Here is a 71,920-nt window from a genome sequence, read left to right on the forward strand (position 1 = left end):
TGGCAAGGTGACACCTCTTCGCAAACAGAGATAAGATACATTTACCAGCCCTGGACTCATTTTGCCCATTTGCCCAGGGATTAGTGACTTGCTGACCTTCCCTGCTGAGCAGTGCCAGGTGGGGGCTGTGGCACCGGTGCTGTTGCTGGGTGAAATCCCTCATGCACAGGATAGCACTCCTGCATTTGGGCACTCTGTGTATGTGGCACAGGGAAAAGCCCGGGTTTATTGCTCTATGTCAGGCTGCAAATATTGCTTTGCTTCCATGAGATGATGTCACATAGACATTAAGGCAGTGTTTGCACTTTAATTATTTTTCTTCCCCCCCCCCCAAGATGAAGCAAATACATGGCATGACAAGCTAGTAAACCACACAGACAACTGGTCAGATGGCCTATAAAATGCAGATAATTGAGGTGGCAGCTGCAGTGTACAGTTGGCCATGCTCCCTCAGCTTCTGACCATTTGGTTGAGACAGGTATGCACAGCACGTGGACAGGAGTCATTTGCAGGAGCACAGGCTGGGTCACAAAATATTAATACAAGCATTCTGAAATTAAAAGGTAACAAGTTTAGAATCCCTGCTGTAGCTAAAAGCACTTCCCCTAAAAACACTAAATACTATGTTTAGGCTCAAACACCTCAGAGCTGTAAATAGCATGTTCTGTTTTAACAGTTTGTACGGCTGCTAAAGAGCACAGTAGGGTTTGCATCTGATTCACCTCCATTCAGACTCTAAGTTGTTATTCAAAATAGATGGTCACTGAACCTCTGGTCTTTAGCTGTAAATTATGTGAGAATAGTTCTCTAAATTACTGAAAATAAATCCAGGACAATGTTGTGAACTTGTGCCAGCAGAAGGTCAGGCTAACTGGTGAAGACAGTCTCAGATAGGCTGGTGAAGACATATGAAGTCATTTTAGTCCCTTGAGTTACCTGACTCGGACTCAAGGTGCAGGAGCTCTGGTAAAGTGGGTGATTTGGGGTTTCTCATTGTGATTTCATCACTTCAGACATTCTGTGTCTATTTAAAGTTCTGATTCCTGATTATTTGAGTATTTAATCTTTTAAAATCAGAATAAGAGTCTAATGTTGGTGATTATGAAGGAACGATGAAGTACTGTCCTTCCAAGGCGGAGGCACTTCCAGGTGAAGCAATATCTTTCCAAGTGTGACACTACCATCGTGGATGTGTCCCCAGGCTGTCAGTGTGGGCATTTCCTCAATATAGCCAAGGCCTCATGGTGCTTTCTTTACAGAAGTTAGTAGGAGCCGGCATGGGAAAATACAGAGGGAATTTGCAATCTATTTTATGATTTTACTAACAGATTTCTGATATTGAACCTCCGAAGCTGCCATAAGCATTTCTGGCCTTGCAGACCCCACAGCCCACCTCAGCCATGTCCCCTGACTGGGGGAGTTCGGTATCAAGGCTGGCTTCACACCTCCAAAGCAGAGGGCTCCTGTCTCGCAGGTCTTCCTCCAGAAAGAGAATTACGTTTCCCAGCATTTGGGTTGTATAATGATGAGAATGTTCTTTGTTGCATGGATCTCTCTCCTATGTCGATCACTGCGGACAAGGGAGCTTCCACGGGAACTGTTTCAAGAGTTCACTAACTCTCCATGCATCTGGTAGCTCAGGGTTACTGCTCTGTCTTGAAGATTTTTTGTGAGATGCAAATAATCACAGCTTTACAATTCCATTTTCTTGACTGAGCTACAAAACTTAGGAAAACAGATCTGTTTTGAGTGAAAATGAAACAAAAATCCAAAAATAAAGGGAAAAAAAAAAGCAAAACAATTAATTTTAAAAAGAAACTCTAACCAAGGAGCCAGGCTGGGTGATGACACTGGGGCCACTGTAGGAATTGCACCATGATTATGAGCAATTCTGGGGCAGCCAAGAAGCAAGAGGTCACAGAGGGGTGTCAAAACTCCCTTAGCCTCCCTTCCAACTCACCTTTGCTTGGTGGACTGTGCCTTTTGCCTAAGTTAAACCTTGATGCAGGTATGTGCTTAGTGCACTCCATCATTTCCTGCAACTGAAAGCCTGGCTCAGAGTTTACAAGCCTTGGAGACCTTGAGTTTTGTTGCTACATCAAGACACAGGCTGTGCCCAACCACTGGGGCTCCATCAGGCTGTGAGGTAGAGACTGAATTCTTATCCCTTAGCAGTGAATGAGTAGTGCCTCATTCCAGCACGAAGTCACAGAAGAGAGTGAAAGAGAGGTTATCCCAGAGGTTGTGTTGTTGCAGGGGTTGTCTGTGTTTTAAAAAAGTTTAAGCATTTTATTCTCAGATAAACATTTTTCAGTTTGGAAGCCCTGTCAACTGCTTGACACATAACTGAAAGTCTCAGGGGTGAATGGAAACAAATTGTTTATTTCAACCCCCCCCAATCCCTGCCCAAATCATTTAGCTTTGTTGTTGTTGTTTCTGTTCAGCTTTGCAAAAGAAAAGTTAGAATGTGTTGAAATAAGCAAGTGCTTATGGAAGAGCTAAGTCAGCCATCCTTTTAATCTTTTTCTGTTTTGATTTCATTCTTACCAGGCTTTCTTCCATGCCATTCTTCTTCAGGAAGAAAGGATGGGGTAAATTTCTATTATTTTTTCCTGTCATAAAGGAAATGCAAAGCTCTTCAGTTCAGGAAATCTGAGCCTGGGAGATCCTGGCATTTAGTGGGAAAGAACGGAGCATCCTACCAAAAGTGATGATGCAATCACAATTTGTCTTCACTAATATGTATTTACTTCCCACAGGCCTGAAGTTGTGACTAATTTAAAGCAGCAAACTAATCAGAAATTCTTTTATAAAGGACATTAAACAAATGCTGCTTGAACTTTTTATTAAATTATTCAGTTGATTTGCTGGTGGTGAAGCTTGTGGTAGACACAGTCCTCTTTCAAGGCCATGTACTGAAGCTGATACAGGGCTCTTCCTGCCTTGTTTCATAGCTCTGCCAAGTGTGCAAAGATGAAACATCTGTTTCTTTTAATATATATATATATTATCTGGACCATTAATGTCTCTTTGATCAGGAACTTTCAAATCCCATTGCCAAATTATATAGCCATTAATTATATAGCCGTTAAAGAGACCAAAGCTCTTAATAGTTCACTGTTTTTTTCTCAGAGGAAGAACCCTTATCCCACTGGAGTGAGTTGTAGAAGATATGGGTGAACTGCTACATCTGATTTTTTCTACATTATGATGTGAATCCAGAGACTTCAGCAAAAGCATCTTCCAAGCAGAACATCAGTGCTTCCATATTCAATGGTTCAGGAGCTGTACATTTGAACCCAGATAGGTGCAAATTGTCCTCAGCTCTTGGATAATTCCCACACTGGATTTGAGTTATATATCTGGAGTTATTGCTAAGTCTCAAGCCAGTAAACAACAACAAATGTGATACAGCTCTCAGGGGAATAAATCCTTTGGGCTTGAACAGTAACATTCATTCTGAGAGCAGCAAAACATGCCCAATTTTCTAACAGCCTCTGTTTGCTGCAGCTCACATCTCTGGAGCTGGCAGGAGCTGGCAGGCTCCTGGATGGAGGCTGGAAGAGCCCCCAGAAGACACAAGTGCAGGTCTGTGTGCTGGTACATCCCCTCCTCACATCTCAGGCCAGAAGCTGCCCATCGTTCGGCCTGAGTGCAGTCCCAGGCAGCGTGAACCAGTGCAAAAATCTACCTTTTGCTATTTTTAATTCCTACCTTCCAGCTGCCTGTCAGTTCAGCAAGTTCCACCAATTCCTCGTGAACGTGAGGGAATTAGGGGATCAGGAACAAGGAGTCTTCCTGGCCCCTCTCTAAATGAGCCTCAAGGAGCAGAAACTGTTCGAAGGAGGGTGAAGGAAGAGAGGGGAAGAGAGGAGAGGGCCTCCAGCATGCCGGGACAACATCTGGGTTTTCTGACAGCCAAATCCTGCCAGGGCAGCTGGTTCAAACCCTGTCTGGTGCTCAGTGTGTGGCTGCAAATGAATGCTTTCAGCGGGGGGGAGTCAAGGGCTGTGTGACCCACCCTACGGCCATGCAGGCTCCCTGCTGAGCGATGGGGCTGGGGGGGGATGCCCTCCTCACACACCGAGGCTGGCTCCAGGTCCAGGCTGTCGGCACGAAAGCTGCTCTCGGGTGCTGTGGGAGGCCGCTGGCCATGTTCTGAGTAGGGCTATGAATGGGAGCCTGCATGCCTCCGGCCTCAGGCCTGTGAGGAGAGAAGCTGGGACTCTCTGGAGTGTCCCACAGGCCAGCGGCAAGGTTTCAGCACCGGCGACCTCGATGGTCCAGTCACGCATGTGCAAACACGGGGGGAAGGCTGAGGGTCTGAGCTGGCTCCGACAAAAAGGTTCCTGTTGACCGAGTGCAGGAAAGAGCACTCACAAGTGAAGAAACCATTGGTTTACGGGAGGGAAACAACTCAGGTGACATGTCTGAGAGTATTTACCACCTTCTCCAATTTCTCCAGTCTTTCATGGTTCCCTTATTTGGTGGCTCTGCCTAGTGGAGGCTGGCCCCATTACAAAGTCCTGTCCCAAATAAGGAGGGTCATGCACGGATATCGGAGGCAAGAGAAGGAAAATAATCAATGTGGCAAGAAAAAAATGAAGCAGAATTCAAAGATTTTGCACAGATTTGTGAATTTCATAAACTGATTTCTGTCTAAAGCATTTGAGACATGTCTTTTTGGGTCTGCCGGTTGTAATGACACACCTACTTTCAGGATGAACACAGGCTTTTTAAGACAAAGTTGTCTTTCAGAGAAGAATAGATCCAGAAAACAAGACATTTGTCAAGTTGTATGTTTTCAGCGTGAGAGGAGCCACTCCTGGGTGCAGAAAGTACATCTGGGCTGGGAGAGGAGGTGCAGTGACTGCCTGTGCCTTGCTCAGTGTGTGACTTTCAACACATTAGGTAAACTGTCAATAAAGAAGAAGAAAACAGACTTGGAAATAGAATGAATCCCTTTAATGAACAAAAATGTTATGCACAAGAAAGTGAAATGTTATTTGATGAGCTCGTGGCCCATTAAAGGAAGAAATCTGCTATTTACCTCTCTGTGCTGTGATATCTCTCTTAAACAAACACCTGCTATAGTCATAAAGCTGCTAAGTAGTAAATTGGCTGCACATTACACCCAGAGTATTATCAGTTATCTAAGGAAAACATTGCGTCCTTTTCAAAGCTTTTTGCTGGAGTCCGTGGTAGACAAGAACTTCATTGTTGGTTCCGTATCACCAACTTTACCCTGACTGACTGTGCCACTAACATCCACCTTTTCCATCTGAAAAGCTGAGATTTTCCCAAAATAGCACAAAAAAGGACCCTTGCACAGCTGTGATTACCTCTGATGGGGGACCACATGTGCTGCCATCATCCTGGGGGATGAAATCATCCTAGCAAATCTGTCCCTTCCCATGCTCAGAGAGGAAAATGTCTCAGAGGCAGGTTTGCAGAGCTTTTGTAGGCTGAGATATTCCCTGACACATGTACTTGCTCTGTTGGCTCTGAGGAGCCTGTCCAGTCCCCCACAAAAAAGGCATTAATTGCTTCAGGACCCGGGGATGATGGGTGCACCAGCAGGTCCTGGAGCTTGACCCGTGTTCCAGTTCATGCAGAGCTTCAGCACACAGCACCGAGACGCAGCTCGAGCTCACACACACAGCAAAACTCGTCACCGGGCTCAGCCTGGTCGCTGCCCCCAGTTCAGCTGTGACACATCTGTTGGCACCACAAGGGACCAGGTTGTCCCACCCTGCGGAGGTGTGTTGGCTTTGGAGGGCAGCAGTCACAGAAGCCAGCACAGGATCCATGCCCAGGTGGCAGCAGCCAGTCCCAGTAATAGCCCCATCAGCTCACGTCTGGCTAGTCAGTGCTAAGTACCTCCAAATCCCTGCTGTTTTATCAGCTCCCACAGAGGTGCCACCAGCCAGGCCTCCTCTGCAGGTGAAGGATGCAAAAGCAGAGCCCGCGGGGATCTAGGCAAGGTCACAGTGCATCTGCCATAGCGGGAAGCAGAGGAAGACTCTCACGCAGGTGGCCTTTTACCACCAGCCTTCCTGGTGCTCGGGAGTGTCCTCCTCACACTGAAACTGGAAATGAGCTGCACCCATGAATCCCTGGAGAGCCTTTCAGCCAGATCAGATGTGTGCTTGCCGTAGCCTCCATGGAAGCCATAAGCTTCACAGCCCCAGCCCTTGAAATCACCAACCTTTCAATTGGATCTTTTGCGGTCTGTTCCTTAATTTGCTTTACAAGGTGGTGTTGAGCTCCTAATGGGCCAAATCCCTGCTCTAGGTGCTTAGAGGACTCGCAAATGGCAGAAAGTCCATCTTGCAAATGAGACTGGCATGTGAAGGATGAGGCCAGCACTGGAGGGTAGACTGCACTTAGAGTGGAGTGGTGACAAACTATGACATAGTGACAAGCCAAATCTACTGCATGAAGATGCAGCTTTGCTACAGAAAGGCAGACTTTGGAATAACCCAGGAAATTCTGTCAGAGGGCAAGTAGCCTTGGAGCCAGAGGCCCAATAAATCTATCAACCAGTAAGAGTGAGACAAGGAGCAGAAATCTGGGGTAACGTGTTACTGGGAATCAAAACTGTGGGTGCCTGGGGGTGGCTCTGCATCATGGTCTTGGCCCTGCCAGATTTCCAGGTGTGGTGTTGTGGGTTGGGTATTCAGGACTTCTGACCAACCAGTGCAATAGGGTAAGATCCGTCTTGGACAGGAGGTGGTTACGAGATCCAGTTCTTACATCCATATGTTCAGTGGAAGTGTGAGTGTGTTGAAGATCACACTGGGTTGTGAACATCCAGGGCTCTGTTCCTGGCTCTGCCACGAGGCCCTGAATAATGTCTGTGATGTGATGCACCAGTCTGAGGGCACAGAGGGGCTGCTCGGGTGCCACACAGCCAAAATTGTTATGAAATCAACATTCGCATGCATATGCTGTGGATTATCATATTACAGTCAGACTGGGGCAAGTTCATTTCTATAATGACATCAATATGTTTGAAATGTTCAGAGAAAAACAGCAAAACCATTTGGGACTTGGAAGCAAAAATGAAAAGCGTTAATATTTTTAGCACGGCAGTCTCTGCTTCAGCAAGGTCATGACACCAGCCCATTATCATTTGAAAAGTGTACTCATGAAAGAGGAAGAAGAACTGGTTTGGAGCAAGTATGTATAATGGGATGAAAGGCACAAAGCTACATTTCAAGTAGAGAGCAGCCTCTTCCAGGCACTCGACTGAGACTGCGATACCCAATTTCCTTCCCGTCGCTACCGCTGACCAGCTTTTTCATCTGCAATTTCTATTATTCAGATGAGTGGAAATTACTGCAATAAATATTGATGGGCTGGTGTATGGGAATGACCACACGGGATATTGACAGATTACTATACAATTGTATGTGAACTGCATAGAAATAAGTGGCTGGGATCCCGCTGCAAGTGCTGGAGCTGGCCCTGGCACAGCTCAGTGAGCTGTGGTCTCCGCTCCGTGCAGGGCAGGTGAGGTGCTGAGAAAGCCTCTCTGCCTCTTCCCAGCTATGACTGATGCAGCACGGCTTGGAAATGGGTATTTTGCAAGGAGAAACCAGAATAGCAGCATGGATCTGAAATTGCCCTGATTTCAATTGCATCGGTTCCTTCAGGACTCCAGATGCCGCTGAGCCCCCAGGTGCAGGGGGTTTCTTCTGGTGCCAGAGCCCACTTGGCACCTTCAGGGGAAGCAGGGGCAGAGGGCTTCACATCGCAGGTGACTCCGTGGCGTGCCAAGGGGATTTAACTTGTAGCCCAGCCGCTGAGAAAGGTGAAGGTGTCTGTGACCTGGAGAACGTCACAGAAAGCTGCTTGCAAATTCTAGTGGTCTCCAAAATCATTTCAACTAAAAAGTCCAGAACTAAAGACTTTTAAGTACTTAGAAGTGTTAAGATGCTAATTAATTCTGATGATGTGTATATTTTAATTATTCACTGACACTGTATTATTCTTCAAGAAGAAAAGGGACTGAGCTGGAAGTTTTTAAAGTGTCACTGCCTCTGCTACTTAAAGCAAAGTAATTGTGTTTAATTAAACTGAGACCAACAAGGCTCTATTGTGTGACACTTGCAAAGAAGACTGTGAAATACGAAATGTCAAAGATTAAACAATCCTCTTCTTAAGCAAGCAAAGGGGAGAGGTGCCACTGTTTATAAGATCAGAGCCAGGAAAAATATAATAATTAGAAAAAAACAGGTCATATGGAAAAACAGTATCCATCCTGACAATCTTTCATGCAGATATGATTTGAAGTTCATTACTCATTGTATTCCTGAACAGAAGGCTTTTTGTTATTCTTTGTGCTAAGTCATTTTTTAATTTAAATGGAGATGGAAATGTGTTCAAAGGATTTTTTTTTTAACAAATGAACACAGATGCATTTCATGTCGTTTTTGATACAAAGGTTGAATGAAGCTGCAGGGAAAGAAAACTGCATTTAATTAATTTTTATTTATTTATTTATTTATTTATTTATTTTTCCCACAAATAGATGTTTCCAACCGGTTTGTTTAATATTCATATGTGGTTGCGGGGGGGGCAGAGAGTAGGTGAAGTTATTTCCTCATTTGAAGCTTAGTTTAATTACTTGTTGAAGAATGTAACAGTTAAATTTAAGCTCTAAAATGTAAATACGTTTATTAATGTAGAAAGAGATAATGGCAGATTTCTTACTGTCTGAATTTCATCACATGGACTCAAATAACACTGTAATCCGAGAGACTCATACAGACATAAAACACATATCATTAGAATGCACTTTAATTCTCCTCTTTGGTGCTTAGAGCTATTTTCCACCCCAGAAGGTCTCCACGTAACATACACATACCGACAGCTCACCCTCCCTCCCGCTCGGGGCTGCGTGGGGACGGAGGCAGAGTCGCTGCTCTGGATCTCGCCCCGTGCAGTTGTCAGTCAAAGTCCCACTGGTGGACGGGTGCCCGTGGCCACCTGCCACTAGCCCCCACCTGCTCTGACCCCCCCAGGGAAGTTCGACCCCCTTTTGCACCCAAGGCGCAGGGTACCAGCCCCTTCCCTCGCTGGGGAGCAGCGGGGCTGGAAAAATTTCTCTTCCTACATCTTCCACAACCTGCGTGTTTCAGCACATGCGGATAGCACCACCTTCTTCTCCACTCACTGACAGATATTGGCCCTGGGGGCGGCTCAATGCAGAGAGGCTAAGCCTTGGGCAAATTATATTTGCCTTTACAGTGGGTCTTCTTTGGCATGCCTAAGCAAGAATGTAAATGGCTGTGCTCCTTTGTTCGGCAAGTCGCTTGGCCTGAATTAGCTTGCTCACTTCATACTCCTTGTGCCATGGCATTGAACAGTCCTGAATTAAAATCTCTGGGAAATGTACAATAAAATAACCCCCATTTGGGGATTCCTGATCGTTAAATTCCATCCACCTTATTATCTGTAGTGCTGTGTACTAGGTGACATAGCAGATGTCTTTTTCCATTTGGAAGGTGTTAGAATCGACAAGGGCTTAATTAGGAACCCAGACCTGGGAAAAGCTGCTGGGTCGTTGTGTCCACTGCCTGAAATAGCATCACGTCCCATAAATCCTTTCCTAGTCTGCTTGGGATAATTGGTGAGCGGTAGAGGGGCTAGGGGTGGTTGCACCCTGTGTCCCTAGGGACAGGCTGATGAGATGGGAAGGCTGTGTCTAGCCTGGGGATTTCCTGCATGAAAAGCAGTTGTTTCTGGTACAGAGTACAAAGCCATCTCCACCTTCTCTTACAACAGGGGCAATGCTCTACGGGAAGGGGTTCAGGATACTTCCCAGGGGAGAAAAATGGCTTCACTAGTCTCTTGGTCCCGCCACGTGTTGCACCAGCATTTGTCTCCATTCTCCCATTGCAGGCACTCCTGCTGTCCCTGTCCTTCCCCAGAGGAGAGCTCGAAGGACCTCATCCATCCATGCCATGCTACAGGAGCCAGTGTTCCCGGGGCAGCTCTGTGACCCTGTGACAGGAACAAAGTTTTAAAATTGAAACTTCAAAATTACTTCAACTGGTTGATAATGCTATTGAACGTGATGCTAACAAATTGACAAACGTGGCAAAGATGATCATAAAAATGGCAAATGAGAGCCCCATGGCATGGTGGCAAATGTGAAATTGCTACAACTGTGCATCTCACTGATCTCCATTCAGCCTTGGGTGACAATGGTCTGTTTTTCTGTCCATCTAAGCATTCAGCAGGTTGATTAATGAATCTATCTACCCACTCCATTCAGAAAGGATATTTTAGCACATAACTCTAATTTTTTAAGCATTCTTGCAGAATTTAATGGCAGAAAATGAGTTGCTGCTTCCTGTCTGGGATGAACCAATGCCAGGCGCCAAACCCTCAGTCCTCATTTCTACTACAGAGCAGCAGACCATGGCAGACCCATTAAACAGAGTTTGACAACACTGCCAGGGCTCGAAGTGCAATAGTCTGCACTGCTAAACTGACAGAAAGGGCCTCAAATTTTGGCCTGTGCCAGACAGCTCTCTCCAAAGAGATTCCTGCCCTCAGTCAGCAGCTAGAGCACTCCTGGGACTGTTCTGGATGCATCTGTCCTTCTGCAGAGGCTCAGAAAGTCCATGAGATAGCGTGGGCTGCCCATGCTGGTTGGTCCCAGTGCCCAGGAGTATTTCCAGATCTTTTTACACCTGAACCTAATGGTTCAGATATAGGCCCAAGGTGACGTCAGCCGTTGTGATGTCCTGACCACCGGCAGATACCACCCCATGCCCCCAGTTGTTTCAGACCAGGGTTTCCCAAAAAGCCATCCTGTTCTTACTCTACTGTTCTTCCACCGTTGGTTCCTGTAGTTGTGCTGCTCCGCCAATGGCCTTCACGCTCCCCACAGCCATAATTTTCAGCTCTGGGGCCCCTCTGGTTGAAAAGAGTGCTGGGCTGCGAGGTGGTGAGACCTCCCCAGTGCCTTTAGGAGGTCTCGTCCCATAGGCACCTTTGGCAGCTCCAGCAGACACCATGCCATATGGGTCCAGTACCCCACTTACGTGGTGCAATTCCCTGGTGGCACCCTATTTTGTAGCTACTGCTCTCTGTAAAGACCCTTGGGGATGAACCATTACAAAACTGCCATCCTATACTTGTGTTAGCAATATATAGACCCAGGTGTCCCCGCCTTCTCCTCGGACACTTCTGAGTGCCTAGATGTCCACCCAAGCCTGTGCAAGTACCGAACATCTCAGTACCCAGCACAGCCCCATGTCTCGTCAATGTGTGCCCCACTTCTCTCCTCTGCTGCCAGTTTGGAAGGCCACTTCAGGGCCACTCAGGTTGGGATGGAAAGAAAATAGCCAGAAAATGGCATGCTCCTCATCACAACCTGTTGGTGGTTAGAGATACTTCAGCGGGTCTCCTACATGTTGGAGACTGCTCCAAGAACGCAGCCAGGATTAAAGGGGCTCTGCTCTCCTCGCCTGGGGGCTGTTCTCTTTGCTCCCTTTTAAAGCAAAGGCACTCGCTCATGCCAGCACGTTTGGATGTCAGGGCTCTGTTAGGGCTTTACCCTGCTGGAGAGACAGATGAACTTTTTCCATCAAAATTACTTTCAGCCAAAACTGATTTTCATCAACACAGAAAACATACCTTGGGGGAGGGTCAAAATTTCAGAATCTCATTAGGAAAATGAGGCTGGAAAAAAACACACCTCCTTTTTGCTTTTGATAAAAACCCTGGCAAATCTGGCAGAAAGTGATCAGCAAAAATATTTGTTGTGAGCCCATATAAAATGTTCCCGTGGGGGCCTGGCCCAGGTGCGTGGCAAGTCCCAATAGACACGTTTCCTTCCTCTGTTTGCTTGAAGTGCCCCAGGGCTGTCCTAGAAGCAGAGGATAATTTGAGATAACACACAGATTCATTAGTGTCCCTGCTCATTAACCAAGACCTCCGTGGCACTGACGGGGCTTCTCTGTTTTGTGTCAGCGGTGCATGGGGTGCCACCGAGCCCTTGCAGATGAAACTGTCACTGCGTCCTTGGGGGTGACCCTGCCCCTTCCAGGGCACACTCGTGTGCCATCTCCCTCACCACATGCGCTGGAAGGAGAGGTACTGGGGCTTGTGCTCCAGGCTGGGTGCTAGTGAAGGGTACTGGGATGATGATGAAAAGTGAGAAGGCTGAGAAGTAAACTGGGGACAGAAGTCAGGGGCTCTGGATTTAGTAAACACTGCAGCAGATGTCAGCTCTTTGCTCCTGCCAGGCAAAGTCTCAGTCTGCCCCCCCCCCGCCAGAAGAGACCAATCCTCCTAATCGGAGGTGTCTGTTTGCAGGGATTAGGTGGAGATCAGGATGTCTGAGGATCTTACTCTCTTTCCTGAAGAGACCCTTGTTATTTAAAGAAGTGTAATTTGCTGTCCTCATTACCAGGGGCTGGGAAATACTGTACAGAGCCCATGCTGCGCTCCTTCGGCTGCGGCTGCTCTCTGTGCCTGCCCTCTCCCACCGACCCAGGCTTTATCTGCCCAAGGTAAGGCTTCCAGACCCAGGACCACTGATCCCAGTGCCTGTGGCAACTGCAGAGAGGGGCTTCCTCTGTGCTGGCAGTTGCATCTGTTCCAAACTTCAGGGTTAACGTTTGCCTGTAGAAACTGGCATGGAGCTCTGCTGGGATGCAGGGCAGGTAGCTCTGGACACCTTTCCTGTTAACCTATTCCCCAACCACGCTCACAGAATAATCCCAAACCTCCCTGACTCCTGCTAGCCTTCCCAAATGTGTCTAACCCTTACTACCTGCCACCTCCCAGCCCTGCAAACCCTACTGACCCTTCCCAACCTTCTGAAGCCAGCCACAGCAAACCTCACAGCTCTCACCCTGGGGCTGCTCCTTCCTCTGCTGCCCTCCCTGCTCACAGCCCCAGTGGTCCCAGGCCTGTCCCCCCACTGCTATCACTGCACAGCTGAACCCAAAGGACAGGAACACAAAGGAGGCACTCCTGGCTCTACCCGTGCTTGAACCATTCCACCATGGGTCCCTGCTGACACCTCGCATCTAAAATCCTTCCTGGGGTTTGGGCACATGCGGTTGAATAGTGCAGGATGTCCTGGGATGCTCCCGGGAAGTCAAGGCCTTCCTGAAATGGAAGCATGCTTCTGCCTGTTCCCTGATACCTCTGCATTAGGTCTCAGCACCTTTGTGTCTCTGCTGAACAAGTAGACTTGAACTCTCTACCTTTGATTTCCTGGTGTCAAACACCCAGTTCTTGACAATCTCCCTGGCCCAGGCATAGTCTTGCAGCTGAGAATGGAAAAGCTGGAGGTCTCTTGCAAGGTAACCCTCAGTTGCTGGGTCCTCTGCAGCAAACTCTCCTCACCTCGTCTCACTCCCTTACGGCACAGATTTTACGAGAAAAGAAGTGACTCAGTACCAATGTTTCCTGTGCTTTGCTGCAGAGATGGGTTCCCAAGGCTAGGAAACTCAGTCATGTCCCATTTATTAAGAATCTTTTGATGAATTACCTTCATCAACCTCTATATTGTCCAGGGCTTATAGTACAGCAGTACACGGGGAAGAGTGGTTGTGTCTTTTCTGTTTGAGGCTGATGTGGGAGCTGCTGGTGATGTTGCACTGGTCCCAGGAGCTGGACTTGCTGTGCTCTCAGGAGGTAGTGGTGAGCTCTAGGGGGACTCTTTCTGCGGGGCACGGATACCCACATCCTCACAGTGCACAATCCCACCTAAGCTTCTTCACCTCCTGCAGTTTCATCTACGCCACGATGTTTATCAGTGGTTAAAGATTAACCCTTTTGGGAGGCATCTGTTGTCACTTTGTTTTATGTCATCTGCCTTTTCTCCAGCAATAGACACTGCTGTAATGAAAGGCTGCTCTGCAGAGCTCAGCAGTAGGCTTTTGTGAAGGACGGCCCATTGCCTCCCGGTGCACATGACACTTCGCCTTCTGGTTAAGGGCAAGTGCTCCACTGCTTTAATAGCAGGGACATCCCCTAGGGCCATTGCACTGCAACTGCCAAAGGAATTTTCTTATCCTGCCAGGCCCCCCTCCCGCTAACTCCTAGGACTTTTTGCAAAAGGCTGCTAGGCATGTATCTCCAAGGGACAGAAACACAGAGTGGCTTGTAACAGTCCTGAGTGGGAGCTGACTGGAGATCTCCAGCGGTCCTCTTTCATTAATGCTGTTATGATGAGAACCGTGGAGTAGCAGGAAAGAAATGCAGATGAGAAAGACCAGCTGCATTTGCAGTCCCAAAGCACACAGAGACATTTTCTAGTACTTCATAGATTAACACTTTAGAACCAGAACAATCTGCGGGCTACCTGGCACAAGGAATGGAAGCTATTTCAGGACCCAAATGGATTATTCCAGTTGGTAGAAGTGATGTCCATTACCTTTAAACGGTAGAAGTGATGCCCATACCTTTAAATGTATATCCACTGCCTAGGACTGTGGCCTGTGAGACCCTGTCGAATGACCCAGAGTGAGAAGCAAGGTCCAAGGGCAGGTTCATTTGTGGTTAACAGGTTGTAAAGTTTCACACTGGCATTTCAGAGTCAGTAAAATCAAAATGCTCTGACGAATGGCTGGTGTCTGAAGTTGCGCCCACAGAAACAGGTTGCTTCTAACATATGTCCTGGGCTTTTCCCAGCATCTGGCTTGCTTCACATCTTTAATACCTCTTGGGCTTCAGTGAGATTCAAAATCTCAGAGGCAATGACTACCAGCTAACTGTACTAAACTAGCCTGAAAATCCCAAAATAAGGGAATCCCAGGGAGGAGGAGACTCAGAGACAGCTCCTACACCCAGGATTACAGGGTTGGGTCCCACCAGAACATACTCCTTGGCACATTCAGGGCAATGGAGCCAACAGATGCACACCACTACGCTGGTGCTGGCTCGACTTGGTTCCTCTGCCAGGAGTTGAGGATGCTGCTTTGGAGGGAGGGACAATATGTGGGCCGGAGAGCCTTGGTGAAAGAGCTGCACCCCGTGTTACTTCTGCTTGCCCCCGCCACTCTGCTCTGAGCTCTGTCCAGGCTTTTGTCCTGGAATGCAGGGGCAAGACAAGGTGTGGGAGCACCATGGGCAAACATGAGGAGCCAGAGAGCAGGGCAGTGGCACAGAGCTGTGGGAAGCATCGAGGGGAGAAGTCACACCTGTACGGCAGTGAGCCCATCTGGGGTGAACATACAGACCTGTGAGACATGTTTCCACCTAGATGTTGCCTAGCTGGGGAGAATGTAGAAAAGACATATAAACTATCCGATAGCTGGGGAAAATGTCTGAAAGAGCTGAATTTGTTTAGTTTTTCAAGAAAGACTAGGAATGACCCAACTGCACGGTGCCTGGGCACTAAGCAGGAGAAAACAGAGATCTGTTTGTCCTTGGCATGTATGACCTGTATCAGGGAGCATTACTCGGCCTGCCTATTCCTCACTTTTTCCATCAGTAAATTGGAGATAACATTTTCCCAGGCCCAGGAGGTTTACTGAGCAGTACTATAAAACACCACTGTACTCTGATATAGGAAGTATAATATGAGGGTCTGGCATTGATTACTTGCTGAATATGCATTTTCTTTTATTTTGGATAGCTCAGGAAAGATTATAAAGGAGATATTTTACACTCAGATTATTTGTAATCTTCAAATAACCTGCTCCAGTTTGAAAAGAAGCTGTGTGAAGCAGTGAGGTACAGCCTTGAGATGAGCATCCAGGATGGGATGGCGAAGGTGGTCACCGTCACCCTGGCTGCAGTGGGAATAGGCTTGTCGTGCTGTGCTGGGAAATGCTCGCCAAAATGAGTGAATAACCCAAACCCATCAAGGCTGTGAATGGATGAAGCTGAGGAGCACCCAGCCCACACCTTGCATGGTGCAGGGTTTTGTCTGTAAATAGTGGTCAAGAGGCTGCATTAAAAGCTGGTCCAATGCTTTGGCAGAAGGCGAGCAGAAACAGCACATGTGGCATCGTTCCTCCAGGACATTATTTTTCCTGAGTGTAAATGATTAATGAAGGATATTGTGGAAAGCAGATGTACTGTTGCCACAGTAACTGAGACGAGTGGTAGGGAAGGTTTGTGCACATGCTGAATGCTGAAGCGATGATCTTCGTGTATATTGCAGTTATTTTAGCCTTCATAAGATTCTGGTTAATTATTAACACCATAAGGTCCTAAGCAGGGGGAATATTTATAAGCTAGGCTAAGTTCATAATGAATCCCTTTCAATTTTCTCTCCCTATCCCTCTCTCTCCCTGGATACCATTTGAATTTTATCTCCCTAAAATCTCCCATTATCTAAATTTCAACCACAGTAACCTATTACTATCTTCAATTTTTAAAAAGGATAATAATGCAGGAGAAAATGTGAGTGTAGGAATGATTCATGGTCAGTCACTTCCAGTGGCATTTCCTTACTCTGGTACCTGCTGCTCTCTGCTCCGTGGGGTGAGCCTGTGGCTGGAGGTGCGAGATCCCACCCCAGCCAGCTCGTGTTCCTGCTCTGAGCCTGTGTCCAGCCCGCTCTGGAGAGCCATGGTGCCTGATGTGGTGATGTGACTGTCACTTTGGGAGACCCATCACTTCTCGGGGCAGCTGTCACCATCAGCAGAGGGGTGGGATTGGTCTGAAAGTGAAAAACCCAGGCCTCACTAGCCCCCACCTGCCTCTTAAAAGTGGGGGTCTTCCATCATGCAGCATCACTGTCTCCTTTACTGCTTCCAAAATGGTTCTGTGAAGGGCCAAGCAGGCAGCTGACCCTGGAGGTGGGCTGCTGAGGAGAAGCTCTAGCTGGCCATAGGGTGCAGGGATCATGCCTGATGCTGCTCTCGCCCACAAGAGCCTGCAGTGTGGCACATCCTGTTTTATTGGTAGGGAAACTGAGGCACAGCCAAGCAGTACTTCTTTCTCAAGGACATACAAGAGGGTTGCCCCAGGGCTCTTCACTCCCTTTGGAGTCACCAGAGCTGGACCACGATGACAATGAGAAGTCACATCTCTGGCAAGCAAGGAGCCTTTCCATGGGATGTTTATAGCTAGGACTTGACTTTGAGGCTCATCTTCTTCTTTTAGCCTTGAAATTAGTCTGGGAGTCATAGAATCATAGTATCACTGAGGTTGGAAAAGACCTCAAAGATCATCTGATCCAACCATCCCCGTACTACCACTGTCACCCAATAAACCGTGTCCCTAAGCACCATGTCCAACCTCTCCTTAAACACTCCCAGGGACAGTGAATCCACCACCTCCATGGGTAACCCGTTCCCGTGTCTAATCACTCTTTCTGAGAAGAAATTGGCTGGCCCCTCCTAACTCTTTTGTTCCAGCTTTGTCCTGCTATAGCCCAGACTGGACACTGTCCCTCATCCAGATGAGCCTGTAGGGAAAGCCAGGAGATCACCCTTCCACTCTGCCCTCCTCAGACGAGCTCTGTTCTCATGGTACCACTGCCATCCGTCAGGCTCCCTGCTCAGCTTTCTCCCCTCATCCTCCCCCATCCCCTGCTCATCCCTGACCCCCAAAGCTGCCATATCACAGACCCCTCTGCCCCTTCCCTGCCTGATACCCCTCACCTCCTCTCACCCCTGGGCTGCTATGGTGACCAGCTCCTCAGCAAGCTCTCTTAAAGCGCGGAAGACCTGTTCTGACAAAAGGGAACACCCCCGCTCCTCCCTGCTCCCCAGCATGGTCCACCAAGCCCCTCCTCTAGCCTTGTCCTACATCATACCCCCTGATGGTCCTGTTGGCTCCTTCCTGTGAAGGTCGGACCCACTGTGAGGGCGCCTTCTGTTCTACATGTACTTAGAAATCACATTGATGTCTCCAGCTGATGCTTTTATCTTAAGCAGATGCTTTTATCTGGAAGCAGTGCTGACATTGGACTCCCAAATGCATTAAATAAAGGTTGAGAGGAAAAAATGAAGGGCATGTTGGCTGGTCACAAATGGAGGGAGCTGGGAGTCCTGCCAGCAGCAGAGGGGCTAATGGGATGCCCGGGCTTCTGCCTTGCATAGCGTTCAGGGAGAGACAGATGGGAGCTCCAGGCTCTTGATTTATTTTGCTTACAAACCTCAGCACTACCCACCTTCCTCCCCAGAATGCTGATTTTGGCCTGCAGGAGAGGCAGCAGTGGAGGGCAGGACCATGCAAGACCAAGCCTGGGATGGAAGAAGTTTATCGGACCAAGGGGAGCAGTGGCTCACACCGGTGTCTGTTCTGTTTAAAATGGTAGTAAGCCACACTGTGTGCTGAGCTATTGTGGAAAAAAGCTTTTCTGAAAGTGAAGGATTTTGGTATGTCACTTGGACACGGATGTCTGGAGCTTAAATGGCAGTGAAGAGGGAGCCGAACATGTCCCATGCCCTCCTGGGGACCCACCCCTGTGTTTGAGCATAAGCTCATGGGCTCCCTGAGCTGGGAAGCAATAGCTGTAGGGTAAGCATGTAGAAGGGCAAGGAGCAACCCCCAGGATTAGATCCTGCAGGGAACAACTCTGGGGGCTCCAGCACAGATGGACGAACCACTCAGGTCACCTCTGGCCACACTGCACTATCAAAGCCATGTTCTCTGTCAGCGAACACCGGCGTGTCTAGGAAATTGAGTCAAGCAGTCCCTGAGCCTTTCTCTTAGGAGTCCCTAGGCCTAGATTCCCTAGATTCTTAGGCCTCCCTCTGTGGCTGCTGAGGCTTCAGCTCCTCTCTGGCTGGGATGTCGATGGTGACCACTGAGCCCTGCCTGACGTTACAGCCTGGAAGGGTCCAGCTGGGAAGCAGGGGCACAACGCATACGGGCACAGGAGCAGCCTCCGCTTTAGGCACTTCAGCCCCTGTAAACACTTATGTAAATAACTGAGAGAATCCCTGCTCCAGCCAGCTAGCAAAGCCAAGGTCAAGCTGTCAAGATGTCTTTGATAAAGACTTTATATTTCTTTTGGTAATGGAAAATGTGATTTCATCGGAACAGCCTTTTCAGAACAAGCCTCTTTCCTAGAGCTGTGCAAGAATGCTGGAGAACTTTGCACACCGATTCTGTGCTTTCAGCCTAGAAGAAAGAGGCAATTTGATCACCTTTTCTCATCTCTCACATAGTTTTCTGTTTTTCAAAAATTGTTTTGCTTTTCTCACAAGAAAAACGTGTCTCGGATGCAGTGAAGGTAAAAAATAAGGGAGGGGATGGTGGAGGTAGTAAAAAGAAAACACTAGTGAAAGCAACATTTTAAAAAAATAATGCTCCCTGAAAAAGTAGAGCTTTCAATTTTAATTAATCACATGTCCACTTTAAACTGCCTGTGTCTCTAAGTGAGTAAAATAAGGCAAAATACAGCCCCTGCTTTGACTAAATAATTAAAACGCTGTGAGAGAAAGCATTTGTCTTTTATACCTCTCAGTTCAAGATGCTGTTTCTGTGGGAAGAGGATATGATTTCAAATAAGGAAAAAGAGGAATTTTCATCAGAAGCCCAAAACAAAGGAACCGACTACAGATGTGGAGCTGAAGTGGGCTCAGAGGAGTTGGGGTCACCCCACGAAGCTTCTGGGCGCTGTGTTCAGGACCCCCCCGGGGATGGGCAGCTGCAGCGGGGGGACGGAGGATCCCGCAGCCCCGACGGCTCCGCGTGGCCTGCGGGGAGCCCAGGGCATCGCCTCGCCTCACGTCTGCCTGAGCAGGAGCTGCTCTCATCCAGCACAGGGGGTTTCAGCTTGCGCATCCTTAAGGCACTTCCAGGAGTGCGGGCTGTGCCTTGGGACTAAAGCCTGCTGTTATCTGAAGGGTTATCTGATCTTGCAGAGACACCTGAGTAGTAGCCCTCAAAGACAGCTGATCCTAGGCTGGAAACCTGAACTCTGTGGGTTGGGCTGAGACCTGCTGTCCTGCTGGAGTGGTCTTTCACTGCTGCTCCTCTGCCCTTATCTCTTATGCCACCCGGAGATGATCCTTCCCTCCCTGCCCCACTCCTCTCCACACTGACAGCAGGTCTGGGATATTCAGGGCACTGAAGCTGAGCAGTTGCTGTGAGAGGGGGCAGGCAGGGAGTCACAGAGGAGCAGGCAGTAGGTACATAAAAAAGTGGATCTGCTTTCTTTTGGGACAGAAAAGCTGCAAGCTCAAACTCATGGGCAGAGTGGGATGGCTATGTGTGGAGAAAGCTCCACCTTGGGTGGAAATCTGCTGCTTCTCCATCACTCACTCTCACGCTACTGTCACCTTCCTCATGGGGAAAGGCCTCTGGGCCAGCACAGTTTTTGGAAGAAATCCTTTGAGTGATGCCATCAGTACTGGAAATTGCAGTACATGTCTTGCCTATCTGTGGGCACAGCCACCAGCTGCCCTGATGGCTTGGCCAAAGCTGAGCAGTGACATGAGCTCCTGCAGACATCAGCAGGGGATGAAATGAGAGTGGGTCCTGCCAACAGCAGGTGCTGCAGATGGGGCTGGAAAGCTTCTCCTGTGCCATTGCACGTTGCTTGGGTTTTGCCTTGGCCACAGCTTAGAGTCCACGTTTCTGATCTCAACATCTCGCCTCAACTAACCACTGTAATTTTGCCAGGATTTGTCCCTTAAATCACGAATTGCCAAGTTTGCATGTTTTGTGTGTCTTGGGCACGGTGTGTGTGCTGGATGTGGACTTGGGGGACAGCACATAAGGGATGCGTCTGGTTGACACTGCGCAGAAAGCAGTGTTATTAAATATTTGCTAAGAGAATCCTTCCACTGCCTAAAGAGTTTTACTCCTGATTTATACCATTAAGAGGGAAGAATTAGCAAGTTATCACTACAAAGGCGAAATGGTATTATGTCCACTACACTACATATTTAGCAAAAGCTCTTGAACCTCAGAGCAATCTTTCGTACACACTTCCTCACCAGACTAAAAGCAGTGATTCAGAAAGGGAGCTCTTTCCAGCTGCTGCCCTTAGTAAAGAAGGGCAAATCAGAGCCCTTCTCTGCCAGAAGAACATGCTAGCATTAAATAGTGAGGGATAGTGAGGGATAATACAGAAAGTCTTGGAAATAGATGAGAGAAGGGAGGAAAGTGAATGAAGGACAGAGTCAGGGAGTTATCAATATCCCCAGCCTGGCTGAGGAAAGGGCACGAAAGGCTCCAAGACTCCCATGCATCTGCCCTTGGCCCCTTTTCCTGGTGCGTCAGGGCTGGAATTCGAGGCATGCAGTATGTTAGCATTTCAGATACTGGAATGAAAACAGGAAACACGGAGAGGCTGCAGACACCCAGCATGCTCAAGCCCCTGCAGGGCTCTGGGAGAGAAGCAAAAAAGAGTCGGTAGCACTGAAACACGTATTCTTCAGAAGGGTTTTCTGCCTGCAGTGCATGTCAGTGCAACTCTCCCCCTCTCTCCCAGCTCCCAAATGTGCTCTCTCACAAGGGCAGCCCCTCTGCACGTGGGGAGATGCAGGGTTGGGTCTCATCAGGGCTGGTCAAATCAAGAATGCAGCCACAGCCCTGGCTCTGTCAGTTCATAGGGGCAGAAAGCTGCTCTGTCTCATCCAGACCAGGAGCTAGGAGACATTCTCATCTTGTGGAGTGGGGAAATGGGCTGGGCTCCCTCTGTGGATAGTGTTTCAGTCACCATTGCTGTCAGCTGTGGTCATGGTTTGGTTTTGGGCAGTCAAATGTGTTCACCTGGAAAAGCAGCACATGAGAAAGGATGTACAGGACTTACAGTAACAGCTCAGGTCCCAGCACACTGTGAGTCCACAAAACTCCCAGGTGGTGGAATAGCACCAGACACTTCCCCCTCCTGCATCTCCAGCAGACCCAAGTCCCCTTTTCACAGCACCAAAGACAGGCTGATGACAGACCCGGTACCAAACAGAGCAAGCCCCATTGTGCCTGTACACTGTGCTGGAAAGAGATGGTTTGAATGCAGAATTGCCAGACACGGAGACCATGCTTTGGAAAAGCAGGAATACCCACGAAGACTGTTGAAGTTTCAGGTTAGGCTCTGACATGTGGATTTCAAAACGTAGCTGCTGGGAGACATCACAAGACTGTATCATCATTTGTTCATTTCCCGTTGAAAGGTGTGTCGATGTAACTACCACAGGGCTGGCACAACGGGCACGGTAGCAATGACATGAATCACTGCAAACCACTGCCCTTCCCCCCTTCCCCCTGAATTCCACCTGCAGGTAAACTCTCTGAATTTAGGAGCTCCTGGGCAGAGAGACCTGCAGTACCCAGCACCATGCACACTGCCCTGCTGGAGAGTTAGCTCCCCACAACAGGCTAAAAGAGGGAGCTGTTTACCTATCTGAAATGGTGATTTCCACAGAGATCACGTTTGTGGTCCCAAACAGTGAGACTTATTACTACCTGGTTACTGTCAGTGTTTGCAGAGCCAGAGCTCTGGGTGAGCTGCTCGTGAGTGAAGTATGATGACGGGACAACCATGCCCACGGTTCCTCGGGCCCAGCAGAAATGAAAAGTGACCTATGAAGATAAAGGTTTGAATGATGCAAATGCTGACCCAAGATGCTGTGTCACACACAGGATGTAGTTCTGCTGGTCCAGACAACTTCATGTAATGGTCAGTAAGAGCTGGTGATGTATTCATGTGCATTCCTGTTCATCTGCTTCTATCCTGTGCACTCTGCTCCACAAACACAGCACTGGGCTTCTGGCAAGGAGGGAAGGATCCTGCCAAAAAAGTGAGGCCAAGTGACAGAAAATGAAGAACTGAAACATCTAACCAACAGAATGCATAGAAAAGGCAAAACACAGGGCTCCAGAGCCAAAACTCATGTAGGCGTTTCAAGCATTCCTTGGATTGCTCAATCTCTACCACAGCTTCCTATTGCACAGAGCAGCAGTTGCTGAAGCCCTTTGTTGCTTTCTCAACAGGGAAATTGTATGGAGATAAACTCACCAGCATGCAGAGATCTCCAAGAATGTCAAATAGTTATTGACATCTGATTCAGGGTTCATTCATCTGGGTGAAAAGAGATAATGGAGGGTTACATGTTTGGATCTCTTCGTGGTGCTGGAGCCATCCTGAGTCACGCACTGCCAGGTGGGACTGAGGGACCTGTTACTACGCAAGCACTATGCCATCCACTGAAGGAAGCTATGGACAAATGGGTAAGGAAGTGCTCATTATGGTTAATGAAATCGATGCATTCAATAATTACATCTGTGGAAGTGCAATCAAAATCTGCCAGGCTAAAAGCTGCTTCTTGGATTTCTCTTTAAAAACAAGCATACCTTTCCAGGTGTGTTCCAATGAATGCTGCCATGGAGTGCTGTGATTACAAGCTTGTTTACAAGCTGGGATAACTGATTGCCAATGCTGACGCACTGAGCTGGCTGATGCTAAGAATGTGAGATCATGTCATTCCACCTCCAGATGAAGTTTTTGTAGCATAACTTCTCCCTACCTAGCCTCTCTTTGCTGACCAAGTTGTGAGAATGATTGCCCTGGTCCCAGACTGGTGTATGATTCAAATGAATTTGTGGGGATCCCTGGAGAAACTGTATTTTGACTCATAAACTGTATTTTGTCTCATAAACAGTATTTTGACTCATGCATCCATAAATGCTGCTTTAAAAGGAAGCTATAATATTATTCTTAATGAATGTTTCTTGATCCTTGCTTACAACACATCTAAGAACTCTGTATGTGAAGCCATACCTGATGGCCCCGAACCAACAAGAAAGCTTTGTTTCTGCCAACGAAGCCGTGGAGCTCATTTGTCTCTGCTGCTTCTGTTCTGTCCATTCTGCCCCACAAACACAACTCAGGGCAATTGGTTTGCAAGATATTCACGTCTGAACATGAAAATAGGGGAGAGAGGACAGAATATAGAAAAGGAAATTTTAGTGTAAATAACTTAAATCAAAGCAGCAGTCTTGGCAACCTGGTCTACTGCAATGTGAAGATACCATCTCTTAAATGATACGGTAGATGCTCAGCACATGGGGCACTTACACCAGATCCAGACAAGCCATAGATAGCCAGGCAAAATGACCCAATCCCCAAGAGACAGCAGAGATGGCTGGGGATATCTACATCTCCAGCCCTGACTTAGAGGCTTCAAAACACGACCTTTTCCCAGCACCTACAGGAATTTAGCACCCACACCGCATCATTTCCCATTGTACTCTGTCCCTGGCTATTCCAGTGCACAGATTTTGCCTTTTGCTGCTTCTGTGGTATTACAAGCAATTCCTTCCCTAGTTTTGCATGTTCTTTCAACTCTTCCATCTGAATAACAACTCTGGAAGCAAATGTAACGCACAGTCCACTCTGGGCTCTAGTCATCAGAGGAAGACAGAGGGCATAAAAACACACTGCTGCACCACTGTGCCATGCTCTTGGAGTGACATTTCCACCCAACCTCCTTAACCCATGGTCTGATCTGCAAGGTCTCCTTTCTGCTGTCTCCTGCATTGGCTGAGCTCCTCTGTGCAACGTCTTTGATTTTGTTGTTTATAGAAAGGTTTATGTGATGGCACCCTGCCCCAGATTAGGGCTACCAGTCTTTATTCTATTTATCAATTAATTAATCTTCATAAAGCAATGCACTAATTCATAATTATCCTTCATGTACAATGCAGTCCCCAAGGTTCTTTGCTGACTGGTTACTCTGTGGCACTGCTCCTCACTACTTTGCAAGTTGTTTTCGTTTTCTTTTTTTTTTCTCTCTGTATGCTCTTATTTCTTGAAGACATCTCAGATGCTTGTCTTTAAAGCACAGTGAATGGGACAAACTTGGGGCCATTTCAAGATGTCAAATCCATTAAATATGGGTTAATGGGTACTTTGATGAGAAATTGATAATTTTGGGATATCTGAATGACTGAGCTGCATTTCTGTACTTTTCTTCAGCTATTTCCAGACTTAGTACTTCCAGGGTTGGTATATTTTCACACCTATATGAAGCGGCTCCTGAGGGACACAACCCTTTGCTGATTTCATCACTTCATGTATCCTGTCACCACAAAGCAGCCATTTTCTGAAACACTTCAATCCTCTCTTCATTTTAGTTCCTGCAAAACCTGATCTCTTCAGTGCAAAAGGGTGGAGTGCAGCCAGATGTCTCATTGATTAAGCAAATGTCTTGCAGTTAGTTGGCCTTCAATCTTTGCAATCCCTGAAGTTAGCCTTTTTCAGGGTTTTGTTTTCCTTTCTGATTTGCAGACTTACTTTCTTAGGATGCCTTGTACTGCCTACGCATCACCTGAGTGCCTTGATCAAGTTTAGCAGTGTGAGGGTCTCTAATTCCTCAGCTATTTTCTCTTTTGTTTAGGACATCTCCCAGCGAACAGTTCACCTTCTATTTGCATTGTCAATTTCTGTGATCAGGTATCCCTCGCTCACTTTGCATATATTTGCATAATGCTCCTTTCTATGGCAGTTGTTGCAAAATTCACTGTTTGCAGGACACTTATTTCAAGGACACTCAGCTCCACAGTTAATACAGTCCAGTTTTCCGTTTATCTCCAAAGTGCCCTCTGAACTTTCACTTCTTTCAGTGCAGTCCCTGGCAGATGGGTCAACATTTCCTTCGTGGTGTATCTGGCTTTGTTTTGTTATTCAGCAGCTCCCATGTTTCCATACAGCTGCGGGGGATGCTCAGACTCAATCCCCCCCTAACGGCTCCCTCGACTTCTGGAGGACATCAGCACCCTGAAGTCACACATTTCTTCCCTGGTCTACTTTCCTTCCTGCCATCTTTTTTGCTCAGCTCCTCTCGCCTACCTGCCCGTTCCAGCTCTGACTGTGGTCCCTTCCCTGCAGGCATCGCCTCGCAGAGATCTGCGGTGCCCTGGCAGAGAGCAGGGATCACCGCAGGCCTTCAGCGGCTCGGCAGAAGCAGCTCCCGGGATGTCCAGGGCCGCTGCTGTCCTCTGACGCTGCGCTACGTGGACGGTCAGGCAGAACACCCTGTCGCTGCTTGAGGCACGCGTGGCCTTCCGAAGGGGCACAGCCACCACAAGAGCGAGGCGATTTCCCGAAGTGCTGCTCTGAGCAGCTCCATGCAGAACCCCTCCTTGCCCTGCAGTGACATTTTTCAGCGCTGAGATGACAGCCGTGCCCTGGTGCTCTGCTGGGACCGCGCCACAGCTCAGCAGCACCAGGGGCCGGTGCGAATCGCCCAGTGAAGGAGGCTCTGGGGTACCACTTGCTCGTCAGCTCAACAGGCACTGCTGCCCGAAGGGAAAAGCAGGAGGACGAGTGGCCGGGGCCAGGCTGGCAGCAGCACAGGGCCAAGGGCTCTTCTGCATCCTGCGTCTCCCAGCTCAGCTGCTGCCAGGCTGGGACTTGGTTTTGCTCAGTTAAAGACCAGAACTGGAGGCCTCCCACTGACTGGTGTTCATCCCAGCCACATCCAGTAGTAGCTGAAAGGCCTTTCATACTGCTGTGCCAGGTGCTAAAAGGTAAAGAACTCCTATCTGAAGTCCTTTTTCTGCCCTGAGGACAGCACCCGTGTACCTAAATAACCAGCCTCATCTACTCCAGTCTCTGATTTGGTGCTTGAACATACCCTGCATGCAGCGAGCGTGTCAGGGCAGCTGGGCAAGGGGGCTGCAGAGAGCTGTGCCCAGTCCTGCAGCCACCTTCTGCTGCAAAACAGAAGTGAAATTCAGCGGCACAGTTTGGGTCTGGGACAGTCAGGGCTACCAGCCCCACGTCCCAGCAGGCTGGTTTTGGATACTGGATCATCCTTCTTACTCATACAGCCCACCAGGTGGGGTCCCTGACATTGTTTTCCTGTGGTCTTTCTCCTTTACTTGTTTTCATGTTTTGCCTCTGCTCATTCTGAGATCTTTCCTGGAATCAAAGTCACGCAGGCTGGCTCACTGACAGCATGGCAGGATTTTGAGAAGAATTTATAAGAATTCACTAAACGTGTTGTGCCCAAGTCCACTGGTGAGCAGACTGGTTTCCAGGCTCCGGATGAGAGGTGGCCTGGAGCATACGGGGAGATGGACAAGGTCATTGCACCGGCTGAACTCCCAGCTCCCAGCACATGGATGGCTGGATGGTGGTGAGTCATTCTGTCATACGTTATTTGTGTTGTACAGTCTTGCGTATTAAGGCAAAATGAAATAAACTGATTCATATGCAGCAGGTGAGAGGATGCTCTGGGAGCAGGAACTTCATCATCAATCCTGCTGTAAGCTGGCCCTTCTTGCTCATCATGGGTATGGCATCTCTGATTCAGGAGTTCAAGACCCTACTATGAAATGGTGTCTTTAAACAACAGCAAGGAAGGTCACAGGACAGGTCACCTCACAAAACAGATCATCACTCTGATGAAATGGAGACGGTGCTCATAGCAAGTCAGAGACACAGCTGTGGTTTTCCAGTCTAGTTTATAAAACAACTGGCAAAACTCTTGCACAACCTTTAGACCAAGAGGTCAAAACTCTGTCAGGGCAACAGGTGGAGGAAAGCAATGTCTGGAAGCTGCAAACTGGCCTGTACACATCTGTGAAGGCAGCTTGCAGTGTCAGTGTCTGCTGAAACCGCCCTGAGCTGCCCAGCCTTGAGCTGCTAGGGAACAGCCACTGTTAAGTTCTTTCCAAGGGAAAGGGAGAGAACTGTGATTAAGACCTCTAACTGATCCAAAATATTCTCATGAAGGCGGTGACCAAGATGTAAATAAGCATAAGTACACAGGAGTTTGGAAAGCCTGTGCTCCAATTAATGAGATACATCACAGCAAGAGAAAGGAAATACATTTTAAAATGTTAAATCTTGCACCAAGATGCTCCATTTCTAAATCAACCATTTTCAAATTCTTTATGTATTTCTTTTTAAATACTTGCTCGGAAGTCCCATAATCTCCAGGGGAATACCCCACACTTTCACACTGAAAGTCATCCCAACTTGAAATAAGTTGTCATCGTCACCAGCAGACAGCACAAACACTTGTGGCTGTGCAAGCATGGGGTGGCTGGAAGGGCACCAGTGCGGAAAGGTGTGTCAGTGACTCACTGGTGCCCAGAAGGATTTGCACATTTTCTTTACACTCATGAATCATTTCCATCTTCAGAAGGAGTGAGGTTCAAGCACGTAGAGCTTCACCTCACCCTGATGTGTATGTCCAGTGCTGGAGGGGATGTGCAGGTTTGCTTGCTTGCACCCACAAGTGAGCAAGGGCTCAGCTCCAAAGTCACATTCGTGTCACAAGCATGCAGCCATCACTGGGCATTACAAACCTTCCACCAGCTCCTGACCCGGGCTGTGATTTTAGGCTGTCAGAGCTGACTTTGCAGGCTACCCCACACCTAGCCCCTCAGTGAAGTCAGAGTAGATCATTTCCCACTGCCAGGCCAGGATGAGCTTCAAATACTCTGGTGCAGCTGCTGCACACATCCTCTTTTCTAATGAAAACAAATATCACCATCACAATTATCTGTGCTGCCTTCTAATTAAAAGGCTGTTGCTTTATCTGCCATTACTTCCTGCCCACCCCTTCTCAGAAACCTCCAACAGAAGTCAGGCTGCAGAGTGCAATTTCCTGCCTGAAACGAGGCAGAGCAGAGAGCAAGGAAAAGGGTGGTTTGTTGTTTACATTGCTGGTGGCTCTGCTTAATGTCACTGTGTCTGAGTTTGTGTCATGTGGTGAGCACAAGTGGTGACTGGAGAGTGCCAGGCCATGCTGCTGACAGGGCGGTGCAGGGGAATCCAGGGCTTCTTCACTGGTGCTTTACCCTCTGAAGAGGAGGAGAAGGAAAAGGAGGAGGAAGAAGAGGAGGAAGAGAAGGAGAGGGATAACCTCCTGCTCAGTGCCTAGGGAAAATCTTTTCCCAGTGCTTCTTGCTCACTGTGGGTGCTGAGAGTGAGACGGAGAGACAATGTGGGACAGAGCCACCAAGAACACACATCTGCCACTTCAGAAAATCTGTGTTTCCCTCAGAAATTCTGTATTTGCCCAGATCTGTTTCGGAGCTCCCAAGCCGGGTGGGAGTCATCCTCAGTCCCTGCAAGTGATCTCTTTGTGACCCTTCACTTTGCATCAGCAACATCAGATACAGCTTCCTCTAGGAAAGGCAGAGAACCTTCAGAGCCTCGTGGCTGAGGTACTCACCAAGCAAGGGACCCCTCCAACTCCAAGCATCCTCCCTCCCAACAAGTTCTCAGAGATGCTCCCTTTTACCTTGATCCCATTCCTTGGGAATGATCCAGCCCCTGATACAGGCATTGCCAAAGCAGCTGCTGTTGCCTTGGTTCACCAACAGTTGGCTTGAGAAAGGTGCTCCAGGTGCGGGCCCTGTGGAGGCAGGTGTGGACACTTGCAGCTCTCCTGATCGGAGGTTACTGCTCTATGTGCAGACCCAGCCTCCTACTTAGTGCTTTAAAGAGCAGCGACGCTTGTTTTTGTAAAGCCATGAGTTCAATGTCATCGAAGTTTGTCTTCCCTTTCTCCTTGTCTTTGTGCTCAGATTCTGGGATGCTCCTTAGGCTGTGCTGGTCTTGCTGGGAGCCACAGGGAATGTGAACTGGGAACACTGCTTATACCGTCACTGTCCAAGGTTGGATTTTTACTGAAATAATTCCTTCAGTTATTTGTTAGGCATCAGAGTGGAAGAGATGGTCCCAGAAAGCATCTGATTAGCATTTGGCTCAACACCTCAACAATTTGACTTCCACTGCCCCCAGCTCAGTGCCAGATGTGCCTGCTCCATGAGCTGGGTGTACAGCCTTCTAGCACAGGCGTGTGTAACATGGAAGAAAACAGCTACAAACCACCATTTTCTCAGGCCTTCTTTATTTTCTAATGCTTATACCCCACAGCCTTCCACTGAGACATGAACGTCTGCTGCTTGCTTGCTGCCCCCTTCCAAAAGCTGATGGGTTGGTCCTCGATCCCAGCCTGTGTCTGCAGGGATGCTGCCTTCCCTCACTTTGCCAAGCTGGGTAGTGCTTGTGAGAACCTGGCCAAGGCCTCCGTCAGCTAATCACATCCCCCTTATTAAGGGGAGAGGGACGATTACCCTTATTTGTCTTGTCAGTGCTTGGATGTGATACGTGGCTGATAGTAACAGGCAGCCGCTTTGCCTCAGGGCTGCCCCGGGTAATAATTTACATAGTGCAGCTAAATCTGAAAATCCCACTAACATCCTCTTCTAATGAAGCTCCCGGTACCTTCCTCAAACCCCCCAGCAAGGCTGTATCTAGGCAACAAAGACGGGCTGTCCCTCACCAAGGAAGTGCTTAGATGAACACCTCCAAAGGCAAAGGATGCTGCTAATTAACCCTTGGGGGCAGTGCTGAGCTCTCTGCTCCATAACAAGAGCTTTCCATCCCTCGCAGCCCACTGGAAGGCTCTTTGGGCTTTACCTCATACCTGCACTCCAGATTCCCCTCGCAGCCCTCGAGCAGAGCTGGCAAGCAGTGCAGCCTTTCTCTTTGAATGGTATTTGCTAACATGTGGAAGGCATTCACCTGACCCCTCATAGCTCCTCTTTGTACTAGCAGCTCCTGAATAATTGCAGTGTTTGCAGAAATTTCATGTCAAATTTTCAGTGCAAGAGGCAATGGGAGCAGAATATAATGTATTGCAGGCAGGGCTGTCTCTTCGGTGGGCAGGGTGCAGGAATAGTCTCTCACCCATGGCCACACAAACCTCCCTTCAGAGCTCCACAGGGCACCTGAGAGAGCAACTATTGAAGTGGGTGACCACCAGCACCCATGTGGTCTGACATGAGCAATAGCTGTGCAGGGCTTAAGTTTGGGACTGAAACACAGAGAGGATCAAACGGTCACCAGATGCAATAACCAGTCACCACGGGGGTCTCCAAATTTCCAGAGGCCAAAGGGAATGAGTGGAAAAGCTGCCCACGAGCACACGAGAGAAGAGGTAACAGTAATTTAGTGCTAAGTAAACCAGAGCCAAAATAAAACCAACATTGAGCTCTCGGGGGATTCTTTAGGCAGTTGTGTTGGGAGCTGTGGGTAGGTTCTGCAGGCTGTAAATGGTACCTGCCTGCAACCTTATGCAAGAGATCCTCAGCTAAATCCATCAGCCAGACAGCAAGCGTAGGCTGGAAGAAGCAGAGTGAGATCCTCAGTGTGAGACCCACACGTCTGAACACCGTTCATGTAGGAAAGGGCCTAAACCCATCAGTGTAACGCTGGGTTTCAGTAGAGGGGAGAAAAGGGAGGAAGGGGAGAGAATTGGAAGGAAGGAAGGAAGAGGGAAGGTAGTTTGGTTGTCAAAATAGACCCTAGAATGGCAAATGGATACAGGCATTAAACCTTTATACCACTGTTAGAAAAACTATTTAAAGACCAGAGCTGAACTCCCACCTCTGGCTTTGAAGGACTTACACTGCAACTTCTACAGCTCCTGATAAAGTGCTTGTGAAGTGCAGTATAATTCACCAGGAATAAGGAGAGCAGGGCTCAGTTCTACAGAGACTGATCCAAAGTCTTGGAGGAGACCCCACAAGGACCAAACTATGCTGCCAAAAAAAAAAAAAACACCAAAAAAGAACCAAAAAACATTTCAGCAGACTAAATCTGGTGCTGATGTGAGGTTCTTCAAAAGGGATAATTACACCTGCTCGTGAACTGTACTGGCTTCTGAATTCCCTGCACGAACTTGGGCAAAAGGCCTTTGTGTACATGTTGCGAGCAGAGGCAGAGCCAGGCATGGTGAAGACCCCAGGAAGGACAATCTGGCATCCCAGCTGTGAGCCCCGCAGCTGTGTTTGGTGAATATTTTTGTAGGGGAACTTCCTCACATCACAAAGCTGCTGGCAACACACAGAAAGATGCAGTCTCTTGTTTTCACACAGACAGAAGAAGGCCAGAGTTGGACCCACACGTGGAATATGATCCAGAATATAATGGAACTGAAGAGTGCTTTTCAGGACTGGGAAGTGCTGGCTGCACCCTAACTTGGGACAGATGCCATTCTGGAAACTAAGGCCACTCTGAGACATGAGCCCTATGGTGCTGGAATGGCTCATGCTCTCCAGGGCAGCTCCAGAGGCAGAGCAGATGGTTTCAGTGACTTCTAGAGAGTCAGGCACCCTTTCAGTGACATGGAGCAGAAGAAACACTGGGACGCCCTGTAGGTGACGGAGAAACAGAGGATGGAGAAAGGCAGCACACCGGGTCTGAAGCACAGGATGAATTTGCAGTGCAGGTGGATCCCTCACCATCACAGCTCTGCTGTTCCTGTGCAGGAAAGCGCAGCCACCTCTTGGCCTGTTGCACCCAGGTCTTAGTGTGCAGATTTCCTTTGCTTTTGCTATGAATAGGTTAGAAAAGGATCTGCTGCTGTTTTATTTAGGAGTAAGTGCTCTCCTTCTTGAATTCTTGTTCTCACCATCGGGTCTATGCCATAGCACAAGGCACACCTTTCGCCAGGCCTGTGCTGCCCTGGGTCTTGGATCTTTTTCTCCTTGGGCACTGAACAGGCACTGAACCGGTGGCAGGGTCTGTCACTGGCATTCAGGAGGAATCACCGCCACGTGAGGTACAGAGCTGGGTGCCCACAGTGCGGGAACGCCGCTGCAGTCCCCGTGTCAGTTGTGACAGGGCCACGGCCTGGAGCAACCCGTCTGTGCCGACACTGACACTTTTCTCAGCGGTATCTAGTGCCGGTTCCCGGCCATGAGGCCGAAGCTGTATTTTTGGGAACAGTGTGATGTAAAATGTATGAGAGAAGCAAGGACAAGTGTTTGTGAAGCCTTCAAGGTGTCCATCCATGTTGGCCATCTCCAAATGAAAGCTTAGCCCACATCTTTGTAGATTGGCCCTTCTTTGAGTATTGGGGGAGAGAAGAAGAAGGCCGGGAATTACATGTGCAGTCCTGGCAAGTCCCCAGAGGTGGATTTCAGTTATGGACACATATTTCGACTTAAGACATTAAAAGTTCTTCCATGAAATCACTTAATGCCCAGGTGAAGAACTGATGAAGAGACGATGTGGTGATGATGAGACTAGGCCATACAAGTCTGATCACTGAAGTCCAGAGGGCAAACGAACTCGAATAACTGAGTCAGTATCTCTGCATTTTTACCTGCTCAACTTTACAACCTTGCCGCCCTCTTCACAAAGTTCATTTGTGTATTTGGACAGAGTGATTCTGCTCTGAAATACGGCCACAAAACTTGTAGGTCCCAAGGAAAGATTCAGCGTGTGAAGGTGAGAATTTGTAAAGGTGCCCACAGATGCCAGGAACAGTCCTGCCATGGGAGATATTCCAGTTACTGACTGTGTCTTCAGCTTTCTCTTGGCAAGTGCTCTTTGGAAATCCTACCATTGAAGTTGCTTCTGACTCACAGGGTGACTTACTAAGGACATCAGCAAACTCCCTACCTACACAGCCTCGGGGAAAAGCACAAGAAGCAATTCACTTCCTTGCACCTGGAAGTCCCTCCGGTGTTCAGCAAACCTGCAGTTCAGCAGGACTGGAGTTGGTTTTGGGGAGGGACAGCCTGGGGGCACCTCTGCACGATGGAAGCTTGTAGCTCTCTCTTTAATTGGAGGTGAATTTGATTTCAGTAATGAGCCTGGCACATTCCAGTTCCTGATTAGATTTGCACAGTGATTAACCCAGCAGATATTCACTTGGCAAACTGCCCAGTCCATTCCAGTTGCAGTGGACTGAAACCATTTCTACTGCTACTCTCACACTGGGCAGCAAGGTCACCTGAAGGTCATTGTGGCACAGGAGATGTACCAGGACTCAAACGCATGCTGCTGCTTTTCTAAATTTTGTCTTGGGAAAGGCCTTTCCAGTTCCTCACATTTGATCCTGTCTGAACTGAGAAGACTTTGTGGTCCTCACTGTGCAACTTCTGATGCTCCATGAGGCAGAAGCAGCTTTTGGAGAAGTTTCCCAAAGAGCGAGGCTTTGTCTGAGTCCCTGGGGATGCTGAACATCTCTCAGAAAGTGCTGCCAAGATCTTCCATCTCAGAATCCTTAAGATATGCAAGAAGCTTCCTGTTGTTGTTGTATTTTTTGCTTAACCGACTGTGCCCTTGTCTGAAAACAGATGAACTGTGGGTACATTCATACTGATCTGTGCTCCTGGACATGGGGGAGAGCTGTATGGGGAAAAAGGGCATGGTGTGCCTGAGTTACATCAGCATGTTTGCACACCAAGAATCCCATCCCCAGTACCGTCAGAAAAATGTCCTTTACCCTCACTAAATTCACTCTCTCAGAAGAAAATCACAGAATCATCTGCTGGCAGTTTTCCTTCTGCCACTAAAGATTTTGCACTTGGCTACTTTGTGGTCATTGCTGCTGAGGCGGCCAACAATTGCCGCGTCACCCACAAGATCCTTTCTGTTTGCAAGCAGCAGATCTAGGAGGCCACCTTTCCGCATTGGCTCCCTTAGTACCTGTACCAAGAAGTTATCTTCAACGTGCTGTAGGAATTTCCTGGATACGTTGTGTCAGCTGTATATTCAAAATAATCCAGAAACTACTTTAAGACGTAAAATTCACCTCTGAGTTGGTCTGAGCAACCCAGTGGTTTCCACATGCTTCCCGAGGAGCTCTCACAGGCTGCCCCAGGGCAGGACAAGCCAATGGTCAATGCCCTGCCTGCGATCTCTGCACCCTGCCCCTCCTGGTGAGATGATCCTGCCCAGCTCCTCATCTGCAGAGGTGAGACCATGTCACAGTTCAAACTGAGAAGCACACACAATATCAGAGGATTTCCTCTGTTCTAATTCCTTTTACCAGTTACTGGATGTCTCCATTATGATTATTACCAGTGTAGAGAGTGAAAATGGCCATAAACACGCTCTCAAATCAATTGCAAAAATCCACATTTGGCTCAGAAGATACACAGGGTGGTGCCTGTTCGCACCCCACCTCTCCCCCCTGCATGGCTTATAATTTTCTTATGCTCACAAAAGAGATTTTTTTCTTTCCCTCAGGGACTGTCCAAAAGGGAAATAAGACAGGATCAGGAGATTAGCATGTGTGGTTCATGTTTGTAATTTGGCACTGTTGGAATATTATAATACAGCCCAGATGCTTGGGAAGGTGTGTAATGTAAGCCAGCATGATTGACATCTCTCCATACAGGATCTGAAGGCTGTCAGATCTCAGGTTATTGAGTGTCCCACTTACTGACAAATATATACACCAGTTAAGTAGGACACAGAGCTCCAGTTCACCCTGTCTGAGCTCAGATCATTCTGGAGCTGCTTTCCAATGAGATGTGAGTTGCTAATGGTGTTAGCAGAGGATATTGGCAATTCCTAAAAACAGTGATGTCCCAAAAGCTACGATTTCCAGCTGTGCAAGTGAGGTTTATGTTGGAGATAGGCACTGAGTCAAGCAAGCATCCGTAACTCCCGTTAATCCATGACCTTGGGTTGCAGGAGCAGCATGAGGACTTTGCCTCCTAGGAGGCTCTTTTTGTGCACCAGTGGAGATCCCTGGGCAGGGGCAGCCGCGTGGCAGCGGCCGGGTCACCCCAGCTGCCTCCACCTTCCCCCAGCCATCGAGCCCAATGTGCCGTGAGGGAACAGCCAGGCCACAGCCACACCAGGAGCTCTTCTGGTACGCCGAGGCTGTGACACTTAAGCAATATTTCTTCACCTGCAAAATCTGGGCATAGAAACATTTATGTTAGCATTAATTTGATTTTTTTTCTCTCCCCCCTCCCCTCCATTTTGCCCTAGAAATCACCGTGCATTATAAAGACTGAACTCAGAATTATATTGCCTTGGGGATCCTTTTGCCTGCACCAGCGAAGGTTTTCCAGGCCCATCTGAGCACTTGTGTAACAGCAGCAGTGATTTCAAATAGATGTTCCTGGGGAAAACCTCTGTTCCCTTTGAATCAAACTGGAAATCTGGGAAAGGGACATCAAAACTGATTTGAGAGATGTTGTGAGCCAGAACTCAGACACCATAAATTAACCAGGAGTTCCTTGCTTCAACAATTATTTCCAGGTTGAATTTGCCTTGCTGCAGCTCCCATTTGGTGGATCCAGTTATGTATTTCACTACTAGATTAACAATCTAGCAGAAATCAGTTTGTCTTGTATTCACTTGCATTTCTTATGGACTGTATCTTTCTCATTTCTTTCTTAAGATAATTTGGTTGAGCAGTTGTAGCGTATCCGTAAAGAGCTTTGCTGGGCCTTGGGTCACTCTAGAAAACCCTATATACAACTTTCCATTTGGAGACAGTGCCTGGTAAGGCTCCCATGACTCCCATTAGCGTCAAAAATAGCTGATATTCCCCTTTGTAGAAAACCAAAACTGAGATGCTCTCTCTAATTTATGTTCTTCCACCCCTGCTTCCAGGGAATTGTTATACCACAGACCCCAGCTCCAATCTCTCCTTCAAGCACCAATGTAAAAGCCTCTTACCCCATCCTCACCCAAACTGCTTTGTTTGCTTGGTGGACAGAGCTGGAATATTTGTGGAGCAGATTAGTTCTTGGTACCCCGTCAAGTTAGGCCCTCCCATTCCTTCTTCACGTCTTCTAGCTGCAGGACCCGCGCTGAATCCTCTTTGCATGTTCAAGATCCTCGCATCATCACTAAGAGCTCTTGCTGATTATCAGAGTAACCTGCTGCTGTTGTGCCAATACTCAGGAGATTCATTGGAACGTTGGAGTCCCCTTTCTGCGTGCTCAAGAGCTCCTACACCAGCCTGATGGGCAGTAATTGGATACGGAGTGGGTTTCTTGGGGGAGAAGTGCACCAGGAAGTTGATGATGGACTCATGCTGTCTTGAGTCAAACCTGCAGCACCAATATTTGGTAATTCTAGTTCATTTGAGGTTTTTGAAAGATCCCAGAGGCCCTGGGGCAAACATCTTTCTTTCATCTGCTTTGACAATCTCAACCTATGCAATTCAGAAGCCCACTATGGTAGGAGGCTAATGAGACGACTGTTATATCCTGAACAAAGATCCTTTCATGCTTCTCCTCATTACTTTGAATGAAGAAGAAAACGCACATAGAAATGACCTTTGTCATCTGAAAGAGAGTGGAAGCAGCACAGCAGCACTCAGCTGACACACTGACGCTGCAGATGAGACTGCAGCAGTGTGGGTGAGCGTGTGAGGTGGCAGGACCATGCTGGAACCAGTCCCAGCACTTTGAGGATCCACCACCGCCAGCGTGGTGCCGTGCTGCGCAGCTTGAGCCATGCTCCTGACATGAATTGGAAGCAGCACATCAGGAAGCTCTGGAATCAAAGGCATGCTCTGAAGTGGAAGAAATGACTTAAGCAGCATCTTCACAATAAATCTCCTTGGTTTATAAGAAACAGAATAGCACCCTGTTCTTTGGATTTAATGTGCTCAGGAAGAATTAACTGGGAATAGCATCTTGAGGATAAAGAACAGGTGTTAGACCAGACCCAGGGTCTCATGCCAGGCAAGGATTATTTTATTATAATTAATATTCTTACTTCTTATTATTGTTAATTACTGGCTGAAGCTCAGTGCTTTAGGGACACTATAGCACTTCCTCCATCAGTGCTCCAGATGATCCTGCGTACTTGGAAATGCATTGTCAGATCTCATCAGGTTTTGCACATGACTGACTACAGAGCAACTAGAGGTGAGTGAAAATATTGCAGACACATAGGGAAATCTTCTTTCAAGCTAATCCCTATGAATCATTTTGTTTGTATTCGTGACCTCCTTTATTCATGAATATTTGGTAGAAAAACATTTCCTTGCAAATAAACACTTGTGAAAAACAAACAACTCGTAATTACTTCAGCAAATATTCTCATCTGAATGTTTATGCAAATACATTTACCCACGTGAGTTCCTATATCAAACAACCATGAATATGCATTTTCATGAGAAAACACATAAGGTGTGAAAAAAACATTCTGAGTGTTCTTTGTTGGCTTGGTAAGGGAGCAGAAACTGAACTGTATATATCCTTTGACTAAAGCTTGGTTCACCAAGATCAGGTTGACAACATTCAATCAAATTACAGAAGCTGCTTTCTAAAAATATTAAATTCCCCCCCCCCCCCAAAAAAAAAAGTATAGGATTTCATGGAAAGAAATGTGATTGTGTGCATGTGGAGTAAAATCAGTGGGTTATTTTTCTTGGGAAAGTGGGAGGATGATACTAGTTATTTAAAGTTAAAAGCATCGAGAATCTATTTTAAGGACCTACAATTATGCTCACAGGGAACCTATGGAGGGATTGCAATGACAGAGCACATTTGTAAGTGTAACTGTGTTTGTGATGGAGAAGATGACACAAGCTGCTCTCTCGCATTTTCATTTGGAAGAGCTGAAGCAGAATGGGCTGGGAAAAAGAAAAAACAAAATGAAACAAAACAAAAAAACTCTTTGGTGGTTCAAAATAGGCTCGAATAGGCAGCAAGCAATGGAAGGAATTGTCTGCTTCAAAATTGATAATGAGTGAGGGCCCCAGGGTGATATTCAGGTTCACATTATTCCATGTCTGGGTGATGATACAGTGAGCATGCTCAACAAAAACATACATGATACAAAATCAGGTGAGGTGGATATTATGCAAAATAGCAAGACATTGACAGAGAGGGGCAGTAAAGGGGGACCAGGATGGTCAGGGGCTGTCCTACAAGGAGAGGCTGAGGGAGCTGACCTGGGCTCACATGCTGAGGAGGTGATATAGTAGCAGCCTACAATTATTTGAAAGTGAATTACAAAGACACTGGAGCCAGGCTTTTCTCAACGGTAGGTGAGGTAACTGGGGCAGTAACCACAGGCTCAGGCTCAGGAAGCTAAGGATGCGCATCAGGAAAAACTTCATCCCCAGGAGGATGGTGCAGCCTTGTTCAGATCATGGGAGAGGAGTTTTCCTTGGAGTTTTCTAAGATTCGGCTCAGCAAAGTCTTAATGCTGATTTAGAGTTGGGGTTGTCCTGCTCTGAACGGCAAGTTAGATTGGAGACTTCTACACGTCTTTGCCATCAGCGCTGCCCAAATTTGAATCTAAGACTTGGGCAGCTCAGTTTCTGCATGGCTTTCCCCCATAGCTTCCACAAAACCCCATCACAATGTGGAGGGGACAAAGCCCTGAGAGGTGATGTATAGGGGCTGCACAGAAATCCTGACCCTCTGCCTGCACTGTTAAGGGTGGGCAAAGAGTTTGATGGAGAACAGTTCTCCCTCCAAATCCACAGAGAAGGTCCACAGGGTCAGAGACAGATCTTCATCGTCCAGACAACAGCCATGTGGTCTCTGCAAGGTCAGACTGATCCCAAGGGACATTACGTGGAAGTAAGGGACAAACAATGAAACTCGAGGCCAGAAGACCTGCTTACCCAGTAACACCAGTTGATTCACACTGCAGCCACTAAGGGGCACTGAGCACAAGTTTGTTTTCCATTGTTTTAACAACCGGCAGCTATGACATATTTTCATTTTGAATATCAATGGCACAAGTAGGTCCGGATGCTGCTTGGTCTTTGTGCTCATGGGCAGGCCCCTTGAACCTCCCTCAGGCCCATTTTTATGTCTGACGATTGGCCATTTTTTATCTGTCTTACTGAAAATGTTCAAATGGGAGCCACATAACTGTGCAACGCTGGGCACGATGGGGCTCCATACTGCTGTTTTTCAGTCACCTTTTTCCTGGAGTTCATACAGTTTCTATTGTCTTGTTTATATGAAACTGTTATTCCAACTTCCCTAAAATTCACTTCTTAAATATGACTGTGATTTTTCCATCAGAATTTATGAATGCACACATTTAATAAACCCCAGAGTAAATTATGTTTGTGTGTGTTTTTATTTAAATGATTGCGCAGCAGCAACTGGCTGATGGAGACTGGGCAGGAAATCTTCACAGTCCCTTTCAGTGCATACCAGATTCTTGTCCAGTCTATGAAGCTAGAAACCTGCTTTGAGGACAGCAATTCTGGGTGTTTGCACAGGCCTTTTGACTTTGCTGAAGTGCACCGTGCCGTGCTGAGTCCAGCCAAACGGCCCTGTCTGTCCCAGGAATAAGATTTCACCCTGACTGGACTCTGTCAGTTTTCTGACCCGCTTCACATGTAGCCTCCCCAGATGTTGTGGATTTCTATAAAAAAACACCCTTTCCTATTCTGTTTCTGCTTTGGTTGAAGGATCAATAAGATGTATTGTGTTTCCTAGCCTCGTAAGAATCTTATGTCAGTTTTTGACTTTCTCCCAGCACTTCGTTCTTCTCCTCTGAGTGACCGCTGCACAGCAGCTCCTCTCAGAATGAGCAGGTTATTGGCTTTTGTGCCCAAAGCGTGCGCTCACGTCAGTGACAGCACGGCTGTGCTCTTCCAGGGAGAGGGAAGAAGGCAGGTGGGAAAAAATCAGAGGTTAGCAGACTTCTGGAAAACTTGGAGCAGCTTAGGCCTTGTCTGAATGTGAGTGCAGAAGGCAGGGGCGGGGGGAAGCTGTGTGCCCAGGTCCAGTAGGCCCTGTGCTGTCAGGCCGGGCTCCATCGCAGGGCCTGGGCCCGGTCCCACCGTTCTGCCAGGTACGGGGGGACAGGACTTTGGATCAGATTTTGGTCCAGTCTCCCAGGTGAGGCAGAATTTCAGCTGTGTTAAAATTCACAATTTTTATGTGCTGAGGGTTGTTTCCTCTGGATACAAGGTGACCTAGAATGTGCTGAAAAGTGGTGGCTAACCTGTCCGCGTGAACACAATCATTTTGTATGAACAGAAAACCAAAATATATTAAAAAGAAATACAGACAGACAATATTGTCCTGTTTTCCTATGCTCAAGTCTCATTTGAAAACCCACTTGAGTTTCTTTCACTTTTCATTTTGAGATTATGGAAATGTTTGTCTAAACATCTGTGGTAGCTGGTTAACAGGATCAAGCCAGCATTAGACTAGACCAGACACAGAGAAGATAATCTTTTCCAGCCAAATAGTAGCAGCAACATAGATGCATAAATCCGCCTATTCAACTCCATTTATTACCCAGACATGCTGCCCCCAAAACCAGGTAGTTGTGCTGCCAGTATGGGCTGTGTCTCTGCTGAAAACACATCCCCACAGGGTTGGCTGCAGAAATCTTATGAACTCCTGCAAGGTAATGATTAAAGCCACTTCCCATGCCACTGAGGCAATACAGGAGTTAACCATATCCATATTCTCTTGTGGTTGACTTTGGGGATTGGCACACAGACACAAGAGATCCTCAGTGTTCCATCAAACTAAATAAAAGAGAACAGAGCCAAGCTCAGCCATGGCAGTTTGCCACTCTCATATTCTGGACAGGCCTTGTAACAAGCAATTGTAGAAAGAGTTAGGCAGGCAGGGACCTAAGGAGGCTGGCAGGGACCCAGGAGGTCACCTAGTCCAACCTGCTGCTTCAAGCAGGGCTGGCTTCAAAGTTGGAGCAGGTTGCTCAAGGCCTTGCATATTCAAGTCCTGAAAACCTCCAAGGATAGAGACTCCATCACCTCTGGGTTCATCCACTGCCATGGAAAAGAATTCCTCCTTACGTCCTGATGGGATTTCCCTGTTGTAATTTGTGTCTGCTGCCTCCTGCTCATTCATCTTGGCTGCGCACTTCAGTTCTTCGGTGTCTTTCTAATAGTGGAGTGCCCCGGCACAGTACTCCAGATGTGGTCTCCTAAGTGCTAGAGAGAACAATCCTGCCCTGCCTGGCTGGCTACACGCTTGCTCAAAGAACCCGCTCCATGGCTGGCCTTCCCCATAGCCTGGGCACACTGCTGGCTCCTGTTCAGCTCATTTCACCAGGATCCCCAGATCCTTCTCTGTAGAGCTGCCCCCGGTCACTCGGTCCCCAGCCCTGTACCGATGCAAGGGGTCGCTGCTCCAGGACTTAACGCTTCTTGCTGAACTTCACAGGATTGACCCCACTGCCTCCTTTTGGCCAATCCCTCCAGCTTGCCCCCGTCCTCCCAAGCAGCCCGCCAGGACATCACTCGCTCCCGCAGCTTGTTGCCATCCTGGCAGTGATGATGGTAAACAGCACTTGTCTCTTTCAGCAAGGGAAGGTGTTTTCCAGAAGCTCCTGCCAGATACTGAGTTCCCATCTGTAACTCTTTTGTCCTACTGTCTGTTGGCTGGGGGTTTAATCAGTGTTTCCCATGAATAATATGCATTTTGTAATTTTTAAAGTATTTGTTATAATTGGTGGATGAATTTCACAGGGCTGCTGGAAAACAGAAGGAAATGGACAATTAACTACAGCTGTCACTGTAATTCAAGGTGTTAATGAATGTCTGTTTGATCTGTTACCTTTACTGGAGGAAAGCTGGTGTGTACTCTTCTCTTCCAGATACCAATTTTCATGAAGTGGGCAGGAGTTTAATAGATTCTGGACCTTAATTTCTCAATCTAATGTGGCTGATGCTAGTCAAAAGCTGCCAACATCAGTAAAGGAAGAAAGACAAGAGGCAAAGGTACGACACTACCGCATGAAGTCATCTCCTCGGCTTCATAACCTCGTCTGGGTTATCATATTTTAAATAGGACCGAGAACTTGGAAAAACGAAGACAAACCCACAAAACAGTTTGTGTTGCTGTTCTATAGTTCCTTTGTAAAAGTTTCAGCCAAACATTCTGCGCAGCTCAAGAGCCATGAGGTGTTGAAATCACAGTGCTGACTGCACGTGCAGCATCACACAACGAATTGCCTCTGTGCTCCTGGTGGTTGCTGCCGTGCCATCCCCAGATCGTGGTCTGCCCAGACCTTCCTGCCTAGTTCAGCTGCTGGGGTTGGATTTAAAATGAGGAAGTGAGCTGGAGTGCTTTGATTTTTTCTCCACTGGACTACAGATCACATTATGCACCAAGTCATTTTTACAATACATCAGACTGGGGGGTATTTTCCAAATCCTATGACAAGAATGGCATTAAAAAGCAGGCAAATGAAGTCCCCAAAGATTGACTGAGGATAAAGCATGCATAAGAATTCATTCACACACACACACACACACCAGTGATAACACAGTGGTGATCAGAGCTCCCGATGAGGCAGCTGAGGGCAAACAGTGACTCTTTAATGACAAGCATAAATTTAATTTGATTGCTGGGAATAATTGAGTGTTACGGCCCTCTGCTCATTTCAGTGGATTTGAGCAAAATTAATTGGAAGGGACATGTGTTTTTTCCTTCGTACTCCCTCTGCAGTTGCTGATTAACCTCCCAGCTGCAGGATTGGAACTTGGTGCTGGCTCTCAGGCAGGACGGACGCACTGACCCAGCGATGACGGAGCTGGATGTGGTGCAGCACACAGAGGGCAGGAGAGCTGCAAAGGCACACAGCGATGCCCAGTGGGCTTTGGAGGGAGGAAAGGCTGTGAATTTGTGTTGAGCCTCATCTGCCTGGGAGGTAAGGTGCTGTTGTGGTTTGGCCCTGGCAGGCAACTAAGTGCCACCCAGCCGCTCACGCGCTCTCTCCAGGTGGGAGATGGGGGCGAGAATCAGCAAGGTGAAAGTGCGAGGACTCACGGCCTGAGATAAAGACAGCTTACTAAACAAAGGACAAGCTGTGTACACAAGCAAAGCCAAGCATGGAATCCATTCTCTACTGCCCACTGGCAGGCAGGTGTTCAGCCACCCCCAGGAAAGCAGGGCTCGTCACACTGTGGTGCTTTCTTGGGAAGACAAACGCCATCACTCCAACGCCCCCCCACCCTCCTCCTGCTTTACACCAGCTTTTATTACTGAGCATGACGCCACATGGCATGGGTTCCCTTTGGGCAGTTTGGGTCCCCGTCTCGTCTGTGTCCCCCCAGTCCCCCCCCCCGCCGTGCTCCTGGTGCACCCCCAGGCTCCTCGCTGGCAGGGCAGCATGAGAAGCAGAAAAGTCCTTGGCTTAGTGTAAGCGCTGCTGTGAGGCAATTAAAACATCAGTGTGTTATCACCACTATTTTCATCAAAAATCCCAAACACAGCGTTATGGTACTCTCTACGAAGAAAATTAACTCTATCTCAGCCAAAACCATGGCAGGTGTGGATTATTCCTGTCAGCCCCACTCATTATTTAGTTTTGAAGATTTTTATCAGAAGCGTCACTGGCTGCTCCAGCTTCGTGTCCTCCTCTGGTGGATTCTTCCTGGCAGTCTTCCTGGGGTCTTCCTACCACCCCACGTGTCAGAGCGCTGCTGCTGACCAGTAGCAACTGTGGCACCATGGTTAGGTGGCCCCATGCAACCCAGACGTGTACGTGGGTAGGTGCAGCCTGCAGGAAGGCTACAGCCTGCTAGACAGCAGCAAGACAGCCACGGGGACAGGAGGTGAGGCTGGGCATTAGGAAGGCAAGTCCAGACCCCAGCAGTTTCTGCGCCTCTTTTCCCCGTTACTCTGAGTACTTTGCACTGCTGTTGTGGTCTAACCCAGCCGGCACCTCAGCACCACACAGCCGTTTGCTCACCCCCTGCCCCAGTGGGATGGGGGAGAGAATCAGAAAAAAAGTAATAGCTGGTGGGTTGAGATAGGACAGTTTGATAGGACAGAAAAGAAAGGATAATAATAATTAATATTAATAATAATAATAATGTGTACAAAACAAGTGATACACAATGCAATTGCTCAGCACCCACTGACTGATGCCCAGCCCATCCCCAAGCAGCGTTTCCCCCCCACCCCAGCCAGCTACCCCATATTAATCGTTAAGCATCACGCCAGATGGTATGGAATACCCCTTTGGCCAGCTGGGGTCAGCTGCCATGGGTCTGTCCCCTTCTAGCTCCTCGTGCACCCCCAGCCTCCTCGCTGGCAGGACAGTGTGAGAAGTTGAAAACACCTTGGCTTAGTGTAAGCACTGCTCTGCAACAATTAAAACATCAGTGTTATCAACATTATTCTCATCCTAAATCCCAAAACAGCACCCTACCAGCTACTAGGAGGAAAATTAACTCTGTCCTAGCCCAAACCAGGACAACTGCCTAGACACTTCCTCCACCTCCTGACATTAAGACCCCAAAGCTATTTCCATGCAGCTTCCCATCAGCTGCTGAAGGACAGAATTCAGGCTGCCTACAGCAGGTCAGTGCGCATTGCGATCTGCATCAACATCAGGAGAAGCACTTCCAAAACCATTTAGGGGACTGATGCCTGCCCTAGAAGTTTCAAAAGTGACTCGGGCAACGTGGAGCTTAGAGCTGGGGAGCAACCAAGTCTGGCTGCAAAGGGCTGTCAGCCTTGTCCATCCTGCATGGCAAAAGTGTCCTCTTAACCACACCTGCAAAAGGAGAAACGCTACTCAACAGCACCAGAGGGACTGGGGGCGAGTGGGAGAGGACCAAGGTTCTCTGGAAAAGCTAGAAGTATTTAATGAGTCACTGAGCACTGTGAGCTGTTCAGCACAGCCTTCTCTTGGGGTACACAGTTTTGCCATTAGTATCATTGCTTCTGGTCCCACAGGAAATATTTTGGTCCACTAACAGCATGCTTTGACATCTACAAAGACCATTTAGGGGCAGGAGCAGTTTTGTCAGCAGCATATTGCTGCTTCAACAGAGGTCTCCACAGGCGTTGTTCAGCAGGGACCTACTCTGCCAGTCACCTGGCTTGTGCACACAAATGCTGCTGAAATAGTTGAGTTTCTGCTTGGAACATGCCATGCCTGAACCAGAGCTGGCATTTGTAAATAAGTCATGAGCTCTGTAAGAGTAATAATTCTTGTCTGGGTTAGGAATGTATCAGAAGTAAAATATTTACTCAAAAAATCAGTGTATCTTTCAGCATCCCTTGGAAATATGTGACAATCAGAAGGAGAAGTGCTACTTCTTTACTCCATGAGATATTGGGGAAGGGTAAAAATCCCTAATACAGTATATGATTTTCATTCAATTACATATTTCCATTGCATACAATCTAGTTATGACAGACAATGATGTATTCATTTAAATGCTTCTTATTTACAATTTCTTACACATCTTACACCTTTATTTTTCAGCTAATTCATAAAACTCTGCAGTACAGGCGGGGTCAGGTCTGATTAGTCTCTTAGTGTTATTTGAACCCCCACTGAGCACGTCTGCATCCCTTCCAGGGGAGTGTTAATTCCAGAGCCCGTGTGAGATAAGAACAGACATAAGAAATTCCCTGTGTGAAAAGAAATGAAAGACCAGGAGTTTGAAGTGAATCATACACATGAAAACTACATTGCTCCCTGAAAATGTAATTCCATCATCCTACGTAAAAAGCAAAATAATGACTGGGCAAGCCTCAATGCACATAAAGCAATACTGTCTAATAAGGTGAAACTCTTTTAACATCCTTTCAATATCAGAGTCTAAAAAAAAGCTATGTCCAGTGGCCACTTCCGCGTTTTTAAAGTTTGAAAAATTGAATCTGGAAAATTAAATGTAAATCTGTAAAAATGTACATCTATGAAAGTAAATCCTGGGAGTCTGAAAAATTTGCTAAATGAAGAAAGAAGATGAAAAAAAAAGACCCTAGTATCCTACAATATCCTGAGTTGGAAGGGACCGACACAGATTATTAAGTCTAACTCCTGACTCCATACAGGACCACCACCCCTATCTCTCTCTCACAAAAAAAAAAAAAAAAAAAAAAAAATCGAAAACATTCAAACTCAAATAGTAACCTTTTTGTATTTTGCATTGCCTATGCAGTGTGTGAGTTCAGTCCTGCTTTCCAATAATACCTACAAAGAGTTTCTCCAAAGGTAATGTTGGCATCATCAGCTGCAAATACTACATTTTCAAAGCTGAAGACATTTTCTTGTAGTTCAGATCCTAAATATTCCAACACATGTTGTGACGTTTCATTGCTATCTTGCAAACAAGCAGCACAAGATGGGTAATATTTTCTTTTAACTGTGCAACAACAGACAATTTAAAATACTTTGATATTTCCACAGTTGGAGGAGTCACTGGCAATGGATATACATATAGCCTTTCTCATGAAAATATTTTTTCACAACGAAAAAAAAATTAACACATTGTTAAGCACAAGATGCTTCTCCACTAGCTGTCAGTGATGATGACATTTAATTCCTTAAGCCTCCTGACAAAGATATCCATGTCCTTCTTACTGTCTGACTTGAGGTAGTATATTACATTATGATTAGACAAATGCAGATATTTCTCATTGATCCTCCGTGCTGTGGCATTCTTGAGATTCATGCTGCCACGTATGACGTTGCCAATGTCATCCGTGTCCCTGCAGCACGAAGAAAAGGAGAGTGAGAAAACCCTGGAAAGCAAAGCTGGTACCGCCTTGGCAGACAGTGCTGGGGGATGCCTGGGTTGGATTTTCACAGAATCACGGAACAGCTGAGGTTGAAAGCGACCTCTGGAGATCACCTGGTCCAACCCCCCTGCGGAGCAGGATCACCTGGAGCACCTTGCGCAGGATGGCATCCGGGCGGGTTTTGAATAACTCCAGAGAAGACTCCGCAACCTCTCTGGGCAACCTGTCCCAGTGCTCTGTCACCCTCCCAGTAAAGAAATGTCCCGTCACATTGAGCCGGAACCTCCTGGGCTTCAGTCTGTGCCTCTCGTCCTGTCGCTGGGCACGACTGAAAGGAGACCGGCTCCGTGCTCTCGACACCCTCCGCTCAGGTATTCAGACACATTGATGAGCTCTCCCCTCGGTCTTCTCTTTTCCAGGGTAAACGGGCCCAGTTCTCGTACTGGGGAGCCCAGAACTGGACACAATACTGTTATTGTATTTTGTGCTGCTTTGCAGCCCTGATGTCCGGGGGCTCTCTGCCTTCCTTGCAGTGCGGAAGGCCCCAGCTCTGCCCTCTGGCCTGGCCCGGCTCTCTGCCCGAGGCTGTCCCCGCCCGCTGCTGGGCTGGGGAGGCCTTAATGGGAGCCGTGCACTCCCATCTCCTTCCCCTCCGCAGTGGCAGAGCATATGTGATGAAAAGGATCCTTTTTAAAAACCTGTTCTCATCTGGGGTGTCTGGCTGCCTCAAACCACAAAACCCCGTGCTAATCTCTTGACTTCCAGACAGTGACTTACCAGTAATAGTGAAGCCACAGGCCCTTGATTTCAAAACAGCGATTCTGGTACCAAAATATGTAATTTGTCCATTTCTTGAAGCGATAGATTTCCACGTCCATGGATGTGGGATGTAGAGGACTAAACAGAAAGCTGGAACAGAAAGTGAAAGCAACTTTTTTTTTTTTTTAAAAGGACTTCCCAGCAGTAGGTGGGGCGACACGCAGGTGAGGAGCTCAGCTCTGGCTCCGAGCACTGTGCAGCCAGGAAATCAGCCCCGTCCAGGTACCGAGGGGCAGTGGCACGCTCGGTGGGACAATGCGACCACCCGTCAGCGTCAGCCCGGGCACGGCAAGCGGGCGGCTGGTGGCTGGGGTCAGCCCCGAGCCCAGGCTGTCAGGCAAGCCCAGGGTGGTGAGGCAGGCCTGAGGTCAAGTCACGAAGTCTGTCTTCAGGTTGGGGTTTGGCTCGTTGGGGTCCGCAGCCAGGTGCGGGTATGGCTGTGACACAGCTGTGTTGTGGCTCAGGCTGGGGACATGTGTGAGAGCCCTGCCTTGAAAGCAGATCCTGAGGGACAGGGCACAGCCGTTGCTGATGCCTCTAGCTTTCTTCCCTATGGCTTTCTTCGAGGTCACCTTCAGTGCTTTCTCCAAACTTGCCCAGGAAGCCAAAGCACCAGGAAGGGAGGATGCTGAAGGTGCTGACACCCAGCTCTTCCATGCCCTGTGGCCACATCTGCCTCACAGCTCCAAGCACCTCATTTTTGCAGTGGGACCCTGGGCCCTGCTGGGCTCTTGCAATTCAGGAGAACACAGCCTTGCACACGAATGTCTGCACAGCACCAGAGCCCATGTCCTGCTCCATCTCACAAAGGCACTGACGCTTCCTGTGATTAACTTGGAGACGTTACAGAGCCACAGATTCTCCAAAGACACGTTGGTGGTTGAATTGGCTTCTACATCAGTGTTCATGAAGTGAAAGCCATTAAAGTTTTCAATCTTGAAGTAGCTAATGTGTCACGAAAAGGAGAACAGTTTAACTTGTCTGGAAGCCAAACTGCAAGAAAGACAGTCCAAGGGGAGAGCAGACACTTAGTTCTACCATCTGGCACTGAGCCTCCATGCAAATGGAGAAGTGGCAAGAGATTTCCAGCTAATCAATTGCTTACTGCCAAATCCTTCCCCCAGGTGCCCCTTGCTACCACCAAGGCTCCAGCTCTGACTCTAGAGATGCTTTCCCCCAGATTCTCAAGGCCTACTTTCGAGGACAGCTCTTCCACTGGTGGAAAAATGCTAGCATGGATCTGGTGGCAGAGAACATGAGTGTTTGAGATGACAGCTGTCCTGTGACTCCAGTCCCACTGAGTCCTGTGATGCCAGCTGGGAATTACTCACCTCGTTGTGCTGGAATATCTGAATCTGAGAGTCTGTGCAGTGACATATTTCAGTTATGGCTCTTACATCTTTTAGGTGCTTTTCAAAATCTTAGCATGAATTCTGCACACTTTAGCTCCCATTGTTTTCCCTTCAGTAACATGGTTCAGCCTCTTACTTTCAACTGAAAACCATTGTCCATTTACCAAGAGATCCACTGTGAATTTCTCACTCAGGAGTTTTTGGAAGCTGAGGTCTTTGGCAGAGAATTCCAAGGAAATTTTGCGGGAGAAAGGGGAAAAAAAAAAAGTATTGTGATCTTCTAGATTTCCAGCAACAGCAGTTGTCACTTATTTTCCATCTTGCACACAGGTGGCAGTGCCAAAAGGCTGGGACAGGCTCCACTTCGGGAGTAGCAGCGCCTGTTTCCATCACCATCACACAGAGAAGCCTTGGAGGTATTCATTCATGCCCTGAAACAGGAATGCTGGAAGATTAAGTGGATATTTAAAAAGCAAAGCAGAAAGCAAGAAAAATAATTTTAATAAAATGTATTTAAAAGCAGCTGAGTACACATAAAGAAATAGAGGGCGTTGCCAGCACACAGTCACTACATAGCATGTCAGCGTGCCCAGGGCCTGCCCAAGGAACAGAAAATCCATGCACGTCCCAGGATTGCTGTCCTGGCCAGCATGGAAGAGAGGACAATGAACGTTTCTGTGCTTAGTGCAAACCCTTCTGCAAGGGTCAGCCCAAGGGTGAAGCAGCCACGCCGCCAGGCTGGCTGCGTGCTGGCAGGGGCCCACAGGTTAGCCCACAGCGGGGACATGGGGAGCTATTGGTGCCATCGGCCCCTGCCTGCCAGCGCCGCTGTCAGTGATGCCTGATGCGTGGCAGCTGTCTGAGCGTGGAGGCCACGACACCCACAGAGCTCTGCTGCTCTGTTTGCGCAGCAAACGCCCCGGGTACCACTCACACTCCCCTTTCTCTGCCAGGCCACTTGTAAGCCATGTCCCCCGAGAAGGAGCTGCACAGCATGGACTTCAAAACTGAGTCATTACGAGCTGGGAGAACACAAGACAAAGCTTATACCGTGCCAGAAATACCACTGTCACAGCAGCACCTCCTACTCAAATATGACAAGAAACTGAGACGCTTTTACACCTTCCACGTAAGTGAGTTTTGCACCCAGTGTCCCCTCCAGAAGCTGCTTCTTACCTGGCTGTGCTGCGGCAGGAGTCTAGCTGCAGGGATGTCTCGCCGACGGGGCTGCAGCTCAGCGGGACGGCTCTGATCTTCTCCGGCCCTGGGGCCAGGGCTCTCCCTGCACCTTCCCAGTGGCTTTGGCTGGCAGAGGTGGGCAGCCACAGCCCTGCAGGGTCTCAGGCCAGCATGTGTGGCCACAGAAAGCAGACCTGCAGGGTCTCAGGCCCTCTCAGCCTGGTCCCATATCTGAAGGGGCTCTTCAGGTATCAGGGAAGCCACTGGGCTAAAATGAGCCTGGAGCCAGTGCTGCTGAGACCGCGTTCCAGCTGGCCATCATCTCTAGTGTCTGATCTGCCAAGCAGGGGCCTTGGCACGTCTGTGAGACAGCGGCAAGCTGAACACCAGGGCTGGTTCAGACTAACAGCCCTGCCTTGTCTCCCTTCTCAGCAGCTCTGTCCCTAGAGGAAGGACCAAAGGCGGCCAGAAGCATGGACTGCTCAGATGAGCCACCTCAGGTTAGCAGCAGCCCCATCTCCTGCTGCACTGGCAGGGGACTCCCAGTGACTGGGAGGAGGCAGAAAAGGCCTCGAGATGAGGAGAACACAGCTCAGAGATGCGGATGCTGCTCAGCAAGGATGCGGAGATGTTTTTGCTCATGAGCAGAATCCCGTACATTTCCACTGCTTTCTGCAGAGGTGCTCCCAGCACACCTTCCCAATAGCTCTGCTCTGTGGTCACCGCTTCTTCCAGGCTCTTTGAAGACTGGGAAATTCTTGTCCAGGAGAAGCCTCCACTGTGCAGAAATGTCATGGAAACACCCTGAAAAACACTCCTCATCTGAGCAAATGGGCTTGCTGACGGATCCAAAATCACAGCAATAATGTCCCCCATCCTGGAAGTGCATGGGGATGTTTTTAACTACCCAAATAGACTTTTATTTTTGATGACCTGCCACCAGAGTGATGTGGTACATAATTTGGTCACCTACTCTACACAGGTAGTGCAGCCCATGGAGGTTAGGGGAACTTTGTCACATGGATGACGGATTATGAACAGAAGCTCCCATATGACATTTAGCCATTCCGAGTGCTGACAGAGAAAATTACCTTGGCTCTTAAATTCCACACCACACCCTTTACTTAGCATTTTCTTGGTTGTTTCTGTGTACTGCCATTACTGAAATCAGATGCACAATACCGTGCTGAGGAGAGTCAGCTGTCCTCAGAGACCTCCGAGCAGGGATCTCTAGGAGAAGGGGAAGCTGCTTGGCTGTCGGGGGAGCAAGAAGAGTCAAGGGTGTAACAACCATGTCAGCCCTTTTAAGCCTCTACTGTGAATTGTTGCCAGTTGTCTTAGGCTTAGATCCCATGCAAGCAGGCCGACAAAAATGATAGACTATTTTGCAGAATATAAATGATGCAAGAAAAGTAAAGCCTGAGAATAAGCACACAGTGCCAGGTTTCCAGCGACTGTAAACCAGTGAATCACACTTGGTTTCTGTCACCTTTGGATGTGGCCCACGATCCTGAAGTTACAGAAGAGAATACAAAATGAACAGAAAGAAAACAAGATCCAAAAGAGGTGAGAAGTGAATGTGATTACCTGCAAGCAGATAGAGCAATGTTTGCTTTTCAAATAACAGGTGACGTGCAAAAATGTTTAAGAGGGGTAGAGGTTGGTAGCAGGCAGAAGGGGAGCATTAACCAAATATTCGGTAGAAATAAAGAGGGGAGAAAGAGAACAAAGGAAACTTTTTAAAGACAAAGATCCTCTTACTGAACAACAGCAGAGAGAAAGGGCACTTTCTTCAAATGCTACCACAAGATGTTTCACTCCTGAAGGGCAAACACAGGCCCCCAGGCTTGGTGAGTCTCTGCATCAAAACGCAGCATCAGATGACTTCAGAGAGGAACTGCAGGGGAGGCTGGATTAGCCTAAGAGCTTCTGCAGTCAAAACATAATGCAAGTATTAAACTCAGGGAGTGCCAGGAAGACATGAGCCCCCATCCGAATCCCATGGTTTGTCTTCTGGCACTTGATGCCTTGCTCATAATCTGGATCCTGATGATACCTGAAGTTAGGAAGAACAGAAGAGCATCAGCTGTGATCGTACAAATCAGCGCAGGGATGTAGTCAGACCCCAGGGGCACCATCTCAATGTCAGCATGGCCTTGCACTTGGGTACGGTGGCACCTTACTGCTTCCCTTGCTGCCAAAGAGACTTCAGAGTAAGGATGCCTTTGCTGACAGTTGCCATAACATCCCTCTCCCTGAGTTCACCCATCAGCCATACTTAGATACACTGGCTTTTCTCTCCCTTCTCCTGCTTTTAGTTTAGTGGGGCTAACAATTTCACTCGCATCAATTCAATATAAATATGGTAAATAAACCCTACTAGGATGGCTTTAGTTTTACAGCAATGTGAAGAACAGTAGGATCTGGCTCTTTCCTTGACTATTGTCTGTTGTTTTTTTTTTTCCTTAATTATTGTCTTTCCTCTCTCCGACCTTTCTCCAACCCCAAAGCCGTATCTCACTGATCAAAGAGGAAGAAGAAAGTCTTGTCATTCCTGCCAGACAAAATGAACACAAGCTCTAACCCCGCTCCAGGCTCCTCAGTTTCAGCCAGTGCTGGCAGAGGGGACCTAAGTGGGGGCCTCTGCCCGTATGCCGAGCACTTGGCAGCTCTGCCTGTTGGAGCAGACAAAGCACAGACCAGCTGCAGGCTGTCTGTCCTTGAGCTGCATTTGCAAGGGGTGAAGTCTCGGGGCGAGCACCCTGCCTTCCCATCACTGCACGGCCTTGGGGGCAGCAGGGCACTGACCGTGCTCCACGGCTCCCACACGGAGCTGGCTCGTGTCCACCCCGCTTTGAGAATGGGCAAAGGGATCGTGTACGAGGACCATGTAAACCTGCCTCGTTTGCCTGCGTGAACGACTCCCAGAAGAACCCAGAGCTGGGTGATGATGATGAATCAGTGAAGATCGGACTTGGAGATTCACATCATTCCTGCACAGCACAGCCGGGGCCCTGGAGGCGGCTGAGGCACACCTCAGGCACACCCAGGACCATGGGAGCCTCCACGGTGATGGGACCCTGCGTTAGCTGAGCCCAGGGGCAGGCAGCACAGCTCTGAACCCATGCATCCCCCTCACCTCCCCGGCTGCGCTTGGCACCAGCGCACACAGGGGAAGGACCTGGAGCCTGCCTAAACATCAGCATTGCTTGAACCGATCTGACCCCATTCTCTCCGTCCCCCACAGTGCTCTGACAGCATCCCTCTCTCCCTCCCGCTCCCTCAGCCCGCTCAGAGCAGCGCTTCCTGCAGATTGCTTTGTAGTAATTAGCACAGGGGTGGGGCTGGGAGTGCGGAGTGGGGAAATGGAACAGGAGGAGAAGCTAACGAGGTCAGAAGACAGCATGTGGCATCCCCGCGAGGAGAGGGAAGAGGATTCAAAACCTGCTGCAATCAAAGCAGCACCTGCCCGGGATGAATCCCCGGGGCCAGGAGAGCGAAAGGAGAGGGAGAGGATTTCTTACTGTAACATACGGCTGCAAGTCTTTCTCCCCTGTTTGTTTCAGAGACTAATTAGGTCAATGTTGCCCTTCTAGGTTCAGCCTCGAAACCTGAGGCCGGCCTGTGCTCCAGTTTGCAGGATCCTGGCAGACAGGGGTGCGGGTGGGACCGCAGGGCTGGGGGAGCTGGCTGTGGCTTCGCACAGGGTGCTCGGTGCTTTTGCCCTTTGATGCTTGCCTGATTTCTTTTCAGCCCCAGCCTCGTGGCAGAAGGATGCCACCACATCCTCAGCCTCATGCTGGCAAATTTACTGGAAAGCAAAATAGGCAGGACTTTAAAAAAATAAAAATAAAATTGCAGCTATTATTGCAGCTATTTACAAGCCAGTGCAAATAATACTGCACGGAACAGAACCTGCTTTTGCCACCTCCCTGCCAAGAGTGTCCAGAGTTCACAAGGCTGTTTTCAGCTACAGTATCTTTCACCAATGAGTTTTTCATTGATCCATATTTCTCTCACAGCATGGATATTCTAGGAAAGTTTTTAGGGGTCACCTCCAGAAATCTGCTCTTTTGTGGCATTTCACCTCCGTGTTTGCTCTCAGTTCTGAAACACTGAGCTACCATGTAAAGCAGCGTGCCAAGAAATGCAGCATAACCAGGGCAAGCCAGAAAGGGGTCAGCATGGAAAAGAGAAAAGATCTATCACCACTCATCACCACCAATCCCAGGAGTTCCTCATAAAGAAAAGGTTGAAATCAAGATATAACTTATCCTGAACATGATTCATAATTTTATTTGACAGCATTATAAAAGCAGAAGCCCCATGTCCTTGGGTACCAAGGTATGAAGCCGCTTGCAGAGGGAAGAAGAGAGGAAATTCCTTCTTACAGGGATTATTACACCACTCAACCCTGTGAAATCCTGGCTGCTCAGGACCACAGCAGAGAGCAGAACTGGTCAGCTACCAGACAAAGATTTGATACAATCTGTCAGTTCCTATATCCCCAACCATATTATTAAAAGACTGGGATGGCAGTGACTCCCAGACCTGTTCTGGTGAGGGACAAGCACGTGCCTGACAGACCGGCAGCTCCAAGCAGCCCCATTTGGGAGGCCGTAAGATGCAGAAGGTGACAACCCTTTGGGCAGGTGTAGAACAACCCTGCATCTCGGGCAGAAGGAACTGAATGCTGGTACCACCGGGCTAAATCACCACTGGAACTGAATCCTGGTCGTCCATCTCCTCGCCGTGCCTCTGGCACACACAGGGGCACACGTGTGCAGGCGTGCACTTCCTCTTCCCGCTCTGCAGAAGCTGGTAAGGGGGTCACCTTGTGGCACCAGAAAGCTCCTCCTGTATGACAGCTATTCCCGGAGCAGCTCAGCGGCCGTTCAGCCGTCTCGGATGTTGGGGTTGTGCTGTCATCATCTCCTTCTTTATCAGGTCAGCCTCAGGGGACTAATGGAGGTTGATTCCTGTAACAGGCTCATGCCTTTGCCAGGCTTGCTGCGTGCTGTCAGAGCATCTCCATGCAAATGACCTGGGAAGCTGGCAGTGTCCCTTTGACTTTTCCAGATCAAAGGCGGTTGCTTTAGAAACGAGGAGGTGGCTTTCCTCCCAGGCAGCTTGGTTTTGTTGGCAGCTGGTGAGAAGTAGAGCACAGGTGCTGTCAAAGCTTGCGGAGCCAACGCAGGAGCCCTTTGGATCCCTGCCAGCCGAGTCAGCTCAGCCTGCGCGCAGGTTGACGGCTCTCTGAGCAGCAGTGCATGTCCTCTCGTCATCTCCGTCACCCTGAGGTGACGGCAGGTGGTACCATAATGTAATGCATTCTCCGCCATCCTGCTCCTCCAGGCCAACTCCATGCTCAGTTCCGCTCCTCGCTTTCTGCTGTGCTGCACGTTGCCCCAGGGCTAATGGCAACAGCCACTGCTCCTTCCATGAGAAGGGAGAGGTGGGAGAAGGAAGGCAGGACGTGCCCTTCACGGCAGGGCCTTTTCTTCACTTGGCTCTTCTTTTTTACTCCCTTTCTCTCCGGACTTTTGAATCCTGAATATCTTCCTCTCCAGGCTGGCAGTGGGAGGTGACGATGCGAGGGCAGATTCCTCCTCACCCACAGCCTGGCTCAGCCCCCAGGACCCGCATGTGCCGCTGGATCCTCCCTGCACCCACCTCGTGTCCAGCGTATTGCCAGGGCTCGCAGTGCTATGAATCTGATCCAGCAGCTCTGAGGTGAGATGTGCGTGCCAGGGCTCTGCTGCTCTGCCTTGCCCCCATCGTTGGAGGAGCAAGTCTGGTTCCCTCGTGGCAAGAGCAGATCCCCAGGGACAAGGCTGGCCCCCCCAGGGGCCTGCATGGTTGCTCTCTCCCCTCTTTGCTCCAGGCAGGACCTGCAGGTCTGTCCTGCAGCAGTACCCAGCGAGTCACCTGCAGGGATCTCCCCCTTTCCCTTCTACATGCCCATGGCCAGAAATCCTCTTTTCACCCTTCCTTCCTCTGTACTTGTGCCCTGTCAGTGAGTGAGCGGCAGGAAAGGCAGCAGGCACAAGCCAGAAACCCTAGAGGAACCTAATGAGATGGGTGCTGATCACTCCAGCACTCATATACCTCGCCTATGTCCAGATTTGCCTTGATGTTATCAGCAAGCGCCCCGACAGCCCCACCTGGTTGTGCTGGCAGAGAACCAGCAGGTGCCACACCAGTGGCAATGCTGATCAACCCCGGGAGCAGGGCAGTAGAGATCCAGCGCTGGGGAGAGCTGTGGTTGCAGCTGCTAGTGATTTCTGTGAAAGGGCTACAAGTTGTAATCACCACTGCTCAGTAAGCATCTTTGTTCCAAAAAAAGCCAGACTGTATTTGATGGCAAGTGCCTGCAAAATTTGAGGAAAGATCACACTGCGGCTTTTGGAGACTGGATTATTAAAAATAAATCCTAGACTAAAATATAGATGCTCTAGTCTGTATGCAAAAATGATTTATATTGTGCCTTTGAGACTTTGATATTCTTAAATCTCCTTGGAAACTTGCATGCCATCTGCGTGGAGAAAACAAATCATACTATGCCATTGCACAGCTCTTGGTGTGGTCAGGCTGGGGCTAAGCCACCCTGCTTTGCTCCATAAGTACTTCTCCCCAGGTATCCCAGGGGAAGGGCCCCAAAACTCAGGCATGTGTGCCTGCCTCCAAGGGGAGCAGCTGCTGGACGAGCCAACAGAGCGAGGTGACATTGCTAACGGAGACAGAGCTCCCTAGTCTACTGATGAGGAAGTGCAAGTAACACTTCAGTTCCATACAAATCTCACATGATAGTGGAATGGGCAGCACAGGCTGTGCTGGTGCCTCACCTTTCCAGAGCCTTTGGCAAGAAATCCTAGACAGTCCTGGCCCCAGGCGGTGTCCTCTGTCTTGTTTTTCATGTGCTCATTACCAGGACAGCAAGATGAGCCAGGAGGCTCACCCTGTCTCAACATTTACCACGCTTTCTGCATAGCTTGGTGGATTTGCAGCAGATTAACTCTAGTACTTAGCCGTGCCATCGCTGAGGACGTTGCTGGAAGGAAGCGATTACACCGAGAACTGCAGCCATCACGTCCCACAGCTTCCAGCCGGGCCTGACCCCTCTGTGCTGCTGGTGGTTCGCACCTCTGAAAATGCTGCCCGTGGCCAAGGCTGCAGAGGTGGGGTTTGTAGGTGAACAGATATACACAACTGAGGAAACACAGACCAGAGGTAATAAAGTTATCACAAAGCTCCCCGGAGCACTGCAAGACAGCCAGAGGGAAGGGGAGGCTCTCCCCACATCCCCAGCACGTTCCGGCTCATGGATGCACACCAGGAGCCATCCCATGTGCAGTGTCCTATCTGAGCGAGGACCAAGGCTGAGATCCAGGTCCCCTGGGCACCTCCTCGCCCTTTCGTGAGTCCCCAACCCCCTCCAGGTAGAGACTCAGGACTGCAGTACCGCTGTTTCAAATCTCATCCACTCACCCGTGCTACTTTTCATCTGGTGATGATTTGTTTAGCCTGTCCCCAGCAAGTGACCCGTGAGGCTTCTAGCAGTGTTTATGCTATCACTGATTAGTGAATAGCTGTGTGACCCGCTGGGAAAATCTAAGTCAAGTCCTTGTCTAGCTGCTGACCCATGTAAACACCAAGAATTACAGCTCCGACTCGAGTGATACAGGTCTGAGGTCAGAGGATTAAGCCACGGGGAGCGAGGGCTGCTTTACTTCTCAGTGACAGCATCTACACAAAGGTTTAGTGACTTCCACTCACAGGCACTAACGTCCCCGCTCTGGCTAACTCAGCTTTCCTGAGCCTCAGGAGACAAGCCTGGAGCATCCGTCTGTTTGATCTGCTCAACTTGTGGGCCTGGGAAACCAGCAAAGAGTGCAAAGAAAACAAAGAGGTCAGAGAAGAAGCAAAGTGAGAAAACAAATGCAAAGAAAGGAGAGGTTCTCTCTTCACCAGACGTGGAAGGCACCTCTTGCAGTGAATGCTGCTTTTGGCGTGACCAGAAACAACAGGGCAGAGGCATCTCCGGCCCCAGCACTTGTCCTGTAGCAGCAAGAGTCCCTGGAGCAGGAGTGAGCACAGTGTGACCACTGGGAGCAGAGAGTAAAAGAGCAGCCAAGCACCAGCAGCCTCCACGATGAACTTTGTGTGACAATTCTGCTTTCCCCAGGCCAGCAAGGCCACAAGAGCTGCGTCTGCCTCGGGTTTCTGCTCAGTTCTCTTGACTGCTCAGTTTTAGCACGAGCTGTGCCTCTGGCTGTACCTTGCCTCCTTTGCATGCTTGGAAGAAATCATTCTAGCAAATGGGCATTCATCACTCTCCAGGTTATCCTCGGTGCCTCAGCAAATACCCAAGCTGCACATGCAAATTGACATCTCTCTCAGAGGTGATGTTGCATCAGGGACACAAAGAGAAACAATCTCTGCTGTCCCTGTTCCCGCTCCAGTTGCTCCTCTTGAGCGGCACAGGTAAAAGGAGAGAATCGCTTTTGATGTTCCTCAGCAAAAGGGTGACCGGGGCATGTGAAAGGCTGCGGTGACCCAAACCTCGTGGATACAGAGCAGGAGAGGGGCAGCAGGTAAAGTGCTGCGTCTGGACTGATGGCAGGGGTGCAGGATCCACTTTAGGATCCACTGGATCTCCACTGTATCTACTGAGGCTGTGGGGCACCAGCTGCTCCGCATCCCCTTGTCCAGAGGGCCGTGGTTTCTGGTGCCTCCTCCCAGGCACAGTTCTGGTAACAGAGTTTTGATGCAGAGTCCCCTGCCCAGGAGAGGTGTTGGGTTGGTTTATACTTGTAGCTGTGGAGTTACGTGGAATGGGAGACACGGATCACAAATACGGGTGTTTTCAGCAGGAATTAACGTTTTCTGAAGAAGTCTCCTCCTCAGTTCTCCCTGACTGCACTGGGAGCCAGTTGCTGTGACAAAGCTGCTCCTGGCACAGTGCCTTGGACAAAGGTGGGTGTGGATTTACTGGGACTTGAGTGACGTTAATAACAGAGGGTGCTCCCGAAACAGCAGTTTCATTTGTATCTTCTAGCTCCTTACAAACGGAGGTCTCCTTCCCCGGGGCAGCATGTAACCCCGTGCACCCACAACAGGAATAGTGCCAGCTCCCGCACACAGCTCTGGCTCCTGGTCACCCAAACCTCCAGCCCCTACCCATATCCAGGGGTTAAAACCATGTTTTCTGATCTGTCCCACTCTCATCTGCATTGTAAGCTGATCACCCACAACAATTGTCTCCTACGTAGTGGAAATCCATCCTTCACGCACTCCATTGGCCGTATCTCATGCTTGCTGCCTTACCTTGGCTTAGATAATTTCGTAGCTTTCACTGATCAGGGTCACTCATAAATTTAAACATGAGTTAAAAGTTGTCAGCTGTTTTGCCTGATCACTACATGCACATGGTTCTGTTTCGGTTCAAGAGAAACCAGCAATTTCCTTGACTAAAAGTTATTTGGGAAAACTGTGGCTTACAGAAATTAGTCTTGCAGCACTCCCAGCTCTAACTGCTCTGAGACCTGCTTTGTGCCTTAGTATCACATCCCTTTGTTATTCACCTAAGCACTCCATAGCTAATTGCAGAGCTCACACTTTTTCTTGGCTAGCTAGCTTCCTGCTGCTTCATGATTCATTACTTGTAAATGAGTCCCTGTGGTTCCCCCAGCAAAGCTCATTCCCAGCAACACAGAAATCCTCACATCTGTCCTTCGGCAGAGCTTTCGCTGTTAAAGCATGTGCCTGCTGCCAGGGGAATCTGCTGCTGAGGTGCAGGTAGTAGCTGCAATTTGAAGAACTGCTTCATCTTCATGTAAAAACAACTTCTTTTTTCTTTTTTTTTTGTTTTTTTTTTTGAGGTCCAAAAGTTTCTATTGACTGGGTCTATGAAGTGAGTTTCCTGATGTGTAACAGCTCCAGGGCAGGGCCCCAGGTCATCTCCAGGCACAGGATTACACAAGGACCACTGGAATAAGACCTACAGACAGACAGTGCAGGCACATTGCCCCACGATCTCCACACCAGCCCACTCATGTCCAGTGTAGATCCAAGCCCAAAATAGTTCCCCTTGATCAAACTACCTCGACCAAACAAACAAAACATAGTTCCCCTTGACCAAACAAACACTACCAGTGCCCAGGGACATCCTGATAGTGTCCCCGGGAGCAGTCATTTCAGCTGGGTACTTAAGCATCACCTCTGAACAAGGGCAATGATTTGTGATTGCCTGAAATAGACAGAGCACATCCATTTCAGATTGGAAAAACCAATTTTGCAGTTTGCAATGTAACCCTTAAATTTGTGTTCCTCCCAGAACAGATGAAGCTCCACAACTGCATCCAGGAAGCTCCTTCCACCACATTCTGAGTGGCAAAAGCCTCATTAGGACTCATGTCCTGCAAGCAGGACGAACTCCTCCAACTGTCGCAGTGGCTGATGTCCTGTTCCCCTCAGAAGGCCTCGGTTTAATTTTCTGAAGAACATGATTCAGTTAGGGTAAGGGCCATACACTCTGTACTGTAATTTTTAAGACCTCTTGGAGACCATAGCCACAAATCAGTGCAAAGCCGGACTCCTTGGATCAGCTTCCCTGAGCTCATCTCAGTCTGCATGGAGGTGAATTTTGAGGCATATGCGCAAAGCAAATCACCTTAAGGAAGCTCCTCCTGAGCAATTGGACCTTGCACTGAAACTGTGAGCATGGGGCACGCCCAGCACTGGCAGAGCAGCAGCCAAGCCAGCCAGGCACAGGGAACGTGCAGGCAGGAGAGTGCCTGCCCTGAGAGGGTGAGAATTGAGACTTACCAGCATTGCAGAAACAGTCACATCCTTCTAGAAGAGCGCTTGCTGTTTCACAGCTGGCATTCAGCAAGTGTTGCATGTCCTCAGCCTTCACGATCAGGGCAACGTTGTCACGGGGAGTTAGTCCACCCACGAACCCACAGCCAGGAGCCACTCAAGTTTATGGCTCCATGTCCTCCCAGGCTTGGTGCCTGTGGTCTTGCCAAAACTCCCTCAAATGAGCTGATTTCTGATTCTTGACAGAGGCGCTCATCTGCACCAACACGAGGGCCATGACTGCCAACCTGCAAGAGAGCATCCGTCGTGCTGGGATGTCAACAGAGTGCCTTGTGTGCGTGTGTGCCATCATGGCTCGTTGCTGTATAGTCAGCAGCAGACAGCACGGGTAACTCTAAAAGCTCCTGGAAAGAAAAGAAGGAGGAATGTATGTTTCCAGTGAACATTGTCACAGGGCACGAGTATTTTTCTCCTAGTCGCTGCGTTAGGACTGCTCCTGCCTAATTCACCACCTCCCAGCAACAAGTGAAGATTAAGGGTCAGTCAGTAGTTTGCAACCCAACTCGGACAGTCATCTGGGGGATTCTCCTTCTTCTTGGGGGAGCACTTTGAAACATCCTGCCTAACAAAAGGGTATGCACAGCTCTGTTGCTGAATACCATGGGAATGGACCTTTTAAGCAGCCACTTCTCCAGGGCCGACAGCGAGCAAATCAGTCCCTTACGCTCACAGCTGTGCCCCATTCCTAGATGGATGTGGAAAAACTGCTTCCCCCTGGAGTGGGTCCCAGGCACCAGGCTGGCAGTGGCAGGAGTCTTCTTCTCTGGAACAGCATCCTTCTCCTTTGTAGTCAGATAATAACAATGATTTCAATTTTGTTTCACTTTCTTCCTTGTCACCAACATTTCTTTTGTCCCTTTCTCCCTTTACAAATGGTAATTTCCATCTTTGTCTCAGCTGTAGCTGTTTCAGTGCTTTGTCTTTTGCCAACTGAAATAAAATCCTCCTTGATAGGCAGATCTTAGAAAATTAACATCATGCTGCAATTTGGAACGAGCACAGCTGAAGCAGCTGCCTGGCTGAACAGAGAGACAACAACAGGACTGTTAGCTTGGAAAGCACCTCCGACCCAAAAGAGCTTTGCAAACTTCATGCTGCATAATACCTGTATTCACCAGGGTGGCATTACTTTGTCATTTGAAGCAAGAAGAAATAACTAGGGACAGAGAGTTAGGCAAGTTAGGCCGGGTTTTGTATTCATTTTGAATTTGCATCAGCTGGGACAAGAACCGGGAACTACGGCCCACCAGCCTCACCTCGGTGCCTGGAAAGGTCATAAAGCGTGTCCTCTAAGGGGTCCTTATCCAGACCAGTGAGGGATGAGGAAGCAGCCAGAAGCAGTCAGAACAGGTTTACCAAGGGCAAATAGTGGTCAGGCAACTTCATTGCCTTCTATGACTAAATAACTGACTATAGACAAGGTGAACATAGTAGATGCAATATGTCTTAACTTCATTAAAGCTTTTGGTGCTGTGTCCTGCTGAAGTCTCGTCTGGAAGGCGACGCAGTGCAGGCTGCACAAACCTACACTGAGGTGGCTGAAAACTGGCCGGCCCACCAGGCTTAATGGTGATCAGCGATGGACTGATACCTGTCTGGTGGGCAGTGAGGAGTGAGTGTCCCCAGGGTAACACTGGGGTTTACATCAGTCAACATCTGGAAAATGACACAGAGAACACCCTCACCAAAAGCACACATGATACAAAATCAGGGTGTGCGGCTGATGCATAAATGAGACAATGTCTTTTCACAGGGACCTCGGAAACTGGGGGTCCGGTCAAACAGAAGCCTCGTGAGCTGACTATGGAGAAATGCAAAGTCCAGCAGATGGGGCAGAATAATCCCGCACATTAGTCCAGTCTGGGACAGACCTGGCTGAGCAGCAGCCTGTCTGGGTGTTGGAGTGGACACAAGGCTCAAAGCAACCCATAGCAGTGCGCCATCACTGCAATTATTTGAGCCACTGTGCTACCGTGGTGGCAACGTGGACAGCAGATCAGATGGAGGACAGTTACTATCCCTTTCCTCAGCTCTGCTGAGGCCACACCTGAAATTCTGCATCTGGCACTGAGCTCCCACATCAAGAGGGATGTGGGGAAACTGGAGAGGGGCAGTAAAGGGGGACCAGGATGGTCAGGGGCTTGGGGCACAGGACCTACAGGGAGAGAGCGATAGCTGGGCTGCATTAGTCCGGCAGCAAGGGTAAGGGGCAATCTGATGGCAATCTGGAGATACTTGAAGGGCAGTTACAAAACAGAGCTAAATCCTTGTGCTGGTGACAGACGACATACCAAGGGGAAATATTCCACTTAAACTTTTCAACTGGAATAGGGATAAAGTCAGAGCTACCACAGAAAATTAATACTTTTGTCAGTCTTAGGTCCTTCCTGAACTATGAACTGTAGAAGGCTGCAGCATTCTGGAGTTGTGTGTGTTCATACACCTGCCTGGGTGTCTTCTGTTCTTCACTATGTGAGACAGGATCTTAGCAAGATGTGATCCAGCACAACTTCATAGCTATAACAAAGAGTCTGCTCAGCTGGGGACTGTGGTCAGAGAGCTCCTGTGCACCCAACAGGCACAATAAATCCAGAGTTGCTTGCTGCTGGCTGGGCACGTGACTGGGATCACTGGGCTCCTTGGCCATCCACCCTCTGCCATCCATAGGCACCTGTGGACTTTTTGCTCATCCTGTAGCTGAACATGCTCTGAGCAGGGGGATGAAACAGAGACCTCCTGAAGCCAGCTCCCAGGGTTATTTCTGCTGATACATTCCCTCGGCCTTCTCTGTTCCTCCTGGAGGGGCTCTGCCCTTCCCTGGTAGGCTCAGGTTGGGTCCGTGTGTAACACCCCTGTCAGTAACAGCCTGAATTAATAGTAATTCACCTGGCACGGCTTTTCATCAATGGATCTCAAGGTCTTTTAAAGGGTGTTGCTAAAACAAACCAATCAAACAACAACAACAACAGACAGGCTTTGCCACTGTGAAAGACAGAGAAGGGAAATGACAGTCATCAGGCAAAACAGGCCAGACCCCAGGCGTCCTGGCTTCTGGGCCAGCTGCACCCCTGCATCCAGGTCTGCATGGTGGCCTGCAGCCTAGATCCCTGCGTCTGCCTGAAGTTGACCCTCCTACGAATTTATTCGGCTGGAGCAGGTGGTTGTGATGACACATCCTTGTCATCTGATTGTTTATTATTTGGCACGTTAAAAGTTATGATGTCCATAATTGCAATGTTAAGTGGTTGGGCTTGGAAACAAAGTCGGATACATTTTGTTACTTTTGCTCTGCTTTTATGAGACTGTCAGTCTGATTTTCTTGGGAGACAGGATTGCAAAAGAGCTGGAACAGATCAGTCTGACGAGAAGTTTCTTCAGTTTAAGTACAGAATAGCAAGGAAATGCCACTTCCATTGCCTCTGAACCTGCCACAATTCAATGGGATCTCCCTTACTTTGTTTTTTGCATGGAACATTGGACAGTTATGCCCTACGTGCCTTCTCACAGGTGGCTCATGAGTTTGTAGATTTCTCTATCCTTCTCAGTACCTCTTTTCGAGGAAGATGGGTTTGGGTCTGCTCTGGGCTCCTCAGGTGGAAGACACCCCAGACCTTTGATCATTTTTATTGCACTTCTTTGCAACTTTCCTAGTTCTAGAGTATTCTTCCTTGTTATTATCTGGCCACCCACGAGTGTAGCACAGTACCCAGCTGGGACCTGGTTGTGTGCCACAGCTTGAAAGGTTGGTGACATCTGGGACTCAGGGACAGAGAGATGCGCTGCAGTGAGGACAGGGTCACATTCGTGCACATTCCCTCCGGGGGAAGCTGGGCAAGTTAAGCTTAAAGCATAGCCACAACAGAAATGATGCAGACCTAGAGGGAGGGTAGGCAGCAACCACTGAACATGGAAAAAGTTTGTGCCAGCAACGTGCCCTGCCTCTTTCAGCTCCCCGGGCGCAGTCCAACAGCTCATTTTCTCCCACAGCCATTCCGCTTGGTATAAGAAGGCACCTCCCGTCCTCTGCTCTTTGCAGACATTTCTGCCCTCCAGAGGCAGAATGCAGGAAGCACTTTCCAGCTCGGCACAGAGCTTCTGAGAAAGCGTGATTCTGGTTTCAAATCTTCATTTCAAACCTTTGCATTGCTGTGAATATATGTAAATAATTAGACGTACTCATTCCTTGAAAATAGATCATCTGCATGTCTTTGCTTCGTTGACTGCATTTTTCATAAAGTCTTGTACTTCAGGTATCCAGAAAAGTTTTCATTATTTTTTGTTGGGAAAAAGCCCCAAACCTGTGTGTCAGATCAAGGCCCTTGCACAGCAAAGCTGGCAAGTATAGAGGATGAAGCCTGGGGAGCAAAGGACCCAGCAGCTTGTGTGTAGGGTCTGCACTGAAAGTGCCGGGGGTGAGCCGTGGAGAAAACAGAGTCCTGGAGCAGACAGATGTGCAGCCACGCTTTTCTGTTTTCATACCAATAAGTACATGTTACAACTGGTTCCAAATACATTCACGTTAGTCAGAAGTGAAGAAGTGAAATATTGACAGGGAGAGTTATCTGGAATGTCTTTCACTAAGTTCAGACATAGGGGGGTTGGGGCCCTGTCTTTCTGCAAATCCATCATCTCAGCCAGCATTTGCTGAGAATAAATTTCCTGATGTGTGATCGACTTCTGGAGAATCTCTTGGACTCCTTCAGGGACTCCATTCAGGTTCATTGTCTGTCCATCAAGAATCCATCTCTCATTTGTGTAGATTTGTCTTTTTCCTCTAAATAATGGAGTTCCTCACCACACTGGAAATGCGCTGCACACCTCTTTGGTGATCCACCCTAGTATGTCACTGGCCTACTGCCCACTCCTTGAATGACTCCTTGAGAAGTGAAACGGTAGGCAGATGAGTGCCTGTACTTCAGCAGGGAAGGGACATCATTCATTACACCTCATCTTTAGATCGATTTGTGAATTGGCAAACACATCTGATACAATGGTGTGACCGAGTTAACGACTGCGATCAGACACAACGGTATAGCTTTGTGTGATGACGTGTTTAAGATGACTGATCTCATGTTTGGGAAGTAATTCCTGCTGGAAGGCTGACACAATGACTGTTGATGTTGATGGGCTTAGTAGCAGCCACGTACTTCCTTGGTACATGGTTTTGTCAGCCAAGAGCTGTGGAAAACTAGGTGTCCTGCCAGTGCTGAGAGAAGTACTGTGGCAGCCCACGAAGCAGGATGGAAGGATACTCCTTCATGTTGATGTATGGGCGGTTAAAAGGACAGTATGTGGATTTGGCCTAGCCAGGGGTTCAGATCCTTCGGAACAACATTGCTGGCTGACCATCCAACACAAGCGAGCAGAGTTTATATAATGGCTGATCAAATCATCTTGTTGTGAAGTACAGGCAAGACTGGCACACATCTCTCTGAATATCACCTTTCCAGTCCTGAGGTTGCCTTTCATCCTCCAACGACTAAAGTGCAGTCCCCTCCCTGGACTCTGCAGCTGCACAGGACTGGTACCAGCTCCCCCCTGCCACCAGGGAGGACAGCAGTGTGTGCGGTACTGCACACCGGGACCAAACCTTACTGCAAGAGGTCCATGCTGTACAGGAGAACATGCTCCTTACTCAGGGAACACAGAGCTGTGTTCCCCTCTGTAGAAAGGTGGAAATAGAGAAAAAAATTTACAGTACCAAGATCTATGTGGAGTCATGGGAGTAGCCCACTAACGTCTATCCAAGGGGATGTCTGTCAGTCCAATTTACTCTGCCGAGAAATTTCTATAAATGTTGTCAGAGAGGTAAACGTCTCAAAGACCCTAACTTCATGTAAATACAAAAACCAACATCTGTCTAGAACACAAGCACACCTGTAGTGAAGGACTTTGCATTCTGCTGGGCAACAGTCAGCAGGCCAACCAGGACGCTTACCCTCGTTGTCTGTGCAGCCCTATGTCAGGGTATGTGCACTCACCCTCGTTGCTCAGGTATTGCACGTGTTGCCTCGGGACAGCCACAGCACGAGCTCACTGACCTACTCAGTGGGTGAATTATGGTGGGTGAGGGGTGGCCGTAGCACAGTGGATGGGCTCAGGGGCCCTGGGCAGGGCATGGTGGTCCTGCAGTGGTACAGGAGACAGGGCAGAGAGCTGAGGGAATTGTGTTTGGGCACCTGGAGGAACAGGGGTGCTGTGGCATGGCCTGGGGTCATGGGTAGAGCCACGTGGTCACGGAAGGAAGAGGGTCTTATTTCAATTAAATGTAGTCAGGGCCATAGCACAGAAACCTGGAAAAAAATAGGCTTTTCAGTTCCTATAATTGTGAAACAACCTGATTTGTCTTGAAACATGGAGACAGAAAAATCAGTATTGCCATTAAGCTCCAGTGATACTTAGGGGCCTCATGCAATCTCAGGTTCTCATTACTTAGAGGTTGTGCCAACATGGAATAGTGGAGATGAAGATGCACGGCTTCACCTTTGAGACTTGGTGAGAAGTTCAGTCTCACTCTCAGTAGCTAAGAGCAAAAGTCCTCTGTCGCTCCATTAGAAATTGTTGAGGCCAAAACCTGAGCTGAGACTCACAGAAACTCTTTTCAGGTATTCATTTATCACTTTGCTGGAGAAAAAATATTTTTGGATCATTCACATTCAGACAGCTGGGAATGGTATCTGAACCCATAGCAAGAGCAGCAAGACTGCTAGTAGGACAAGACTTGCTAGTAGTAAGACTTGCAAGTAGTAAGAGCAGCAAGTTCTGCTAGTAGGACAACACAACTGTGGGTACAAAAAGCCTATTAGCAACTTGAATAATGTAAAGTCTACATGGACAGGAACATACTTCATTCATACTAATAAAACACCCAGGGTGTCAGCTCAAAGAAATCTTTATCTTAAACAGACAAGTTACCAAGGCAGAGACCTGGTAAGATCCAAGTGTTTGCTCCTCTATTCAGCTTCCTTGGAGTACATTATTTATAATTTAGGGATGACGAAAGACAAGGAAAGAAAGATTTTAAAATTGCTTGGAACAACATTCTGCAGTTGTATACTAGTCTACTAGACTAAAAGTGTATATATATAAGTGTATATATAAGTATACGTAAGTATATATGTTGTATATAGTCTACGAGACTATAAAAGTCTAGTAAAGGAAAGAAAGTGCAGACCTGCTTCTGCCCCCTCAACCCATGATTATCCCATTATCTTTTTCCCCTTCACACCGATTTGAATGAAACCAGAATAAGCCCCTAAGGTTTTGAGATAATCCCTTAAAGTTTTTGGTTTTACATGTTATAGCTCAGGAAGTCAAATTTAATCAAAGTGCAGTTATTACCTTGCAGCTGCGTTACATATTACAGCTACAATTTGCACAAATGCACTAAACAAAGCTAGAAATCTCTCTGGGTATCGTATCCTTTTGAGAACAAAAGCTAAACATCTTCCTGGGATACTAAGACAAATGCCAGAATCAGATCTAATAAAAAGCACAATCAGCTGCAGCTGCAAAACTAGCACACGAAGAAAAAAAAGACTTTTCAGCAGTTCTGCTTCCCAAGTGAACTTTCTCCCTTGAGCTGCAGGCAACACAACACAGTTAAGCCATTAAGCAAGCACTGTGAGAATAAAAGGGACACTGAAAGTCTTGCAAAAAGGACTATCTCTGAGGTTTCCAGCACCTACCACTTCAGGATTTCAGTGGAGGTCGATGGTATTTAGTTGTTTAAAGGACCGCATCCAAATGCACTGGAGGGCTCTGGCTCTGGGAAGCTGACTGATTATGTTGTGGTAACCAGCAGAATGCCTTAATTAATTCCTCAATTAAATCCTCAATTAACGTATCAGATGTAGGACAGGCTGAGCTGGACAAGGCAGTTGATGCCTCAGCAGAATCCTTTGCCATGCTGGAAGGAATGTGGAAATAATTCAGGATTAAAATTCCTCTGGCCCATCCAGATTGCCCCTCTGCAAACACAGCGGGATTGCAGCCCTGGGGTGACGGCAGGGACAAAAGCTTGCTCTCTGATCTGCTGTTGTGGCACATCTCCTTCTCACTACTGGACTCTTAAGACCACGCTCATCCTTATGCTAGAGAGATCAAGAGAGAGAGATCAAATAAAAATGCCAACTGTTTCACCATGGGGTGAATATTGCTGAGTTTACGCTCCCAATACTCTGGCCACCTGGCTTGGCCATTTGCAAGACCGCTTGCTGTTCCATTTCTCCTAAAACAAAGGCGACGAATAGCACTCATTTATATCTGAAAACAACCCAGGTGTGCTTGTGCAGAGCTTTCCTCTGTTCCTGACCCAGTTTCTTCTGCTCTTCCTGGCTGAAACAAATAAATCTTGTTACCCCTACATGCTCAGTCAGTATATCACAGGTTGTATAGCTTGCAGCTGTTCTCACCGTATCTGTGCCGAGGTGTGGGTAGCTCAGCATGCAGGTGTTGTCTGTCTTTTCACACCTTCATTTCCTTTGAGCTCTTTATTCTTTCGTGTCTTTCATAACGTTGGACTCTTCTCAGCAAGGATTCAAGTTTATAACCTGCTCACACATAACAGCCTGCCTTATCTGCAGGCATGGAGTTGAGTTTGCAGGAATGTTTAACAAAATGAGCTGGAAGTATTAGTGTGACTGCAGCTCAGCAGGAAAGCACACTAAAATCCTTAGACTGAACTTGAGGGTTTCTTCTATAATGACTCATTTTGTGCAGGGAAATGTTATAAATTTAGGCAGAAATTAGTAGCTCAAGTATGTGAATATTTCTTCATTGACAGTTAAGCAAAAACAGTATAAAAATTAGCTGTGAAGTGGCCTCTAAATGAAAAACCCACTTACAGCTACATCAGCCAGTAGGAATAGAGTGTAAATGGTTTTATTTCAAGGAAGCAGAGAGTTGTATTTCTGGAGTTTTGACTGAATTAGATAGAAGTTCAAATTATCTGAGAACGGAATTAACTGAAAGTCACTGTATTTCTCACACTTTTCATACAGATGAATAACCCAATCATGTAAAATCTCTTGGAGTACTTACAGCAGGATTTTGCTCCCTTTAAGACTATACGAACAAGGAATGATGCGTCCTTTTCCATGCAGTCCACTTTGAGAGATTTCACACTCCTTACATGATACACTAATTACCAACCAACAAAGGTAGCATATATGCATTCAGAAAGGAATTGAAATCCCTCAACTTCTTGCCTCTTCTAAATTAGAAACTAAAGGGTAGAGAAAGAAGAGGAGGCCACTTGCAGAGTTAAGTTCAAAATGTTTGTGTCCCTAAAAATCAGTGTAAGAGAATGGAAGACATTTCAGACTGGCGTGTCTTTGAAATGACTACATTGTAGAGCAGCTATCATCCTTCACACTGGATAAAGAAATACCATCCTGATAGTGCCAAGCTCTTCATGGGGTCTTCTGCTCTGTTCTAATTTATATTCTAGTATACCTGCCACCCAACACCGCCAGATGTTTTGCAGATGCTCAGGATTTTAATAAGAAGGTGTTAGATCTGGTAGCCCAAACCCCATCCAGATCCTAAACAACCACAGCAGTTCTGCTGACATCCTATTCCTGTTACCAGCACGCAGCCAGAAATGCTGGTAGAGGCAAAGCCTTTTGTTAGAGTTCTTTGACTTTGGGCACTGACCACAAAAGCCCCAGCTGACACTGACCCCATGGATCTCCCACCTCAGTTGATTGCAGGATGCATTTCCAACCTGCAGTTGATCTGGGCAGAGCACAGAGGCTCAGCTGCTTCTGTGAGCTTTCCTTGCGAGCTCAGTTTCATTCCTGTAACAGTCCATTCAAGAATCTCCCAAGGGCAATCTTCCTGTCTTGGAGTTCAGTGCCAACATGAATTTCCTTCATTCTTTCTGGAGTCTTTCTTTCATCTTTCCTTTCTCCTTACCTCTTTTCTCTTCCTGCCTGGCTTGCTTGGAAAAAATTTACAAAAGCATTACCGTGTGATCTAGTCTTTCTCAGCCAGTCATGCTGGCCTGAAAACTCTTCTGTCATTTGAATTCTCACACCCTCTGCTCATGCTGGTGTCCTCTCATGCCAGTTCCTCTGTTTCTTTTGCACTTTATCAGCAGAGCTCCTTCTGCATGCGCTGAGCTGTGCTCAGCTGTCCTCCAGCCAAGGTCAGGTCCCCACAGTTCGCACACATTGCTGTGTTAGTAGTATATTCTTCCCTGCTGACAATCACATATGCTCTGCTCCTAAAATGGAAGAAGGATGCTACTTTTTTTTCCACGTCAAAGGAACCTGAGGGAAAGTGACGCTTCGGTGAGAGTTTGTGTCATCTGTTCTCTGCACGAGAGAGAGATCCTGTCAGATTTATGTTGTGGACTGAAACACGGACATCTGATCTCACCCCTAAACTCTGCCAGAAATCTTATACGACTTTCAGCAGTCTCTGCCAGAAATCTTACTTGACTTTCAGCAAAAGTTTGAGTGTCTTCATCCCTAGATCGCCATCTTCAAAGAGGCAGGCCACAAAATTTTGGGAGAATCCAACTTTCTCCCAGTGCTGCTTGACTGATACCCTGAAAAGTATTT

General features: G+C 48.2%; 1 long non-coding RNA gene across 1 annotated transcript; it reads right to left on the reverse strand.

Annotated features, from left to right (window-relative positions):
* Positions 1-45,674: 45,674 nt before the first annotated feature.
* LOC106046563 (uncharacterized) lies at positions 45,675-49,696 on the reverse strand. Its single transcript, XR_007166710.2, has 2 exons — positions 47,899-49,696; positions 45,675-47,091 (listed from the first exon to the last, which is right to left on the reverse strand). It is a non-coding gene; the product is annotated as an uncharacterized lncRNA (long non-coding RNA).
* Positions 49,697-71,920: the final 22,224 nt, after the last annotated feature.

This window comes from Anser cygnoides, chromosome 24 (assembly GCF_040182565.1).
Source record: "Anser cygnoides isolate HZ-2024a breed goose chromosome 24, Taihu_goose_T2T_genome, whole genome shotgun sequence".
NCBI lineage: Eukaryota > Metazoa > Chordata > Aves > Anseriformes > Anatidae > Anser > Anser cygnoides.